We start from the raw sequence: 72089 nt of genomic DNA on the forward strand, positions 1-72089 counted from the left end.
TGGGCTCACAGCAGACGTTTCCATTGTTAGAGTGAGGAATACGTCTCCACATAAAATCCACCCTGGTTTTGGTTGACAAAGAATATTCACTTAGTGTGTAGATTTAGTAGGGATGGAGTTGAACCATTCTTGGTGTCAGAGGGGTGGCACAGTGGTAATATCACTGGATTAGTACTAGAGGCCCAGGCTAATGCTGTGGGGATGTGAATTCAAATCCCACTATGATAGCTGGTGGAATTTAAATCCAGTTAATAAATCTGGAATATAAAGCTACTCTTAGTGATGGTGACCATGAAGCTATTATCAACTGTTGTTAAAAACCCATCTATTTCATTAGGAGAGGAAATCTGCCATCCTTACCTGGTCTGGCCTAGCCCACATGACACTCCATATCCATGGTAATGTGGTTGACTCTTCACCGCTCTCTGCACACTGGCCTAGCAAGTCACTCAGTGCAAGCGCAATTAGTGATGGGCAACAAATGGTACCCTGCCAGTCACACCCACACCAACTTCCATGAAAGAATAAAGGGGAAAAGAATTGAGGAAAGTTGTGACAAAGCTGCAGTGGCCTAAAGAAACTATAAGTACATTACTGCAGAGGCTTCGGAGCTACACTCAACTCCAGATTTTGATAGAGTGAAAACTGTTATCCTTAATGACTATTGTGAAGAAAATATCATTTTTTTCCTAATATTACTGTAGGATACTGAAGCAGGTTTATGGGGGATGTGTGTATGCAAGCTTGTGTGTGTGTGTGTGTGTGTGTGTGTGTGTCTAGTTTAATTAAACTGCAGACAGTCAGACTGCAAGGTTCGAATCATCAAAAGGGAATTAGGTGTAAAACAAGCATTTGAAATGGAGATGGGTTAGCTTGGATGAAGTCTCAGCAGATACAGTGGAGATTGGAATTTGCATTTTTAGAAAAGTTGAGAGGTTGTTTGATTTCCAAAGGGACATGGTAAGATGTTTACAACTGGCAAGTTAAATAAGGCAAAGTTATTAAGTTTATTTTTCCCGAAAGTGCGAGCCATAACGACAACGAGAGATTTTTCAATTCTGGGGGCAGGATCTTCCAGTTGGTGAGAGGGGGCGGGGCCCCGCTAGCTGATGCATAAAATGACAGGGGGTGACGTTGGGTAGAACTCCCGATGTCATCTCACATCATTTCCATTTTCAGCTTGGTGGGGGTGCAGCCGAGTCAGCTGCGTGCCCACCGACCTGTCAACGGCCTATTGAGGCCATTGAAAAACCAATTTAGATAATTATTGGACTGCCTGTCCAACCTTAAGGATGGAAGCCCTGGTGGGCATCGGAAAAAGCATCAAATCTCATCCACGGGCCGGATGAGGTTTCGTGAGTGATTTAAAATCTGCACATTGGGTTTTAATAAAAGTTATGGTCATGTCCCAACTCATGTGACATTGTCACTTGAGGGAACATGGAAGGGAAATGTTAGGGTGGTTTTTATTAAAAATTTGAAGTCCAAACAGATCTCCCTGAGGCAGCACTTAGCATGAATGAGCGCACTCCTGGCTGAGGGAATCCCGCCGCCCCCCCCCCCCCCCCCCCCCACCCCCCCCACACCCGCACAGGGAGCACACAGCACTTCCTGGTGGACGTCACACTGGGCAGGCCTTAATCGCCCTGCCCACTTAAAATGGCAGCACACCCCTGACCGGGGGCGCCAATCAGAGGTGTGCCTGCTCGCGTCCGCTTCCCCCTCCCCCCCAACCCCCCCCCCCCCCCCCCCCCCCCACTAATGGGGGCAAAACTTTTCCCTGGGAAAAGTAACTTCCAAACCACGGGTGGAACAATGAGATTTACAGATCAATAGGGAGCAAGTATATTTAAAGAAAGATGGAAAGCTGTATGGGGTGAGTCCAGGTGAGATCTTGAAAGGTGCACTGTGTGAAACAAACTTGTGGGAAAATGCTCTAGCCATCCTGGAGATATTTGCTGTACCAGTAACCAAGGCTGTGTTAAAAGCCTGTTGAGTTCCAATGTCGAGTGAGAGGCAGAGATGAGCTGTGAAATACCTCCCTTACAGCAACAGTGGGTGCTTGTGGTAATACTACTGGCTGTTTTATAGATTAAGAATCTATTTGGACTTTTGCCTGAAAAGGGTGTGTAATTGAATGCCTAGAAAGTAGAATTCCTGCTGGGAACTGTTATAAAACTAAATGTAACTGTATAACTGCAATCTTGTGCGTTTAAGTTTTCTTTTCTTTTGTTAATAAATATTTTAATTTAATCTTTAAAACCTCTAAAGGTGGTAGTGGACTCATTACTTCTGACTTCAGTGCAGAAACCTCCTTGTAATAAATACAAGTTGCAAAATCGTTGTGATAGCTTGGCCAGGTTTCCCTTTGGAATTTGGTCAGCCTGGCAAATACCACCTGCCGTATCATAACATTATGAGTTAGTGCCAGAGGAAATTTAAGAAAGAAACACAATCAAACTTTTATGGAATTTGTTAGACAGAATAAAATGGTATTTCATAAGTGATATGGGTCAATGAAGGTTGAGCAAGACTTTGAAAACCTGAGAGAGCTGATTCTACCAGAAGAATTTAACAATCATGTCTCTTTGGGAATAGGATCCCACCTCGAAGACCATAAGGTTTCTAAGATAAGGGCGGCTGCAGTATTGGCAGATGGCTACAAGTTGTCTCACAAGCATGGACAGAAATCAATAAGTTTCTGGAGACGAAGGGATATGGAGATAGTGTGGGAAAGTGGTGCTAAAGCAGATGATCAGTCATGATCTAATTGAATGGCAGAGCAGGCTTGATGGGCTGAATGGCCTACTTCTGTTCCTATGTTCCTTACCTCTGTTCCAATGTTGATAACAGGCCTTTTTTGGGGACTCTGGGGAGATGTGAACTCCGATCACAATGAGGAAAATGGCCAAGGGAAAGAAATAGGCATTCTTTAGAGCAGTAGAAGAGAGAGAGAATCTGGAAGATAGGTTTGATTCAAAGGGACCAACATGTTATCTTTGCCATAAAAAGATCATACTAAGGCTGATTGTTGGAAATTAAAGAGCAAAACTGTAGCATTTTTCAGGTTGCATAATGCTCCTCTGGAAAATATTGTCCTAGTGTAAAGCTTCAAGCTAGTAGATTATCCTGTGTTAACTAATGACGTGGATCAATGTGCAGGAAATTATGGAAATTTTCAGCATAAAAGTGAAGCGTCCGCACTTTTTTCTGGTGAGGCAGGGAAGTCAGTTGTTATTCTTAGAGATATAGGGTCAGCACAGCCACTGATGTTGGCAGGTATTGGGAATTTCTCTCCGGAATGTTCATTAAATAAAAACGTATTGAATTGGGGACATTGATGAAATTCTTTTTACCTGTTCCTTTATATGGAGTTAATTTAAAATGTCACTTAACTAACGGTCCTGTAATTGTCAGCGTTGCTCCAAAATTGTCTATTGCTGCAGTGGGTTTCTTATTAGGAAATAACTTGGCTGGGGTTAGGGTATTTCTGCCTCTGCTGGTTTTGGGAAAATCCATTGAGGCTGTTGAAACTGAAGCCGTGCTGGAAAACCCAAGTAACTTAAAAGAATCAATCGCTTCCTGTAAACCTGCCGCGAGAGTTAATGTTTTGACTAAAGATGTGTTTGAGGAGTCAGAAACTCAGCCTGCTCATTTTGAAAGGGCATTGGAGAATCAGGCTGGAAAGGAAAAGTCAATGGCATTTGGAAGTGAATTTAAGTTGTCTGAATTATAAATGCAGGAAAAACATGAACAAGGTGTGGCAAAGATTGCAACAGTTCTCAGAGCTAATGAAGAAACAAAGGAAAGGAATGCTTTGAAGAAGAGTAGAAAAGCTACATCTAGTGCTAACACTGTAGAGCTGCAAGGAAGGACTTGCGTTCTTGAATGTAAATTAAAACTTCAATTGCTCTTGCTAGGACAGAAGTAAACAAAACTTGAACTAAGTGGGAGGACAAAAAGCAAAAAGAAATTTAGAAAACTCATAAACTAAATAAAAAGGAGCATCCGGCTTTCTTATCTGAGTATTGCAACAACAAAGTTCTTAAAGCAGCTAAAGAGGATTTTACTCAATAGAAAGAGACGAACTGTTAATACAAAAGGAAGCAGTGTTAAACCTGTCTCCTGGAAAAGAGCACTAAAGGTTTAGGTCAAGCAAAGGAGCTTGAAGTTAAAAATAATCCTGAATTTAAACTAGATGAGCTGAATTCAATTGTTATGAACAATAATTCAGATGTATGGCTGGTTGAAACATTTTTTGAATGCTTGATCATTAAAAAACCATGCAGACATGGGAGGAGTTGGCGATCAGGAGTCAAAAATTGAACAGAGTGGTTCCGACTCTATTTTTAACAATGAAATCTCTGATGACAATTTAGCGTCAGATTTTAAATAAGAACAAAGGAAGCTGTTGAATTGAGAAAGTAAGAAGCAATAGGACAGGGGATTTTTTCTTGGATTGCAATTCGTAGCCACCAGTTCCCAGAAGTCAGGTGGCTCACCAGCAATCAGCAATGTTGTTCTTGACAAAGTTAACCAGACCAAACAAATTGTAAAACCTTTGGGCCCATCACAAAGATTGTCGCAGGGCCCTGACTGTGTATAGTCTGAAAAAGACTTTAAAAAGCAGCATGAGGATTGCAAAACCAAGGCACAATCTTTTAGCCAAGGACATGGAAACACTATAAAGATTACACAAGATGAAGAAAGTGAAAACAAACTTTCACTTGCAAGCAAGCCAGGGCTCTAAGAATTCAAACAAGCTGGACTTTAAATCCTAATTGTCACTTTGGTTGTTTTTCCTGTGGGTTAAGCCTTATTGTTTTGCCTTTATGAGATGCTTAATGGTGAAATGTGACAAGAGAGGAAATAATGTTATCTGTATTGTGCATAATAAGTTAGTTGTTAAAATGTTTATGATGATGTAATTTGTTGCATTTTGATGGTGTTATGGAAAAAATCGTTACTATGGTAATTTTTTTTTCATGGGTGTTTGCCATGAATGCTGAATTTTACAAGACAATTATGTTTTTAAATGCTCCCTTTAACTTAAGGTAAGAGGGTTTTGTTTGGAATGGGGAGGGGGGGTGTGTATTCCTGATAAAAAAGACCCTCAGTTCCGAAAAATGCCCATGGAGAAAAGAAGGAAATATAGACTCTTTGAATCGTCAAGGGGCAGTTTTAACACCTTTCAGAATTTATCACTTAAAAAGCTTCAGCTGAGACACATGAAAAAAAGAACTACTCTGCTGTCGAAAAGCAGAGAGAACGGTTTTGTTTTCACAACCATACAAGATGCTTTTAAGAGTTCAGTTTCTGTTCAAAAGAAAGGGATCAGAACAGACAGGGCTCTTTAAGATTCAAGGATTGGAGAGTCATTGAGGTGTGACTTGCTGCTGATAATTGTATCAGAAAAACTCAGGCGGAGTTGAATGATTGTCGAAGGACACTATGAGCAGAATTTTCTGGCTTCCAGGCGGGCGGGCCTGACTCAATCTCTGGTGGGCGGGGACCTGATCCCCGCCGGAGAAGCGGGCCCTGCCGCCATTTTATGTGGGCGGGCCAATTAAGGCCCACCCAGCGTGACATCCACCGGGAAGCGCTATGCGCTCCCTCTGTTTTTTGGTTGGGTGGGGGGGGAGGGATTCCCCAAAAGCGAGAGTGCGCTTTTTCGCACATGTTCACGACAGAGCGCACATCTCCCTGAGGCTAAGTGCTGCCTCAGGGAGATCGCTGACACTTTTAAAAATGTTAAAAATAGAAAAATGAATCCTTAACATGTCCTCCTCATGTGTCAATGTCACAAGAGTTGAGACATGTTCATAAATTACACTAATACTTTATTAATCATTTTAAATCCCTTCATGAAACCTCATTCCGCCGCTGGATGAGGTTTCAGGTTTTCTCTATTTGCCGCCAGGGGTCCTGGCCTGCTCGCCAGCCTTAAGGTTGGACGGGCAGGTCCTTTAGTTGTTTCAATGACCCTGTCGATGGCCTCAATTGGCCATTGACCGGCCGGCGGGCCCACAGCTGATTTGGCTGCACCCCCACCTTCCTGAAAATTTAAAGGGGGCGGGGTGACATCGGGAGTTCCGCCTGACATCATCCCATGTCATTTTACACATTGACAAGTGGGCTCCACCCCCTGCTCACCGGCGGCAAAATTCAACCCTATAAGTTTCTACTTGGCATGGCAGGAAGGAGTTAACTTCTTCTGGAGAGCTGGGGGTGCCTTTGGAACTGTTCCTTTCATGATGCATACTTTCCAGATGTTTTTGGTTGTGTTAGCTAATGCGAAAATACCTCTTCTTTGGTTTGTATCATTTGGCTGTTAATTAATATTTGATCCAATTTGATTTTGTTCATTTGTTACAGTAAAAGTCTTAAAAAGTGAAATCTTATCCTTCAGTTCCTTCCATCAATCATTGGAAAAGTCATCTTTTTCAAAGGTATCAGTCCCTACAGGGATCGTAAAATGATCAATAAAAGTGACATTGCTGAATGATTGTCATCCCGATCTCCACTTGTGGTCAAGTTCAAACAATATTAAAACTGAATGGAAGTTGTAATATTAACTTCGGGCAGAATTTTCCATGCCCGCTGATGGTGGGTGAGGAGCTGATTAATTTTCTGGTGCGGGATCTCTCAAGCAGGCTCTGTGCTTGTTAGTATCACCTGTATTAGAAAAAATGCGAAAATCAGTGAAATCAACCCAAAATACGGGTCTGCACTGCTTTACAGAGCCAGCACACATCCTGTAAAAGAATACAAAAGAAAGGTCCATCACCCTTCAGTGGGGCTTTGAGCTTCACTCAATCATAATCAACAAATCCAGTTCTACGGAGACCATTTTTTTCAAACATTGCCCCAGCCATATTCTTAAACTTAGCTCTTTTCATTCAATGTATTTGATTTTTTTCAGGAGGGGCGGAGTGTTCATTCCATTAAGATAAAGATGCTGCACAGGCGGGAACTAGGTCAATTTTTTTTGCGTTTTTTTTTCACCCAATGACAGAATCTGCAGTCTGGCCTGCATCACCGAGTCAGGGAGCTGTGCAGCACAGAAACAGGCCCTTCGGCCCATCATGTCCGTGCCGGCCATCAAGCACCTATCCACTCTAATCCCATTTTCCAGCACTTAGCCCTGTATGCCATGGCGTTTCAAGTACTCACCTGAGTACTTCTTAAATGTTGTGAGGCTGACTCTCGTTCATTTTAAGCAAGTGCCACTGTCAAGCCAGTAGCTGCTGCGTTACAGGAAATGCTGCAAATGTCCAGCCCATCCGTTGGCATCTGAGAAGATAATGCAGCCCAACATGTTGAAAGCTCTGCCCATCTCTCACTTGAACCTTCAGTAGGGCGGTCGGGGTGCACATGCTCCTTACAAGCTGGGGGTGGACCACCCACCGTGCGGGCGCAAGGAACATCCAAAATAACAGGCTTATGCAAATAAACGGCCTCAAGTCAGTTTGAGAGACTCTGGGCAGCCAGGACCAGCTCTGTAATGCGGCCCTTAAAAAGAGCTCAGGATGCCATCAGCAAAATAAAACCGGAGCTTGCAAAGAGTACTTAGCTGACTGTAAATCCAGGAGAGGCTGGAGTGCTCCTCTCACCTCCCTTCTTAATGTCAGGAGCCACTACTACCCACTGCTCCTCATTGTTATTTTGACTCTCCCACCACCGCCCCCCCCCCCCCCCCCCCAACTCATTCACTGCTGTGGTCCATCTTCCCCACTCCCCACCCCACCACCACCACTCCCCCTGCAAAATAGTGCCTTGGCCAGATGCCCTGACTGCTCCCCTCCTCCCCTCCCAATCATTGCCTCAATCCCTTGGTCCAGTCGGTCAAATTGCCCTCCTCTCAATCCTCTTCCCCTTTAACCTGAAACCGTTGCTGCTTCACGATTGCTGACAAGCTGCCTGGGGTACCCTCTGTGAGTCAGCATGAGCCTATTTCACAATCGTTGAGTCTGTTCCCAGAATAGTTTCAGATACCGGCAGATAGACTCTGTATCTCCGAGATGTACTTTTCTTTCAATACGTCTTTCAGATTTCCAATCTCCTTCCATCTCCACCTGCAGTATAACTGTGGTTCAAGAGATGAGGAAAGGACCTGTGCTCATGCTGTTCCTGTCACAATTTTGGCCTGTCCTGAAACACTTCGTGAACATTTCGACACTTCTGGAAATGTTATCACGATTGTGCTGAAGGGAAATGTGTCAACCAATTTGCACACAGTAATGTCCCATAAACTACAATGAGATGAACCTAGGTTGGTTGAGCAATTAATGCTGACCACAACATGGTGGGGAGGGGGGGTGGAAATCTTTTGCTCTTCTTTGAATAGTTCCGTAGGATACTTGTGTCCACCTAAACAGAACATTGAGGCCTCAGTTCAATATGACAACTGAAAGGCAGCAGCTCTGGCAGTGCTACACTCCCTCAGTACTGCACGGGATTGTCAGCCTAGATTAGGCGTTCAAGTCCGAAGTGCTGGTCGGCAAAGAAGCTTCAACTGAGAATCAGCAGCATTTTCAGGACTTTTGGTTGCTGACCAGCACTGATCAGTTGCCCATTGCAGTGGCAAAGAGCCTCGCTCGCATACTTGAGATCCTCATGGGGCCTGAATATTTCTGCGGGCCCCGGAGGATTGTTCCTCAGTTCCATCTCCAGTAACTTCGACCCAAAATGGCAATCAGGCTCCTATTTGTGTGACAGGACCCCAATGTCCATATCAGGAGGGCCTGAATCAAGTAGGTGCCCACAGTCAGTCCCTTTCAAAAATGGCGCAGGCTACATCGTCATGACAACAAGGCAGTGAGCTCATGAACAACATTTTGAGGCCATTGCTGCTCCATTAAAAGCTAGAGAAAAGCAGTGAAAAATCACCCCCCCCTCCTTGGATGGGATTCGGACCCTGATTTCCTAACACTGTGGTAAAGGTGTTCTCCAAGGGAAGGAAGCTGACCCTTGAAAGGTTTATATCTAAATGCAGACCTGGGGTACCAGCAAAAGGGCACTCTGCATGAAGCAGCCTTCTGAACTAGTTAAACCCGTTCAAGGGAAGCCCGAAATAAGCAAAGAGTTCTGCTTAAAAGCAGAGGAGAAAACTTCCTACAAAACAGGGTGAGGGCTCGATCGTTGCCATCCCAGAGTCTTTATTCCAAGGCCCTGCAGAACTGGAATAAAAACAGAAAATGCTGTTAAAAACTCAGCAGGTCTGGCAGCATCTGTGGAGAGAGAAACACAGGCTTCACGACTCTTCTTCACAGCTGAAGAGAGGTAGAAATGTGATGGGTTTTATGCTGTTGAGAAAAAGGAGGGTGGAACAAGATAGAAAGTTAGGGAGAGGTTGGCGATCAAAGAGATTAACTGACAAAGATGTCATGGACACAAGACGAAAGGAATGGTAATGAGAGTACTAAAGACTAAAGAAAGTGTCAATAGCAGCATAAAGGTCAACCCTCTCTGAAAGCAAGATAACAGGATGTATTAATAGCAGAACAAGGCTCAGCACTTTCTGAGAGAAAATCATGAGAACAAGATACAGACTAGCACTTGTGGTGGGGGGGGTGGGGGGAGGGGATAGGGGGAGGGCAGAAATCAAAATGGAGGACATAGTCCATGGTCTGAAGTTGTTGAACTCAATGTTAAGCCCAGAAGGCTGTAAAGTGCCTAATTGGAACATGAGGTGCCTGTGGAACTGGTGTAGACCAATCCACCTTCTTTTAAGTGTCCACCATTTCCTTCACAAGCCCCTTCCACCGCCGGAGATCAGCCTACCCATGGCACCTAAAACAAAGGCAGCATCACCAAGTCACATTCATACAAATACCTTTATTTTGTTCACAATAAATATTCTGTACATGTGCAGAACGATACAGTGAAACTGAGCAGCTAAGTTGCACTTGGTGCAAATGGAAATTTAGTTCATAATGAGTTACAAGTGTGCGTCAAACAAACCAGCTGATTGGTTAATTATTTTTCTTTGGAATGGCAGTGTCTGGTTTACGTGGGATCCTTAGTGTCCTTTCTGGAATTTGTCAAGCAACTCTGCAGTTTGACTCCAACTATGGCTTCGGTGGGAATGGAGAATTGATTTGCTCTCATTCACGAAACATGCATAATCTCTAGGACAGTTCAAAATGATCAGCAGTTTTGTTCAGGTAATTTGGGTACCAATGCGTCAGTGAGTCAGTAACTAGAGGGCATCAGTTTCAGTCTAGTTCTTCATTAAAAGGGTGAAGTGAGGGCTTAGCGGAAATTTGATTTCCACACAGTTGGTTGTGGAATGCCTGATCAGGAATATTGGCGGGAAGCAGAATCCATAACAGTTTTTAAAGTGGAGCTGGATAAGCAGTTGCAGAAGAAAGAAAGTTAACAAGTTTGGAGGGAGGGCAGGAAGACGGGTAGCTCACTCTGAAGGTTGGCAGGGACACAATGGGCTGAATGGCTGTAAGATTCTTGCTATTTTAGCGTCATTCAGTCCCAGCTCTGTCATTCAATAAATTTCAACAATTCTTTCTTAGTTCTCCACAGCTGTATGGTATTCCCACCTCTCACCTCCTTCCAGCAAAGTACTAGCAAGCAGCACTGGCAAGTTGGTCAACTAAAACCAAAGCCAAGACCTATCCTTTGCCTCCTACCTATTTCTTACCCACTTACACTAGAAGGAAGTCGGTGTCATGGTGGTAATCCAGAGACCCAGGCTGATACTCTGGGGCCATGAGTTCAAATCCCACCACAGCAGCCGGTGGAATTTAAATTCAATTAATAAAATCTGGAATTAAAAGCTAGTCTCAGTAATGGTGACATGAAACCATTGTTGACTGTCATAAGAACCCATCTGATCTTAGAGAAGGAAATCTGCCATCCTTACCTGGTCCTGCCTAAACATGTGACTCCAGGCCCACAGCAATGTGGTTGACTTGCCAAATGGCCCAGCATACCACTCCAAGTTGTACCAAACAAAGTGACCTCCATGCAGACACATGGGAACACCACCACCTGCAAGTCCCCCTCCAAGCCATTCACCATCCTGACTTGGAAATATATCGCCGTTCCTTCACTGTCGCTGGGTCAGAGTCCTGGAACTCCCTCCATAACAGCACTATGGGTGTACCTACCCCACATGGACTGCAGTGATTCAAGAAGGCAGCTCACCACCATCTTCTCAAGGGCAATTAGGGATGAGCCTAGCCAGCAATGCCCACATCCCGTGAACAAATATCACTGGACAGCAAACAGGACCAGAACCCTTCTGATTCCCCTCCTCAACTAGCTGAGTGTTACCAAGGTCAATTCTAGCACTTCAACCCCTGATTGAGGTTACTTAATTTAACACAGGTCAAGCCCAAGGCTTTGATCCTTCATATTCAGGAATGCACTCGGTTGGGGGGGGGCTTCACCCAACATCAAATTTCACTACTCCTTAGCCTTCAAGGCTGCGAACAATACCAATGCATCATTCTAGTTGAATGGTGGGAGGGAAAGCAAAGTGAACAATTTTGAGAATTATCCCTATGGACACCGAGGGGGTGAATACATTTTCTTGCTGGCTCTTTGATACCCATTATGGGGCCCAAGCGACATGGAGTCTTGCACTCTATGGCTGATCTAGACTTTGGCGCAAACCAGTTTGTAGTTATGCTTTATAGACATTGATTCAGAATGACTGCATGGGTGCAAATCATGGATAATGAAGAGGTAATAAGAAAATAGTGGAGGGCATTCTTCCACAACCCGCATTATTGGATATCAGACCTTTGTATTGTATCTGATCCATTCTGAAGATGCCCAACTTTGTTGTCTGGAGATAGTCAATCCACCTCGGAGTGTCAACAAAAGAGAGAGGGGGAGGGAACCACCATGTAAGCCAGACACTGCCCTTAAAATGCATAAACTTATTAACCAAGTTGCAACAATGACAATTTCTTGGGAACTGGGATACGGATTTCTACAGTGTCAAAGTGCACGTTAGAGAGAACTCCCACAGTCTTTTCTTTTTTATTATGTGGGGAATGAGAGCATCGCTGGTGAGGCCAGCATTGCTTGTTCATCCTTAGTTGCCCTTGAGGCTTCCCCATCGCCTATGGGTGCCAGTCAGTCTTTCTCTCCTAGGGTTGTCACTTGCTCAGTAGCAAAGCAGAGGCCTCGTGTCTGCCCCAGGAGTGTAAAGGGTCTTGACTATTGAAGTAGGAGTCCCGATTTGTCCAACTTGGTCCTGCGTTGTGGGTCGTGGAAGTGACCAGTCACTAAGGTTACTAGTGACTCCTCAACCAGTAGACATTGGTCGCCAACATTCACCCTTCCTGCTACCTGGTTGCGGAAGTGGGATAAGCTAGCAACTCTGACATCCACGGTAAACAGTGGAGTATTCCAATGGTCATTTGACATGACATGCGCCCTGCATCATGGTATGATAAAGGCTGTCAGAGGCTATATACTGTTATTAGACATGGACGTCTTTCACTGTGGTTGGAAGTATCATTCCCATTAATAACCCTGACAAAAAATAAATCATTAAAAAAACTTTTTTTTAACAAAACTATTTACTTTCTTTATTAAGAAATATTTTCAAAATAAAAATTTAAGTACCAAAAGCTGATTGACTTTAAGTGAGCTCGCCACCATCAGTGGAGGAAGGAGAATTTAGTAATCATATTTTGCTGATGTCATAATTGGGACTGACATGACCTCAGGACCAAGACATTAGAACCAGGCAAGGCTTCTGGAGTGAGTTTCACACTGGAATCCAATCGAAGAGATTGTAAAATGGTTGAATGACAGTCTGATTGGATTGATACATTTTCACCTTAACAGCTGCGAGGTCATTGGATGGTCCATTCTGAATAATGGAATCAGTACCAACTGAACAACGCTTTACGCTTGTACCGCGACTTGCTCCTCGCGTTTTCAAAGGCACAGTTTCACGCTGGGGTGGTGGTGGTGGGGGAGGAGGGTGGGGGGGGGGGTGCAGGGTAAAGAGTGTAGGGAGTTACACTTCCTTCTCCAGTTCACCGCCCTTCACGTCAGGGACTGGGTAACGAGTGCGGCTGGGTTAATTGTGGCCACAGGCAACACACTGGCCTAATTCACACCTGACATCCTTCAAGGAGTGTGAGCAGCAAAAGATGGCCATCACCGTCCCCAGGTCACTGAAAGGCACTTGCAATACTCACAATGCAAGGCCAATGGAGCCTCTGCCAATTCAATAGGTCATTTTGATTCTAACCATCCTTTCCTCTAGGCAATCCTTCTGTACCAAGGCTTTGAGCATCACTAGCCACATTCCAGCCAATCAGCTCAATTTTTATGATTTTTTAATTATGTATTAAAATATATATGTGTATGTATATATATATATATTTATATAAAATAAAAATATTTGATAAAAAATAATTGATTCTATTACAGTAATGCTTTCCTGCATAACTAAACATTTCTCAGTGCTGGCTTCGGATGAAACCACAATCTAGCTCGAGCAAATGAGATTTGTCTTTGAGACATGTCCTTCACAATTCTTGACCAAAAATATTCTTCTGTTCTGGCCTCCTTGCCGGCCCAGTGACTGCCTGCTGAGGGCCAGCTTGCTGGGTTTGAACACCCATTGTGACAAGTGCCACTGTCTGACCGTAAACTTGGCTGGTCAATGACGCCTCCAGAGGCCCTGACCCCTCAGCCGGGTTACATCGCCAGGGCAGAGGGATGGGTGAGGGTGCCCATGACATCCCAGGCTCCTCATGCCCCTTGCTGAGCGGGCGTACCCAGTGGTCAATTCCAGGGCTGGCACGCTACAAAAATGGAAACTCAATGCTCCCTGTGCTTGGAAATTACATTTTGAATGGAAATTCTTCGATGTACTTTCGTAGACGGGACACTAAGGGAAGTTTCCTCATGCCCTCAACCCCATGGTGGCTAATTATGTTCCTTCTGCATAACTGCTGTAGTTTTGGGATGGGGTTTCTCCGCAAGGGTTTGTAAAAGACCACAGAGACCTCGCAGTCAAACGTGAAGGGCTTTATCTGGGTGCTGTCCACACAGTACTCCAGTAGCTTCACGATGCAGTCAAAGTGGGCGTTATTGAACCAGAAGTGTTCCTTATCGAACAGGATCCGCATGCTGACTGGTCCCTTCTCCGCCCGGACGCTCAGGCTGAACAAGTGGTTGGCTTGAGTACTGTCCCGAACGAGGAAAGTTCCCACGGGCTCCGCTGTCAGCATGGCGTGAGCCTGATCCACAGGGAGCGGCCCCCAGTAAAATCCACTCTCTTCCAGGAAGCGCAGGGTCCGGTCGACAATCTCCCGCTCCTGGTTGCGGAACGTGCGAAAGTGGGTGGGCTGGTCGGGCTGGAATCGAGGAGGCTCAGGTCGTCGCACATTCGCCAGGGCATCCAGTTGCGTGCTCCCGCCAACCATCTCAGAGAGTCCGCCAACTCCAAAAGGACTCCATCTTTAACCTCCTTATAGATAAACGTCCTGCAAGGGGAGAAAAGGAACAAAAATGGGACAACATTGTAAAACTGCGCTTGGAACATTAACTGTCACTTAGGCAGACACCAGCTCGACAATGAAACTTCTCAAAATTCAGGCTGACAGTCTGGCACCAATTCTCTGGCTACTACAGCATGTCAGAGGTTGGGAATTCTGCAGAGAGTAACTCAACCCCTGGCTCCCCAAAGCCTGTCCACCATCTACAAGGCACAAGTCAGGAGTGTGATGAAATGCCCTCCACTTGCCTGGATGAGTGCAGCTCCCACAACACTCAAGAAGCTTAATATAATCCAGGACAAAGCAGCCCCCTTGGTTGACACCCCATCCACCATTTTAAACATTCACTCCCTCCACCACCGGCACACAGTGGCAGCAGTGTGTGTGCCATCTACAAGATGCACTGGCGGAACTCACCAAGGCTCCATCGACAGCACCTTCCAAACCCGAGACCACTACCACCTAGAAGGACAAGGGCAGCAGATGCATGGGAACACCAGCACCTGGAAGTTCCCCTCTAAACGACTCACCATCCTGACTTAGAAATATATGACCATTCCTTCACTGTCGCTGGGTCAAAATCCTGGAACTCCCTCCGTATCAGCGCTATGATGTGCCTACACCACATGGACTGCAGCAGTTCAAGAAGGCAGCTCACCACCACCTTCTCAAGGGCAACTAGGGGTGAGTAACAATGCTGGCCAAGACAGTGACGTTCACGTCCAATGAGAGAGCGACAAAGAACTCCAAGCGCTATCACTAAGGGAGTGCTGCACTGTAGGGAGTGCAGTCTTTCGAATGAGATGTAAAACTCAGGCCTCGTCTGCCTTCTCAAGAGGATGTAAAGGATATCACAGTACTTAAAAGAAAATAAGGGGCATGCTCCCGATGCCCTGGGCAGTAGTTTACCTCAACGGATATGGAAAGATAGATCACCTGGTCATTATCTTATGGGCTTTTTTTGTGGGATATTGCTGTGCGCAAGTTAGCTACTGTTTATCCATATTACAAAGGTGACTACAGTTCAAAAGTACTGAAGCGGCTGGTACAGTGATGCAGAAATGTAAGGTCCTTCTTCGTGGTGAGCCTGTATTTGGCACCATGTGGTGACATAAATGATCAGATGTCGATTACACATCATAAGCATGGTGAAACTGACATTCAGCCCCACGCCCCGCTCACCCTTCCCAAACGTGTTGCCTAATACTTTTTCCTGAACCCACCTCTCCCCTTTTCCCAAGGTTTTAGGAACAGGAATTAGGTTCAACAAACGGTTGCTCTTTGCAAGATCTCAAACTGAGGCACTTCCTCCTCTTCCGTCTGCTCCTTTAGGTCAGTTCCGACATTCATCCCAAGGGCCTTCTCAGGCCACTTATTGCATGTTGCCTCAACTCAACTATATCTGCCTCTCTTTCTGGGCTTCCTCATTTTTAACCTGGCTTTTAAAACTCTTCACCACCATGAAATAGTTCCCAGCTCATCTTTATTCGCCCTTTTGACAAGGTCTCCACAACATTCCGATTTTTGAACAACTACAGGCCCAGCTTCCACCATCACAACTGGAAAAACCACTTCCTGAAAACATCTTTGCTGAAAGGTCTTTCTTACGTGATTACAAGACCAGGGGAGATGGTGGTGTAGTGGTATTGTCACTGGACTAGTAACCCAGAGACCCAGGGTAATGCAGATGGTGAATTCAATAAAAGAAGTCTGGAATTAAAAAGTCTGATGATGACCATTGTTGATTGTTGGAAAATCCCCATCTGGTTCACTAACGTCTCTTAGGGAGGGAAATCTGCCATCCTTATGTGGCCTGGCCTACATTTGATCCACAGCAATGTGGTTAACTCTTAAATGCCCTCTGAAATGGCTTAGCAAGCCACTCAGTTTCTCAAGGGCAATTGGGGATTGGGCAATAGCCCATCACCTAGCCAGTGACACCCACATCCCATGAATGAAGAATAAGAAAATTGCGGTGGTTGGCCTGATCAACACCTTTTACAACAAAGATGTAGCCTCGTTAGATTGACTGCGAATCCCCTCGAGAACTGACACCTTACTTGTTTATCTTCACTGCAGCTAAGTGCCATGCTGGTAGACATTATCTATGCAGCAGATATCACTGCTCCACTTAATACAAATTTTCTTTGCCCCATTTGAATTTTTTTAGACATACGGATCAATATTAAACTGTACCTGCCACCCGCTAGCCCAGTTACTAAGAGTCGCCTCACCCCTGACCACATTCTGAAGCTGAACCAGGAGGTTTGACCCCATGTTGTCTCCATCACTAAGATGGCCTACTTCCACCATAATACAGGCCAGTCTCTGCCACTGCCTCAGCTCCCTTGCGACTCAAACCCTCACCCGTGCTTTGTTACTTCTGGACTCGACGAACGGTTTTCTGGCTGGCCGGCCAACACCCTTCCTCAAACACGAGCTCATCCAAAGCTTTAGTTGCCCATGTGCTTATCTGCATGAAAGTGGGGTTCCTTCATCGCCCCTGTGCTGAATGAGCTGCCCTGGAACTAAAAGCATCCGAGATGGCTCCGTGCCTGGCTCCCAGAGCTGTAACATCGAGCTCCTTCCCCCCACCGCACACCGGAAGGAGTTGTGGATCCAGGGCCCCGATTAAGAATTCTTGGGGCGCCAAAGAGCAAATCAGCACTTCTCTGCAGACCAACTCTCCCCATCCACTGAAACACAGGGTGTTTACCCACCCCACCACCCCACCCTGCAAGGGCTCCTTATTTGCACTGGGCTCCCTCAGGCACTGGTACCATTGGGCCCCTGCGTTTAATGCCGAGCGCAGAATGACAAATATGGAGGTCAATGCCACCTTAGAACAACCACCAGTGCTTGTCCGGCCACAACATCACAGGGCAGTGTGTTGCTGAAGCTGTATGAGAAGCGTGCTACAGACAGTGTGAACTTAACGTAGAAGCAAATGATGTCACGTAAAGGTCACTGAGTGTTTCCAGATCCTGATTAATCGACACATTTAGAGAAATTTGTGGGTGTGTCTTGCACATTTCTCGTGCGACTGACGCTGGGCCTGTCGGCTGCTGTTCTCTGCATTTCCTTCGACACTTGCGTTAACATTCGAAACTCATATTTGGTAGCATTGTGGTACAGAATACTGTACTTTCCTCGAGGGTTGAGATTCACTTCATTATGTTGCAATTTAAAGAAAGGCAGAGGAAGACCAGGAGAAACCGGGATGGGCTGACAGGTATTTAGCAGTAAACAGAGAGACACAGACACAGGCAGACAGATACATAGACAGAGACATGGTAGACAACAGTGACAAAGACAGTCACAGACGGGCAGTCAGAGACACAGATAGGCCATCAGACGGGTAGACAGTGTCACGGTAGAACAACAATGACAAAGACGGTCACAGATGGGCAGACGGAGGCAGTGACACAGCGGTATTATCACTAGACTAGTATTCTGGACTGGACTAGCACACAGACGGGCAGACAGATTCACAGACGGACAGACAGTGATGCAAACATGCACCCAGAGAGGCAGAAGCACACACACAGGTGAAGAGAACAGGACAGGCAGACGGATAGAGGTACAGACTCAAGCCCGGAAAGAGAAAGGTTAGGCCTGCTTCGGCTCAGCTGTAAACCCCACCACATGGGTCAAACAACCTGCCGACATTCAATACCTGGGATTGTGCAGGGAGAATGGCAAACTACACAAGGCGCCGGAGGGCGGACCAGACTCCAGCCGGTGAACTAAACAGAAACACAAATGGACACACAGACAGGAGCTTTAAAGACTCACCAGCCCTGAGCAGCTTGACTCTCATCATTGTTAAATCCACATTTTTTAAACTCTGTAAATGTTGGCTGTGTGAGGGAGATATCACTAGCCTCAAGGGGATTAAGATGTGTCTTTAATCTTATCGCATTTTTGTTGCTGCACTCATACATCATCCTACAGCCCCGCCCTGACAAAGGGACTGGGTAGATACCGTGTTCCATCAAAGGCCCAGTTATGCAAATCAGAGAAGAGCACATTTACTCCTCAGGCTTCTCTTGGAAAAGCCACCAAGGAATCCAAAAAGCAGCCCTCAGTGGAGCTATGGCCCTTGTTTCGCACTGTTCTTAGTGGGAGTTTCATCTCTTCCTTAGTCCAAAAGGCCACAGCAATATGAGTTACATCTCATTCGGCTCCGTCACGTCTCACTCAGACTCTCAGGTGGATGTTACAGTATCCAGTCTGAGGGGGATAGCTGCACAGTTCTGCCTTGTTTTCTAGCCAATGTTTATCCCTCAATCACCGTCACGAGTCACAGATTACCGGGTCATTTATTTTGTTGCTGTTTGTGACAGCTTGTTGTTTGCAAACTAGCGGCCGCGTATCCTATACACCAGAGCAATGACCCGACTAAAAATGTTCTTTGCTGGCCATGAAGCACTTCGGGTCATGAGAAATCCTGGCTAGACACACGCTTGTTTTTATATGAACTTTAGGACGCGACCCGATTGGTGGGACCCAATGGCCAAAAACGTAAATGTAAAATTGACTAGTCGATCTCATGTGGTGAGGCACACGGGAGTCAAGATCTAATTTACTATTTCAGCGGAAGCGGAATTAGGAGATACACAGCCGAGGGTGGACAGACATAACTCGGCGCCCATTTTAAAGCAGTAAATTCTGCCCTTCAATTTATTTTGGGCTGGTTTTAAGCGACTGGAACTAAAGCCGTGTGGACAGGGAAACTGGGCTGACCTGCAGCTGCCACAACTGGTTCGAATGATCCCTTTTGATTTTCTCTGCAGTGAAAGGTGAGGAACTGGGATGCAGAAAGCCGAGAGCTACCAGCGTGGGCAGTCGCGGGAGGAGGTAACCACCGTGTGACAGTTTTCACTAAATGTAGCGCCAATTCGGGCCACACTCCCCCAAGAGGCCGTGGATGTGCGGGGGCGTGGAGGGTGAAGGGGTTGTGGGGGGGGGGGGGGTGGTGAGCAGAGTTGGGGGGGTTAGTGGAAAGTGGGGGTAGGGGCGAGTAGAGGGTGGGTGGGTGGTGCAAAGAGTAGGGGGAGTAGAAAGAGGGGGTGGAGTGGAAAGTTGGGGGAGGAGCGGAAAGTGGGGGGGAGCAAAAAGTTGGGGGGTGCGGAGAATGGGTTGGAAGCAGGAAGTTGGGGGCGGAGCGGGAAGTGGGGAGGGGGAGTGGAAAGTCGGGGGGGGGAGTGGAAAGTGGGGGGGGTTGAGGGGGCGAGCGGAGGGTGGGGGGAGGCAGAGGGTAGGGGGAGTGGAGGGTGGGGGAGTGGATGTGGGGGAGGAGAGTAGAAAGTGGGGGTGGGGCGAGCGGAGGGTGGGGGGAGTGGAAAGTGGGAGGGGAGAGGAAAGTGGGCGGGGAGCGGAAGTGGGGGGGGGGAGCGGAAAGTGTGGGGGGGGAGCGGAAATGGGAGGGGAGCGGAAAGTGGGGGGGAGCGGAGAGTTGGGGGGAGCAGAAAGTTGGGGGGGGAGGAGAACGTGGGGGGGTGAGCAGAAAGTGTGGGGGGGGTGAGCGGAAAGTGTGGGGGGGGGTGAGCAGAAAGTGTGGGGGGGTGAGCAGAAAGTGTGGGGGGGTGAGCGGAAAGTGTGGGGGGGGGGAGTGGAAAGTGGGGGGGGGGAGCGGAAAGTGTGGGGGGGGTGAGCGGAAAGTGTGGGGGGGTGAGCGGAAAGTGTGGGGGGGGTGAGCGGAAAGTGTGGGGGGGGTGAGCGGAAAGTGTGGGGGGGTGAGCGGAAAGTGTGGGGGGGGTGAGCGGAAAGTGGGGGGGGAGCGGAAAGTGTGGGGGGGGTGAGCAGAAAGTGTGGGGGGGTGAGCGGAAAGTGTGGGGGGGGGGAGTGGAAAGTGGGGGGGGGAGCGGAAAGTGTGGGGGGGGTGAGCGGAAAGTGTGGGGGGGGTGAGCAGAAAGTGTGGGGGGGTGAGCGGAGGGTGGGGGGGTGCAGAGGGTGGGGGGGAGTGGAGGGTGGGGGGAGCAGAGGGGGGAGTGGAGGAGGGGGGAGTGGAGGGGGGATGGAGCGGAGGGTGGGGGGGGAGTGGAGGGTGGGGGTCGCAGAGGGGGAAACGACAATTTTCCTAAGAATACCATGAACAAACTTTAGTTGGGTTGGGGTTCTCAGGGATATGAATCAAAGGCAGGTAAGCGGAGTTGTGGTGCAGACCAGCCTTGATCAGATTGAACAGCGGAACATGCTTGAGGAGCTGAATGGCCTCTTCCTGTTCCCAGTTTGGCAGTTTCTATTATAAACCCCGATATGGAAATGTATCGTGGAGAAAAGTTGGCACCAAAGTGTGACAATTGAAAGTAAAGTTCTGTAAACAGGGCTGAGTGGAGAGGGATGGGGGCTGGGGAGAGGGGCGGGCGATGTGCAAGTGAAATATTCTTCATTTATTCTAGATATTGGGAGGAGTTTCATTACACAAAGTGTGATGAACATGAATAAAACTACCTGGAAAAACTCAGCAGGGTCTGCGGAGAGGAACACAGTTAACGTTTCGAGTCCGTATTACTCTTCATCAGAACTGTTAACTGTCTTCCTCTCTGCAGATGCTGCCAGACCTGCTGAATTTTTCCAGGTGTTTTTATTTTTGTTTTGGATTTCCAGCATCCGCAGGTTTTTTGCTTTTATCTTAGTGATGAACATGAGCTCAGTCTCAGATGTTGGAAGTGCAGCAAGCCAAGTTGTGTGCTATGTTTCAAAGAGATCGCATCTCATTTTCCTAAACTCCAGAGAATATAGGTCCAATTTACTCAGCCACTCCTCATAGGACAGCCCCCTCATCGCAGGTACCAAGCTGGTGAACCTTCACTGTTCCGCCCCCAATGTAATTATATACAAACATACGAAATAGGAGCAGAAGTAGGCCATTTGGCCCCTCAAGCCTGATCTGCCATTCATTAAGACCATGGCTGGTCTGTTTGTGTTTCGAACTCCACATTCCCATAAGCTTTCATTCCCTTGCCTAACAAGAATCTATCTATCTCTTCCTTAAAAATATTCAATGACCCCCGCCTCCACCACCTTCTGAGGCAGAGAGTTCCAAAATTGCACGACTCACAGGGAAAAAATTTCTCCTCATCTCTGTCCTAAAAGGGCGGCCCCTAATTTTAAAACAGTGCCCACTAGTTCTGGACTCACCCACAAGAGGAAACATCATTTCCATGTCCACCTTGTCAAGGCTGTTCAGGATCTTGTATACTTCAATCAAATCACCCCTCACTCTTCTAAACTCCAGTGGAAACAAGCCCAGTCTGTCCAACCTTTCCTCATAAGACAACCTACTCATTCCAGGTGTCAATCTAGTAAACCTCCTCTGAACCACCTCCAATGCTTTACATCCTTCCTTAAATAAGGAAACCAAAACTACACACAATATTCGAGATGTGGTCTCACCAATGCCCTGCATAACTGAATCATAACATCCTTACTTTTATATAATATAATAAATATAAAATAGAAACTGGAAATGCTGGAAAAAACTCAGCAGGTCCGGCAACATCTGTGGAGAGGGAAACTGGGATTAACATTTCGAGTCTGTATTCTCTTCTTCAGAGCTGGAGACGAGTAGAAATGTGATGGATTTTATATGTTTAATTAGAGGGGATGGAGCAGGTGGGGCAAAATAGGAGGCCAGGGATAGGTGGGAGCTAAGGAGAGATTGACAGAGATGCCATGGACACAAGACAAAGGGAGTGTTAATGGTAGTGGTAAAGACTAAAGAAGGTGCTGATAGTGGCAGAAAGGTAAGAAAGCAGAATGTGTTAATTGTCGAACAAGGTCAGTGCTCTGTGAAAGCAAAACATAGAAACATGTGATATGTGGCCTTGTGTGGTGGCAGTGGGGGAGGGGGTGGTTTTGGGGACAAAGGATGAAAATAAATAAATAAATAAATATGAATAAAAAATAAAAATAAAATTTTTAAAAATTGGATCCCTGCTTTTATGATCAATTCCTCTCGTGATAAATCCTTCCTTAAATACGGAGACCAAAAATGCTCACAGTATTCCAAATATGGTCTCTCCAAAGCCCTGTACAACTGTAGCAAGATTTCTTCATTCTTGTACTCCAATCTCCTTGCAATAAAGGCCAACATGCTACTTGCCTTCCTGTATCAGCATGCTAACTTTCTGCATTCTTTGTATGAGCACACCCAAGCCTCTCTAAATACCAACATTTAAAGTTTTGCACCTTTTAAAAATTATTCTGCTTTCCTGTTCTTAAGACCAAAGTGAATATCTTCACACTTCACCATGTTACACTCCATCTGCCACCTTGTTGCCCAATCATTTAACCTGTCGTTATCGCTTTGCAGCCTCTGTATCCCCCACCCACAGCTTACCTTCCCACCGAGCTTTGCATCATCAGCAAAACTGAGGTACATTACTCTCTGCCTCTTCATCTGATGTGGGTTGTAAATAGATGAGGCCCCAGCATTGATCCTTGCGGCACACTCACTAGTCACAGCCTGCCAACTTGAAAATGCCCCGTTTATGCCCATTCTCTGCCTCCTGTCCATTAACCAATCCTCTATCCATGCTAATATATTACCCCCATACTGCGCCCATATCTTGCCTATTAAGCTTTTGTGTGGCACCTTATCAAAAGTCTGTTGGAAATCCAGGTATACTACATCTACTGGTTCCCCCTTGTCGACCCTACTATTTACATCCTCAAAAAACTCCAATAAATTTGCCAACCAAGATTTCCCCTTAGTAAAACCATGTTGATATTTTCTAGTCACACTGTATTTTTCTACGTACATTGTTAAGACTTCCTTAACAATAGATTCCAGCATTTTTCCAATGATTGATGTTAGGCTGACTGACTTGCAGTTTCCTGTTTTCTTTATCCCTTCTTTCTTGAGAAGCAGTGTAACATTTGCCACCTTCCAATCTGATGGGACCATTCCCAAATCTAAGGAATTTTGGAAAATGATAGCTAGGTGCATTCACTGCATCTGCAGCTAATCCTTTTCGAACCCATGAGGTCCCAGGGATTTGTTGGATTTTAGTCCTTTAGGTTTCTCCAATATTTTTCTCTGCAGATATTAACTTCCTTAAATTTCCTCACTCTTTTTCGCCCCCTAGGTTATCATCTATTTCTGTTCTGCAACTTGTGTTTTCTACTGTGAATACAGACACAAATTATTTGTTCAATGCCTCTGCCATTTTCTCACTCCCCATGATAATCTCCCCTGTCTCTGCTTCTAAGGAACCAAAGTTTACTTTTGCTACTTTCTTCCTATAATACTTATAAAAACTTTTACAACCTGTTTTTGTATTCCAGGTTAGATTACTCTTATATTCTATTTTTTTTTCCTTTTTTAATTAACATTTTGGTGTCCCTTTGCTAGTTTCCAATCCTCAAGCTCGCTAATGTTCGTTGCAATATCATAAGCCTCTTTTTTTAATCTAAGACAATTCTCAACTTCCTTAGTAAACCACAGATGTACCTTTCTTGCTGATTTTTTGTTTTTCAATTGAATGTACTTTTGTTGCACATTTTGAATTGTTTCTTTAAATGTTTCTCACTCTTCATTTACCGCATCTTTTAATTTATTTACCCAATCAACCTTAGCCAGTTCTCCTCTCAAATCTATGCAATTGACTTTGCTCAAGTTTAAGATTCTAGTTTGCGATTGGAGAACTTAACATGGAATTCAACAATATTATGATCACTAGTTCCCAGTGAATCTTTTGGTATGACATTACTAATTAACTCTGCCTCATTACACAATACTAGATTTAAGAGCTTGATCCCCAATCAGTTCCACAACATATTGCTCCAGGAAACTGTCACAAAAACATTCTACAAAGTCATCTGCCAGAGCACTCTTGATAATTCGATTAATCTTCATATAAACTGAGACAAAGTCCCCTACAATTATTACATTGCCTTTGTTACAAGATCCAATAATTGCTTGTTTAATGCTCTGTCTAATGATATAACTGTTACGGAGCTTATAAACCATTTCCGTCAGTGTTTTCTGGCTCTTGCTATTCCTAATTTCTAACCATACTGATTCTACTTCATGACCTTCTGAGGTCAGGTCTTTTCTCACTAATGTCCTTATGTCATCCTTTGCTATCAGGGCTACTCCCACTCCTTTGCCATTCTGTCCATCTTTCCGAAAAAGTGCGTACCCTGGAATGTTTATTTCCCAACCTTGATCACTTTGTAAACATGTCTCTGCAATGTTGATTAAATCTAAACCATTCACCTCTATTTATGCCACTTGTTCATCTATCTCACTGCAGATGCTTCGTGAGTTCAGATAAAGAGCCTTTAATTTCATTTTTTTAAAACTACTATTCCCTGCATTGATCTTATTTGCTGATGCACAATTAATGTTAAACACTCTGTCATAAGAACATAAAAAATAGGAACAGGAGTAGACCATTCAGCCCCTCGAGCCTGCTCCATCATTCAATAAGATCATGGCTGATCTTCTTGTGTTTCAATTTCCACATTCCCATCTACCCCCGATAACCTTTGATTCCCTTGCCCAGCAAGAATCTATCTACCTCTGCCTTAAAAATATTCAATGACGCCCACCTCCATCACCTTCTGAGGCAGAGAGTTCCAAAATCGCACAACCCTCACAGAAAAAATTTCTCCTCATCTCTGTCCTAAAAGGGCGGCCCCTAATTTTAAAACAGTGCCCACTAGTTCTGGACTCACCCACAAGAGGAAACATCATTTCCACGTCCACCTTGTCAAGGCCGTTCAGGATCTTGTATACTTCAATCAAATCACCCCTCACTCTTCTAAACTCCAGTGGAAACAAGTCCAGTCTGTCCAACCTTTCCTCATAAGACAACCCACTCATTCCAGGTGTCAATCTAATAAACCACCTTTGAACCACATCCTTCCTTAAATAAGGAGACATAAACTGCACACAGTATTCAAGGTGCGGTCACACCAATGCCCTGTATAACTGAAGCATAACATCCTTACTGTTATGTTCGATCCCTCTCGTAATAAATGATAGCAGCCCATTAGCTGCCTTAATTACTTGCTGTACCTGCATACTAACTTTTTGTGATTCATGCATTAGAACACCTAGATCCCTCTGCACTTCAGAATTATGCAGCCGTTCTCTGCCCCACTCTGCTTGTCTTTACCCACAACACTACACTGTTCCAATGCTTTGACCTTTCTCTTTGAATTCCTAAAGCTCCCTTCACCCAAACCCTCCCCCCACATCCTCTGTTTGTTTAAAACCCTAACCACAGCCCTACCTATAGATGTTGGTCATGACACTACAGTCGTTGGTTTAAGTGGAGCCCATCCCAACAAAATAGTTCCCCCTCCTTGGAGTACTGACGCCAGACCCATGAATCGAAAGCCCTTCTTCCCACCACCACTCTGAGACATGCATTGAATTCACTAAAATGTCATAAAAAGAACTTTGTAAAAAATGAAAGTTAACTCAACAACACCCAGCCAAACTTTTCCTTTTTTCTCTTATTTGCTATGGATTTTGTTTATAATGCTCAAGCCCTGATGACATCAGGGGCTGTTTGTTTTACAGAGACAAGTTAGGGAGGGGATGGCGTAGTGGTATTGTTGCTGGACTAGTAATCCAGACACCCAGGGTAATGTTGTGGGGACCTGGGTGCTGAATCCCATCATGGCAGATGGTGAAATTTGAATTCAATAAAAATCTGGAATTAAATGAATCGATTGTTGTAAAACAATGTCCTTTAGAGAAGGAAATCTGTTGCCCTTACCTGGTCTGGCCTACATGTGACTCCAGACCCACAGCAATGTGGTTGACTCTTAAATACCCCCTGAACAAGGGCAATTAGGATTGGGCAATGAATGCTGGCCTAGCCTGTGACACCCAAGGGACAGTCACAGCTGAAGAACTCTGAGCCAATCCCAGTGCAGAGCCTGGGGGTCACAGACTCTCCCTGTACCAATCGTGCAGCAGAGAAGGAGGTAAAACCCTCTGCTGTGCAGGGTCTTTGAGAGATCCCCTGCTGATATTATTAGTCTTCTCCCACTTGGCATACTAACCGCATGTTAAAGTGAAGCCCGGAGGCGTCCTGTACATTAAAAGATTGCCCGGGATCAAAATTCCTCTTTCAACCAACATCACCAAAAGCACACGAACGGCTATTCACCTCACACTTGGCTCAGCGCCACTGCCCTGTTTGATTTTGTAAGAGACAAAAAACTTACCGAGTGATGCTCTGTGACGTTTCGTCACAACAAAGTGCTTTATAAATGCATTTTAACACTTACTTAATACATGTATTTTTTTTATAACAAGGAGCCAACCATGAACAAAAAAAAAACAAAAAGTACACTCTGCCAGGTTTCTCTTTCCCCTCTTTGATAAGATCTTCCAGCCGGCAACACTTGGAGACTTGGCATCTTGACATCTCAAAGGGACGCTGTGCTAGTGGCACACCCCATTCAGTGCTAGACCATATTATGCATGAATACTCACCCTAGTGTGAATGTTTCCTTGTCCTGTAAAATAAACCAGCTGTAATGGTAATGCACCAACCTCGTGCATTTTGTGTACTCAACCAAAACACTTGAACTTGCTCAGGATTAGACTCAAGTCCCACTGAGGGGCGTGGGCAACAGAGATGTAGAGAGGCTCTCCACACAAAACCAGGAGAGAAAATGTCAGGATTCTGAGCTAAAACTTCTTGACATTGGAGAATCTCTGACTTACAGAAAAGGCCACAGCAGTCATACTGACTCAGGTGAAACGTCAAAAGGGAAGTGAATCAATTCATGGCCCGAGATCAGAAATGGTCAGGCCAGATCCTAAACGTGCCTCTGGACAATAGGTTGAACTGTACAGGTCTAGGATTTCCCATCTGCTTACTATCGTATTCCTTTTTTGCTCCATTGTCCATTGGCAAATCTGCCTCTTGCCTACTGTGTATGTCTCCTGGTGCCTGGCTATGTTACAGAGAGTCTTACACCTCACACACATACTGACCTTTCTCATAGGCTTGAGACCGCCAAACGTATTAAGCCGGTGTTTAAATTTAAACACTGTGGTGGTGTTCAGCTTTCTGTTTTATCAACGTTGCTATTTACATATCAGGCATTACTCACTGTCTCAGGGTCTAACCAGGCTGCAAGTGTGAATGATGAACATGCAGGCATACAAGCGAGATGCAGGGACTCCACTCTGGCTCCAGCACTGTACAAGTTGGAGACAGTTTGTAGTGCAGACACAGTCCCAATGTGAATGCTGCTCACCCATCAGTGTGGGCAGCCCAATGCTGTATTGAACGAGAGTCACACAGCAGCCAGGCACCACACCAGCCAGCTTGCTTACTAACTCTAGACTATAGGAAGCATTTTACTGAATGGCATGAGTCACACGCTCACAGCTCCTGGAACAGCAGATGTACCGCAGCTGTGCTGATGGCAAAAAGGGGGAAAAGTTGCAGTAAAGCACAAACTTGGCATGTTGTGCCATGTGTTGGCAGCTAGGCACATTACTGCCCACTTCAGCATTTAGCTTCTTCTAAGCAGAGGGTTTTTTTTTAAGTGATCATGAAAGTATGGACTCCAATGTTTTGGAATGGAACCTGTTCCCTCTTTAGACTTTGCCAGTTATGACATCAAGTTGCTCCAGACAGGAATACTATGGGTTACTTGCAGAGTAAAGCTCCTACTACAATGCCCCATCAAACACCTCCAGTTCAGATTCAGTACCGGAGAACTCCCTCCACTCTTCCGAAAACCAAACACTAAGGCTCATTTCTAAGATGACAGAATTGAAAAGGAGTGGTGATGCTAAATGTTTTTTTTTCCCTATGGGCTGTGGGTATTGCTGTCCTGATCGGCATTTGTTACCCATCCTATTTACCCTTGAGAATGTGGTGGTGAGTCTCCACCATGAACCTCTGCAGTCCATCTGGTGAACGCTTGGGAGTACTGTGTACATTTCTGGTCACCATGTTATACAGGGGGTATATAGGCAACAGAGAGGGTACAAAAAAAAGATTTGCAAGAATGATACCAGGAATACAAAGTTATATTAAACAGGAGTGAACAGGCTGAGGCTCTTTCTCCCTTGAAATAAGATCTGATGAAGATTTTTAAATGTGTGAAAGATTTTAATTGAGTAGACGTTTCCACTTGAGGGAAAAGCAAAACTAGAGACCCTCAAGATAAAATATAACCATTAAGAAATCCAATCGGAGATTCAGAAGAAAGTTCTTTACCCACAGAGAGCGGTGAGAATATGGAGCTCGCGCCCCTGGGGATTGATGGAGTCGGACAAGACTGTCAAGGTGCTTTGAAGGGGAAGTTAGTGAAGTACACGAGGGAGGAGGAAATTGAGGGTTATGTTGATAGAATTAGATGAGGAAGAATGGGAGGAAGTTTGACTGAAACAAAAACTTGCTGGGCTGTATGGCCTCTTCATTCGATGCACCTTAATTGCAAACTCAAGAGTGCCCCCTACTGCATCAGTGGAATGTTTCGATTCGCCAAACTTGTGACTCCGACTACCATTTTGCCACCAATTAATCCCAAATGATGATTAATTCTAGCCCACCACACCACGTGCTGCCCCTACCCACCCACCCAACCCCATCCACCATCACCCTGGTACCAATCTCCCCTGATCTTCCAATATTTGCCTCATTGCTAGCTGCAGTTTGCACAGCTTTGCAGTCCTCAGCAAAGCTGGAGAGGAACAGCCAGTCACGCAATAGCTGTCGACAGGCCCAGTGTTGGGGGGAGTGAACAGTCACACGGTACTCCAGCGACATCGAAACGAGTGCTGTGCTGGCCTCACCCAAATGGGTTTTTAAGAGTAAATTCGGGTCACCCCCATTCCCGGTGAGGAACGGTATCAGTGATTGGAGGCTCGGAGCCAGTGTTGGAACTCAGTTGGTGGCCCACACTTTCTTGGAACACTGCTCCTTCATGGTAGTGTCTGTTCTGCAAAAGCAGAAAGGCTCAAGTCAAACCCAAACTCAAACACCTCCCAAGCACACAACCTCCAACAACTCCCACCACGTTAGTTAAAACAGTAACCAATGGTGCAGCCCTCTGTAAAAACCGTACCGCTCTACCAAAGACCGCTGTGCCCTAAGCTCTCAGGCACTCACTCCGCAGACATTCCCGAAGCAGCCACTAACCTGTGCTTCCGCAGGGCTGGGAATGGCTGGCAACATCCACAGGAAAGATTCAACGTGCGTGCAAGAATTGGGAAACTTGATCAACCGCTGCCCTGAAGCGACTCTACTCTTAATTGTTCCCGGGGCTTCCTTATCTGGCCAGATCTGTTAACCCTAGTCAGAACCAGCAGCTCAAGAAGCTCTGGCAGGATAGTGGCCAAACAAACCCCATCAAGCAGCCTTCGGATAATAGCAGCAGCTGCAATAGCTTCAAGGCTACAACGGGCAGTGAATAATGGCTTTGTTGCACATTTCATACAATGTAGCTACAAATGGTACAACATGCTATCGGCTGGAATGTGATCATGGCAACAAAGGAAAAAATAACATCGCTTTCAGATTGATAGGGGACCTTTTCCCAGGAATAGCAGTTTGAAGTGTTTAATGAAGGCACTTATTCGTTTAATTCATTCTCAGGGTATGGGTACTGCTGGCACTTAATTTTTAAAAACATTATCCATAAAATATCTAAAAGAACATCACGCATTTGAAAACGGCCATTGCAAAGTGCAATGATGTTCAAATTTTCCACATAGATCGCGTTGCACTCTGAGGTGCTTCAATACAGCAGAAAGAACATTCCAGGCATTTCAGGTCATTAACAGAAAAGTACTACACAGCTCATGTTGCACTCCGAGGGGCCTCATCACAATTGTAACACCTGCAATATTAACTGTGCACATTCAATGCGAGTCATACAGCTCCAGAGGCTCTACTCAACCATAATTCCCCTCAAAAGGGTGAGACCTTCTTAAACAGCTGCAGTGTGTGCGGTGAAGATGCTCCCACTATGCTGTTAGGTAAGGAGTCCCAAGATTTTGACCCAGCAATGATGAAAGAAGATTGGCCAGCTTTTTCCACTCCTTTACCAAAAGGTACACTGAAAACTCAGGAACACATTCACTAATCTGACAACCTGAAACTATTTTCTTTCTTTAGCACAACACTTTGATGTTCCTAGCAGGGAACCATCATATCCCACACAGCATTGCCTCATGTTTAGCTGTTTTTATCCATATTGTCCTCAGTTCCGTTCACATTGAGCCACTCATCCAGGCATTTCTAAAAGCGGCTATCTGTGGAATCCCAGCCCTTCACTTTTATTGTGGCACCTCCCAAACTCATAATCTGGAGGGACAGTGGCATCAGATGCTTGGGAATGCCATCACCTCCAAGTTCCCTCCAATTTGTACACCACACAGCTTGGACATATATTGCCGCTCCTTCATTATTGCTGGGTCAAAATCCTGGCACTCCCTACCTAACAACATTGTAGGAACACTTTGACCATATGGAGAAGGCCCACCAACTTATCAAGGGTAACTAGGGATGAGCGATTTTGCTAGTCTTGCCAGCGTTGCCCAAACCCCAAGGCTGAATAAAACAAAACACTACAGGTGACGACCAGAACAAGTGGGAGGAGAGGCCATAGCGATAGCCAACCTATAGCACACACTTAGCTGAAATTTTCTGATTAGCCACTTCTGAAGGGGACAATCCATTGGGAATCCTAATGGTCTACTGTGGTCCAGGCCAAATCCAAGTCAGCATCCAAGGCGTGACCCACACCCACTGGTTGGGTCTGTGCATGCATGTTGCCCCTCCCAGGCTAGCAGCTTATGGTGTAACCCACACCAGGTTCAAGAAAACACCCGCATTGAGAGTCTACATCCCTTGCTCGAGCCTCTCTGATGTAGAGAGCCACGTTGTGGTTAGATAAAGGTTCTCTTTCAAATGGACCCTCAGGAAACGAGAGCAAAGGCCTAGATCTTGCATGTCTAGGTCTTGGCCCAATTCATGGAAGGCACCAGAAGGTCTATTGATTTTTTTTAGTTTTCAATGCCCACTATTCACCCTCTTGCATGTAAAGATCCCACCGTACTCTTTTGAAAAGAGCAGGCAAGTTCTGTCGAGTGTCTTAGGCAAAATCTGTCCCCCAAACATCAGTAAAACAGATCTCATTGTTGTTTGTGGAACCTTGCTGTGCACCAATTGTCTACCACATTTCCTACATTAGAGCAGTTAGCAAACATTTCCGATGTACCTCATTGGCTAGAAATTACATTGTGACATCCTAAGGTTGTGAAAGGCATTATATAAAAATGTATCTCTCTTTTTACAGGTGTGCTCTCACTGCACCATGTTCTCAAATAACTCCAATATCTACCACTAGGATTGTTTGGGAGGTCTGGTGGCACAGTGGTAGCATCCCTATCTCTGGGCCATAAGATCCAGGTTCAAGTCCCACTTGTTGGCCATGCAAGTTGTGTTCATAATGTGGCCAGTCAAGTTGGTTATCAGCCTGCAAATCCCTCCACCTGATGGCAGGTGGTAAGTGTGGGAGAGTTTTCTGGTCAGCTATACTACAGAAGACAATGGACCAATCCAATGGAAGTCCATGGTCAACAATGCCCTCTTAGGGTATAGTACCTGGAGGAGGAGGAGGACCTTATCAACCAACTGCTGGAAACTTTGCACCTACAGTTGAAATATCTTTGTGTTGGACTTTGAATTCATTGCTTCCAGTTATTCATTGCAGGCCATCACCAGTAAGAGACCTATAACTTCACTTGGCCGTTCTCCCATTCAAAATGCTTCTTCCAAGTTTGGAAGGGGGACATTTATAATTGTACTGCAGGGTGTTTTCACAATTCAATAGGGCACTGAAAACTTTACACCCTTTCTACTTCACTTGCACCAGTTTAATAATTTTCCAGTTAGCACAATGGAGGCAAAAATCACAGAAACACACAAGAATAGATCCCATCGGTCATGCATTCTTTAACAGACACTGTATGATTTGCTCTGTCATGTACTTTATCAACTTTGGTAACAATTCTGCTTGATCCAAGCTAAATATTGCAGACTACCAACAAAATGTTGCAAACCTAACATGGCTCAATTGCATTCCACTGGTGACACTTGCACAGCACGGCAGCATTGGGGCTAAAGCGAATATTTGACCACTTCTATTTCTGCCCACCCTTCCACCCCACAAGGGTCGATGATGGGGGAACAGTTCCAGAAATTGGCAAAGAAATTGATCAAAGAGAAAGCAAAGAGAGAACGTCTGTGCGAGGTGCAAGACAAGACTGAGGCCAAAGAATTGGACACAGGTCACACAAAAGTATGCATCACAACTGCACAATGAATAAGGCTGAAATATCTCATGGCAACTTGGAAAATAGAGAATTGAGAATAACGCACTAATCGCACTCAACATCAGTACAACGTAATGAAGCAAATAAAGGCAATCAAATGTTAAAGTGTGCAGCCAGAATAGTGGAGTACAAGCCTGTAGAGCTAATGCTAAGACTTTAGAGAGCAAAATGAAATGAGGTGAAAGTTTCCGTAGTCCCAGAGGACCATAGCCCGCCCTCTCAGCAGTGAGTTCAACCCGAGGGTCACCCCACCTCAGGCGAAGGGGCGAGGCTGAGAAGGCGGGGCCTTCTTTGATGACCTCAGTCGGCACGGGAGCTGACCCCGCGCTGTTGGCGTCACTCTGCGTCACAAAGCAGCCATCCAGCAGCCAACTGAGCCAACTGACCCCCTGCATTAGGGAGGCTACTGCTGGTGCAGCATGGTCATGGTATGACCGAAACAAAAAGGCGACACAGGAGAGAAAGACGGCTCTGCCAATTGGGAGGAGAGCCAATCATGATGGAGGATTGGAGAAGATCAAATTCTAAAATATGGCAGGAGGGCAATTAAGGGGGAGCCTCATTGTAGTGTATCAAATACTAAAATGACAGTGTTAGGATAAACCCAGAATATTATTTTAGACTACATTCAGAAAGTAGAACCAGAGCAGGTAAACTTGGTGAAAAGTAAATTTAAACACACAGATTAAGAAGAATTGTTTTACGCCAAGCATGAGACAAATTTGAAATATTCCACCAGGCGGGATCACAGATTATTTCAAACTGGAGTTGGCTACTAAGGCCTGGGAGCTAGGACACTACATGCAGAGCTCCGATGAGCCAAGTGGCTTTCTCAGCATGAATTCTTACAGTGCTCTTTTAGCTGACTGCTGAACTCCGCCAAGTGTCCACTCTTCATAGAGGTTCAACCAAGTGACCAATCTTCAGTGAGTGGCCTAGCAGGGCAGCTGTACAGCCCACCCAAAGAGCCAATGAAAGGTGATGTGACAGGTGAACTCTTGATACAAGCAAATGTTAAATTTCCACCTCTTTGCTGATTATACCCAGGCTGAGCCTCTGATAAAAACAAAAAAACTGTGGATGCTGGAAATCCAAAACAAAAACAGAATTACCTGGAAAAACTCAGCAGGTCTGGCAGCATCGGCGGAGTCGGATTGTGGGGTTCAAATAGCCTATTGCCTTTGGCAAAGCTATTCTCACCCAATGTCCATATTAGAGATACTTCCCACAAGGACACATGATGGGACAGCAATGATAGCTGATCTTTCTCCTTCCTAGCCATAGGGTGCACAGGTCAACTGCCTGCCTTTGTTAATTATACATTAATGTTTAATTGTATGCAGGTGGAGGGCGTTAGTCAGGGTTTCACTTGAGCACATTATAAAGAAACACTTGTCCCTTTAAGGGCTGTCAATTTGTTTAAGTTGTCGATTGGCTTATTTTGGGTTTAAAAGAGTATAAAGAGGCACTTTAGGCGGCTGCGCCTCAAGTTTTGTTTGCGCTTCAACCCCACACTCCTGATCTTTGACCACCCAGTGTGGGAGCAGGGTGGGGGACCTCCTTATGAGCTTGCTCAAGATGGCCATTAACAAGTCCAGGCCGCAGGCCTGGTTCAGGGGGCGGTTCAGCCCCGACTGACTGCCCCTCTTCCGCGGAACATTTGCTGCCAGCTGTCCCTGGAGAGGTGTCTGCCACTATGCTTGCGGCCTTCCACAGCCAGTGGACACTGCAGGGGCTGGAGTACCTCATCAGCCCTGGAAACAACATTTTAATTTAAGTAGTTTCCTTTAAAGTTTTGTCTTTGTTGTTGCAGTGCCCCTTTAAAGGGCTGTTAATTAGTTAAGTTGTTCATTTGTTTAATTGTTCTACTCAAAAGAGTATGAGGAGACTGTGGTGTTGTGGAGTTAAGAGGTGTTCACTTGTAATGATTCACTCTGCAAATAAACATTAGACTGAGTAAAGACTGGCTTGGTCGTTCACTGACTGCTTTGTGGAATAGAACACCTGGGTTCAGCTAACCCAGCACCAACCAGGAACGGAGACTGGGACGTGCTGGGCAGCAGAGCTCAGCATCATAACAGGAGCTGCGTTTACCCCCTGAACCACCAAGGCAGCTGCCATCTCCTGTCTCTGTCACATACTTTATTCAGCTCCTTTTCAAAGGGTAGTCTGAAACTTGATTCCCTAAAACCTCATAGTTGCAGTGTCAACTGAAACTTTCGAGACAGAGAGCAATAGACAATTGTTAGGCAAAGCTAACAAAGGATGATGGAGCCAAGTTAGAACAATAGAGTTGAGATACAAATATGTCATGAGCTCACTGAATAGAAAATTAGTCTCTTCCTGTTTCTATATCCCTATATTGAAACGATATGAGAGTTAGACACCACTGCACTGTGCTGGCTATTCCCAATCAGGCAGCAATGATTCCCATGTAGAATGGACAGCCAAGGTTGCTAGGGAACCAGCAGGGTCGAAGTTCACTTTCTGTACAGTTTTTCTCACTTGGTGTCTTTTTTTTTGCAGTACTGTGTACAGTGTTAGTCTCCTTATTTAAGGAAGGATGTCAATGCATTGAAAGCAGTTCAGAGAAGGTTTACCAGACTGATACCTGGAACGGGCGGGTTGTCTTATAAGGAAAGGTTGGACAGGTTAGGCTTGTATCTGCTGGAGTTTAGAAGATTAAGAGGCAACTTGATTGAAACATATAAGATCCTGAGGGGTCTTGACAAGGTGGATGTGGAGAGGGTGTTTCCTCTTGTGGGAGAATTTAAAACTCGGGGTCACTGTTTAAAAATAAGGGGTCAGCCATTTAGGACAGAGATGAGGAGAAATATTTTTCTCTCAGGGGGTCGTGAGTCTCTGGAACTCTCTTCCTCAAAAGGCGGTGGAAGCAGAGTTTTCGGCTATTTTTAAGGCAGAGCTAGGTAGATTCTTGATTAACAAGGGGGTGAAAGGTTATCAGGGGGTAGGCGGGAACGCAGAGTTGAGGTTACAATCAGATCAGCCATGATCTTATCGTATGCAGCAGCAGGCTCAAGGGACCGAGTGGCCTACTCCTCCTCCTAATTCATAGGTTCATGAGTTTTTCCCTCCTCCCAGTTACAGGTTTCAAGAGATTTTGCTTCCTTTTTCCTGGCAGCTCCATTAGTGCCACAGGCATAATTCCCAATGGGAATGCCCCACCTTGGCTTTCTGGTGAAGACAGGTAAGGGAACGATTCCACACAGGTCAGGGGGTGGGGGGAAGGGGTCGGGGGGAGGGGGGAGGGGGAGGGGGAGTGGGGGAGGGGGAGTGGGAGTAGGGGAGGGGGTTCTGTCACTGGACTAGTAATCCAGAGGCCCAGGCTAATGTTCTGGGGATATGGGTTCAAATCCCACCAAGACAGCTGGTGGAATTTAAATTCAATTAATGGTATGGAATTAAAAGCTGATCTCAGTCATGGTGACCGCGAAACCATTGTTGATTGTTGTAATAACTGGTTCACTAATGTCCTTTAAGGAAGGAAATCTGCCTGGAAGGAAATCCTTACCTGGCGTGGCCTACATGTGACACTAGATCCACAGCAATGTAGCTGACTCTGAAGTGGCCTAACAAGCCACTAAGACGTGTCAAACCTCTACCTGATATGTAACAATGCACAAGTGCTACCTGGCCTGCTGAGTGTCTCCAGCACATTCTGTTTTTTTTTCAAATTTCCAACGTCAGCACCATTTCTCAGACAGGGTTTAAATATCGATCTGGCACAAAGATTTCAATTCGGCTAAAGTTTGGGTCTTGTATGCAGTTTTGGTCATCTCATTATCGGAATGCTTTGGTGTCGATCGAGAATCTGCAGCTTAGATTCACTAGGATATTGCCAGGGGTGAAAGTTTATGGTAATAAAGAAAAGGACTTGCCAGTGCATTGGGTTCCTTCAGAACAAACACCCCAGAAGGCTGTAAGAGGCTGCTTTCAGGTGGGAGACCTACCAGCAAGACAGAGTTAACAAGAAATTCTGGCCCATCATCATTTTCTATGTTCAGCGTCTTTTGTCTATTGAAAACACAACAATGGAGTCAAAAAACACAAACGCCAACCTGTAAAATCAAGTAGAGGATGTGCATATTGGAGACATTCACAAATATGCCTTTTTACTTTTCTTTGGTATCTAATGTGAATAGTCATTTAGTAGTACAACGCTTGGCAGTTAACTGCCAGTCACCATCTCTGGTGCATTCTCCACGGCAAGGAATCTACCAATCAGAGTCCACTTGCCAACTAATCTTCACTCTCTTCAAATACAATACAAATTGTTGTTTTCCCCTTATATGGGTATTCTTGCGCAGTGTCCTGTTGAGTGCAAGACAAAAAGCTTTGACATGTCTCTTTTTCAGCAGTATAATGTGAAGCTGGAGTCAAGTGAGTAAGTATCAGGATCAACCATACCTCCTGCCCTCCACTATATGGTAAGAGGTGGCACTTCGCTAATGCAGGGGAGAGGTTGATGAAATCGCATTTGAGGTGGCTGGGGGAGGTGGGGTTCGATGGTATCGTGTACTGAGATTCATCGCAGTTTGAGAGACAATGGCTGGGGGGAAGGTGGGGGGAGAGGAAATATGAAAAACCAACCTGTTTCCTGTGACCCCATCACTTTGAGGTTGGGCTGGAGAAGGGGAAAGAAATGAGCACAGGCCCCTGCGGGTGCTTCACTGAGATAAATGTACTAAGGCACACAACACCGGAGATACAGCCGTCCAGTACCAGACAGTGGCCTGACCGGCTAAAAAGCAGACTCTCCAGTATAAAACTGGATGCCTGGCCACACTAGAGTTTCCTGATCTTAGCCAGGAGTTGGCTTCAGTATCTTTGGCCTGACCTGGGGCGGAGGAGAGATGATACCTGCCCGGGTTCCTATCCACTGATCACGATTCAGTGAGCAATACTGAAAAGCACAGACGTATGATGTCAGTTGAATGATGGGCTTTGATTTCTTCCACAGTCGACACTCGCTGTCTGGTTTTATGCATAAAGACCGGTTCCTTTGGGCAAATATGCTGGAGGAAGGCGTGTCCGTGGAACTGTACCACAGCAAGAAGAAAAGCACTGGTGAAGAATGTCACCCCAGTTCTGAGCAGCGCTGGGTCAGGCAGTGAGATGCTGAGTAAAGATCTGCTAAACTAGAGCTACAGTATAGTTCCACTACACCCCAGCAAGAGCAGACTTCAGAAAAACACCCCATTCCTGATACTTACTCGCTTGACTCCAGCTTCACATTATACTGCTGAAAAAGAGACATGTCAAAGCTTTTTGTCTTGCACTCATCAGAACACTGCGCAAGAATACCCATATAAGGGGTAAACACCAATATTTACTGAATGAGAAGAGACTGCAGATTGGTTGGCAAGTAGACTCGGATTGGTAGATTCCTTGCCGTGGAGAATGCACCAGAGATGGCTACTGACAGTTAATTGCCAAGCATTATACTACCACATGACTATTCATGTTTTATATGAAGAAACGTGAAAAGGCATAGTTGTGAATGTCTCCAATATGCACATCCTCTACCAGATTTTACAGGTTGGCGTTTATGTTTTCGACTCCAGTGTTGTGTTTTCATTAATTAGCCTAGTATTTTCTGAACAAAGCTAGATTAAGACAACTATACATCAACTGAGAACTGCATCCGGACCCAATTCCCATAACTGCTTTTCTACCGTACTCTGTGCCTCAGCGACATACTTTACAATTTATAAGGGGCAAACTGCACACAGCCACCATGCGTAGAACATATTGGATTCATTTTCATTAATTTTGAAATGTCACTAACTTGAAAAGCTGCACATATTGTATTAATCACTTACTCTCCTAAACTGCTCATTCCTCCTTTGGTGTTTGGCAACCTCACAAAGTCTTATCGTCCTGAGCTTCCCATCCCCATCGTTTTCAAAATCATAATCACGCACCACGACAATGGAGAAAGGAGGGACTGGAGTGTGAAACATGGCAGACAGAAAACGAACTCACAACACTGAAAGGAACACATGTCCTGCTAGGAAATCTTCCTGTAGATGCTAAAGGCAAAGAGCTTTCTACTGAATTGCTCCATGACCCAGAAGTTATAAAATCCTGGATGCTTACACTCTGACCCCTCGGGTCATTGTTCATTCCCTGTTTCACCCTTGACCCCTGAACTAGTCAGTGCCTTCAGCAAAGGCCGAAGACTGGAAGAAAAGTAAAACACCGTAAGGATTGGACAAAGGGCACAATTTATATGTTTGAACATGTGATAATCAGGACAGCGTTTAAGGGCAGTACAACACCCAAAGCTGCCTCCCTAGCACACATTGACAGCCGAGTCTAGGTCCTTCTTGTCTGTCTAGCTACGTTGGGCAAATGTTCGGCTTTTATTGAGCCTGACACTAAATCTTCTTCCTCCTCCTCTTCATCTTCTGCCTAACAGCAGATGAGCGTGAAGAAGCAAGAATGCTTGCTCTCCTGGGGATGAGCATGTGTATACATCAACTGATAATCAGCAGTAGCACTGAGGATTACAGAGCAGCAGACTTCAATCCCAAGTCTGTGCGCTAAGGTGGCTTATCTCATTCATAATGACAGCAGAATCACTGCAATAGCAAATAGGGGCAGGAGTAGGCCATTCAGCCCCTCAAGCCTACTCTGCCATTCGATTATCAAATGGTGGAGCAGGCTCAAAGGACTGAATGGCCTACTTCTGCTCTTAATTCTAATGTATGTATTAGATCATGTCTAATCTATGCCATAAATCCCTATTCCCGCTTTTGATCCATAATCCCGATAACCTTCCCTAACAAAAATCTACCGGTCTTGAAATCTCCAGTTGACCCAGCACCCACAGTCATTTCCACTAGCCTCTGTATGAATGGCATAAGGTCTCATTTGAAGATTATGCCCATGGTTCTAGATCCCCCCTCCCACTCGAAGAAAAGATTTTCCTATGGATACTCTATCTAATCCTTTTCACATTTTCAACACCTCCATTAGATCACCTCTTAATCTTCTACACTCAAGCCAAATTTATGCAGCCTGACCCAATTCAAACCTTGGTATCAGCTTGGAAGGCCTCCTGCCCATAATCACTATCCATAGGGCCATTCCTGGGAACTGACTGGGCACATTTCAGGCAAAGGAAGGATCAAGATCAGGGCTAATACCCCTCCCTCCGTGCCCCGCCCCCCTCCCCATCACCGCAAGCATCAGGTCCGTTTACTCTCTCAGTCTAGAATAATATGCCTTACAAACCAGATGGGTCTGAGGCCTGTTTCCTAATCTGTGCTGAGTTTCCTGCCCACAGTACAGACCAGAGAACTAGCTGATTAACAAATGGGCCTCGGTCCTATTTTTTTTAAAAAAAAGAACCACACACAAAAAGGCTTCGGAAAGCTTTGTTGCACAAACACTGTTTAGTCCTTGAAATGCCAAAAAAAATGTTATTGGACTAGTGTGGCCCCAGGCTAGTTCTTCCTGAAAGGGAACGTTCCGAAAGCTCGAAGGGCGAGTGAGTCTGTGAAAGAAAAACATTCTGCACTCGTGCCACTGTTATCTCATCTACAGTTCTAGTAAATGCACTGGTATCTTACTGATCAACCTTTCATTTATTAGATAATCTCCCAGTCTCTCCTCTCAGCAAAGGGTTACGCCATTCTCAGAACACAGACACTCAATGTGCGAAATGAAGTGCACGCGCAAAGATACAGCACGTCAAAGAAGGCAGCACTGATACCTTTGACCCTGTTCCTAAACAGCAACAGATCACTTTACACAACCTTTAGCATAATTAAAAACATCCCACGGTGATTCACAGGAGCGTCACAAAGCAAAATCTGACAGGGAGGGCGAGATACGGCGCTCGTTGGTGCGCCCGACCCGAACGAGCATAAAGTCTCGCGCCATGACGTCTGCGCTCACCCTCCTCTCTCTCCCCTCCACTCCACCACCCCCCCCACCCCAAACCAGGCAGCGTTGAGCGCTGCAGCGTGCCTTACACGCTGGGTGGGCATTAACTGGCCCGATCGCGGGCAGCGGGCATTTCCGCAGCCACTCCTGGGCCCACCCGACGAGGGCAAAATTCTGCCCTAAGTCGTGTAATGCAATATTACAGCGGGCGGCCAAAAACTCGGGTCAAAGAGGCAAGTTTTAAGAATCGCCTTAAAGGAGGCATGAGAGTGAGATAGAGGGGGCCATTCCAGAGAGGTTAGGGCCTAGATAAGCGAAGTTACGGCCACCAACGGTTAAACAATTAAAATCTGGGATGTTCAAGGCAACAGATAGGTGAGCGTAGCTGTCTCGGTAGAGGAGGGGGGGTGGCGGTTTCGGGGAGTGGTTTGTGGGACAGGAATACATTCCCGAGGCAGGGAGGAGCGAGACAATGGTCAGGCTGGAAAACGAGGATGAGGACATTAAAATCAAGGCGTTTCTTAACCGGGAGCCCATGTAGGTCAGTGAGCACAGGGACGCTGGGTGAACAGCTATGTTATGGCATTGGCTGCACAATTTTTCAATGATTTCACCTTTACGGACACCAGTTAAAGGGCACTGGGATGCTTTTGTCTTGAGCAGGTTGTGTTTTTTGCTGCGGAGGTGCTGCTGGGTTAGAGAGATCGAGACTCTCGACGTCTGCCCAGCAGAGCTCCTATCCAAACACCTAACACCCATACTGAATCAGTCTGTGCACTTTTTTAAAAAAAAAAATCGCAGGCTTTAATGTGTTGAAATCAGGCAAATTAACATCAGGGTTAAAGGAAAGCTTGAATTTATATAGCACCTTTCACATCCTCATGACACCCCAAAGCACCTGGCAGCCAATCAAGTACTTTTGAACAACAGTTACTATGGTGACGCGAGTAAATGATGCGCATAAACCGGCTCCAACAAGATTCCACAAACAGCAATGAGATCATTCCCGGTTAATCTGTTTTACTGGTGCTGGTTGAGTGATAAATGTTGGCCAGGGTATCAGGAGAGCTCCCCTCTCATCAAATAGCATCGTGGAATCTTTTATATCCACCAGTGCTCACAATATCACAGTATCTTTACAGTGCAGGAGGAGGCCATTTGGCCCATCAAGTGTGTACTGGCTCTCTGAAAGAGCTTTCCACCTAGTCCCACTCCCCTGCCTTATCCCCATAACCTTGCACATTCTCTCTTTTCAGGTAGCAATCTAATTCCCTTTTGAATGCCCTGATCGAACTTGCCTCCACCACCCTCTCAGGGAGTTTGTTCCAGACTCCAATGACCCTCTAGGGTGAAAAATGTTTTCCTCACTTCACATTTACTCCTTTTGCCAATTATTTTGAATCTGTGCCCTCTAGTTCTTGTTGCTTTCTTGAGTGGGAACAGTTTCTCACTATTTACCCTGTCCATACCCCTCAGGATCTTGAATACCTTGATCAAGTCTCCTCTCAGCCTTCTTTTCTCCAAGGAAAACAGTCCCGACTTGTCCAATCTATCCTCATAGCTGCAGTTCTTCATCCCGGGAATCATTCGTGTGAATCTTCACTGTACTTTCTCCAATGCCTTCATATCCTCCCTCAAGTATGGTGCCCAGCACTGGACGCAGCACTCCAGATGAGGCCTAACTAGTGTCTTATACAAGTGCAATATGACCTCCTCACTCTTGTGCTCAATGCCCCTATTAATAAAGCCTTAGATACTATATGCTCTCTCAACATGCCCTGGCACCTTCAATAACCTATGTACGTACACACCAAGGTCCCTCTGTTCCTGCACCTCCTTCAGAGGCTCTCCCTTTATTTTATACTGTCCCACCATATCTTTCCTGCCAAAATGAATCACCTCACATTTCTCTGCATTGAACCTCATCTGCCACTTGTCTGCCAAATCCACCAACACGTCCATGTCCTTTTGAAGTCAAGACTACCCTCATCAGAGTTGACAACATTTCCAATCTTCATGTCATCTGCAAATTTTGAAATCATTCCCTGCACACCACAGTCTAGGTTATTAACATATATCAGGAAGAGCAAGGGTCCCAACACTGAACCCTGAGAAACTCCACTACAGACCTTACTCCAATCTGAAAAACAACCATTTATCACTGCTCTCCTATCACTTCCTGTCACTCAGCCAACTTCCTATCCAAGTGCCTACTTTCTCTTTTACTCCATGACCTAGAATTTTGCTCACAAGTTTGTTGTGTGGTATTGTATCAAACACCTTTTGAAAATCCATTTACACCACATCAACAGTGTTTCCTTTATCAAACTTCTCTGCTACCTCCTCAAAAAACTCCAGCAAGTTAGTTAAACAAGGTTTTCCCTTGATGAGCCCATGCTGGCTTCCCTGAATTATCCTGCACTTGTCTTTATTATTGATTTTATCCTGTATTATAGTTTCCAGAAGTTTCCCTACCCACTGAGGTCAAACTGACTGGCCTATAGTTGCCAACTTTATCCTTGCACCAACTTTTTGAACATGAGTGTAACATTCGCTGTTCTCCAGTCCTCTGGCACCTCCCCTGTGTCTAAGGAAGACTGGGAGATTATCACTAGTGCCTCTGCAATTTCCACTCACTTCCCTCAGTACCCTTGAACAGAACCTTGGGTTTAACAGTCCATCTGAAAGCAGCACTCCCTCAGTACTCCAGTTAGTAGTGCCAGTTTAGAGTAGGTGCCCAAGAACCCAGAGCCCTCCAACTGAAACAAACTACCACCCAGAAGGGAAAAAAACAATAAAAGCTGGGAAATAAGAATACTGGTCCGAACTGGTATTGTATACCTTAAAATGGAACACCAGTAAAAACTGGGAAATAAGAGTACTGGTCTGAACTGGTCCTGTATACCTTAAAATGGAACACCAGTAAAAACTGGGAAATAAGAGTACTGGTCCAAACTGGTCTTGTATACTTTAAAATGGAACACCAGTAAAAACCGGGAAATAAGAGTACTGGTCCGAACTGGTCTTGTATACCTTAAAATGGAACACCAGTAAAACTGGGAAATAAGAGCACTGGTCTTGTATACCTTAAAATGGAACACCAGTAAAACTGGGAAATAAGAGCACTGGTCTTGTATACCTTAAAATGGAACACCAGTAAAACTGCGAAATAAGAGTACTGGTCCGAACTGGTCTTGTATACCTTAAAATGGAACACCATTAAAAAACTGCGAAATAAGAGTACTGGTCCGAACTGGTCTTGTATACCTTAAAATGGAACACCATTAAAAAACTTCGAAATAAGAGTACTGGTCCGAACTGGTCTTGTATACCTTAAAATGGAACACCAGTAAAACTGCGAAATAAGATACTGGTCCAAACTGTTTCTTTTCCTTCTGGCCAATTAAAGCATTCACAATTGAACAGCGCCAGTTGAAAGATATAATGTTTTTGTGGCTATGCATCAAACACATCCAACCATTTCTCATGTTTTTTTTTCAACATTACACGACGAGACTGGTGAAGCTGCTTATTCACGTGAGTGCATTAGCGATGTGGTACCAGTCCCACTTACACTAGAGTGGATTGTACAAAACTAGCACTAACTGAAAAACAAAGGTATACTCTTGCAGTTTGACCTCCACAATTAAGAGTTTCCATTTCCGGGAACCTGACAACTGAAGACAACTGCTAAGGTAAAAGAGACAGGGAGGGTTGAGAGAGGGGTTTTCACTGGTTTTAGTAAAACTGACAGGCGGTTCCAATTGAGGGCAGCTGAAATGTACTGGCACCAACTCAGCAGCTGGGACTCCCGATGAGTCCGGTAGAACTAGCAGTTATTTGGCTGCCTCCAGTCGGATCCAGCCGAGGCCGGTTCAAACCAGTTCCTGCCCGTTCAGCCTTGAAACGGTCCAAGCTGGTTTTTCCTTAATGGGGTCAGCAAACGGAGTCACGTGCGGAATGAAGTCCAACTAAATGCAGTGGAAATTTTAATCTTTATTGGTGATTGAGGCAACATGAAAGTCCCAAATTGAAAGGTAGGTTTAGGAGCGCCCAGACTTGGTGCCAGAGTCTGGGAAGTATCAAAAAGCGACAAGAAGCATCCAGTGTCAGTAACTCAGTCTAAATGTGAGTGGGTGTGAGCACAAAAGTGTCACCATCTGAGCGTCACAGCAGTGACTCTGACCAAAATTACCCACACAAGTTCAGAAAAAAAACTGCAGTTTCAATTAATTCTAAGAATAGCATGAACTCTGAAGCTGCTTTCAGGTCTTGTGAGTCCCTCTGAATTCAGGCGTACGCTGTCAGAGTTTGCAGATCATTGATTTTTTTTTTGCATGGCTTCTGCAAGGGAAGGGTTGGGTGAATAAGACGGGGGGAGTGAGATGGGGTGGGGTGGAGGGGGGGGTGTTGGAGAACCAGTTTGCAATGGCATTTGGATCTTGCACGGTGCAGAGGGCAGTGAAACTATTCCTAGCCATGGGGGTCAGAATTTCACACGGCCTAATATTTTACTACAAGGGTGAGAAACAGAGCCAGTCATTAACACTGAGGTAAAAATAAAAATACCTGGAAAAACTCAGCAGGTCTGGCAGCATCTGCGGAGAGGAACACAGTTAACGTTTTGAATCCATATGACTCTTCAACAGAACCAAGGAAAAATAGAAAAGAGGTGAAATATAAGCTGGTTTAAGGGGAGGGGTGTAGAGCTGGATAGAGGGCCAGTGATAGGTGGAGATAAACAAAAGATGTCATAGACAAAAGGATAAGGAGGTGTTGAAGGTGGTGATATTATCTAAGGAATGTGCTAATTAAGGGTAGAAAGCAGGACAAGCAAGGTACAGATAGCCCTAGTGGGGGTGGGGTGGGGTGAAGGGAAGGGATCGAAATAGGCTAAAAGGTAGAGGTAAAACAATGGATGGAAATACATTTAAAAATAATGGAAACAGGTGGGTAAAGAAAAATCTATATAAATTATTGGAAAAAAAAGGGGGGGATTGGAAAGGGGGTGGGGATGGAGGAGAGAGTTCATGATCTAAAATTGTTGAATTCAATATTCAGTCCAAAAGCCTGTAAAGTGCCTAGTCAGAAGATGAGGTGCTGTTCCTCCAGTTTGCGTTGAGCTTCACTGAAACAATGCTGCAGGCCAAGGACGGACATGTGGGCATGAGAGCAGGGTGGAGTGTTGAAATGGCAAGCGACAGGGAGGTCTGGGTCATGCTTGCGGACTGACCAAAGGTGTTCCGCAAAGCGGTCACCCAGTCTGCGTTTGGTCTCTCCAATGTAGAGGAAACTGCATTGGGAACAACGAAAACAGTAGACTAAATTGAGGGAAGTGCGGAATGCCGCCGGGGGGGGGGTGAAGGGAAGATGTGTTTGGTGGTGGCATCATGCTGGAGTTGGTGGAAATGGCGGAGGATGATCCTTTGAATGCGGAGGCTGGTGGGGTGATAAGTGAGGACAAGGGGGACCCTATCATGGTTCTGGGAGAGAGAGGAAGGTGTGAGGGTGGATGCGCGGGAGATGGGCCGGACACAGTTGAGGGCCCTGTCAACCACCGTGGGTGGAAAACCTCGGTTAAGGAAGAAGGAAGACATGTCAGAGGAACTGTTTTTGAAAGTGGCATCATCAGAACAGATGCGACGGAGGTGAAGGAACTGAGAGAATGGGATGGAGTCCTTACAGGAAGCGGGGTGTGAGGAGCTGTAGTTAAGGTAGCTGTGGGAGTCGGCAGGCTTGTAATGGATATTGGTGGACAGTCTATCACCAGAAATTGAGAGAGAGGTCCAGGAAGGGAAGGGAAGTGTCAGAGAAGGACCATGTGAAAATGATTAACACCGAGGTAGTGGCTCATGCTGGTGAACAGAGTCATAGATATCACAGGACAGAGAAACACCTTCAATCTGGTGATCAAAGGAAGAACAATAATACAACACAACACGACCTTGCAAAATCACTCCTTCCCTGCCCCTCCCCTATTCCAAAATTAGCTCATGTTCCCAGAGGTGAAAGGACTTGGCTCCAACACCATGACACTTAAGACTGCCCCTCCTTCCAAAACCAGATCTTTAACCCTCCAACACCCCCCTCCCCACCCCGTACAATGGGTCCTCCAGCCCCTGCACCCCCTGAATATAGTGTGAATTAAGTGACTAATCAAACAAGCCCAGCGTGGTTAATAAGGCCGAGTGAGAGTGTTTCCAATAACAACCGGAGGGCTCTGCGATAAGCCTAGCTCTCACCCGAGTCAGAAGGCTGTGGGTTCAAATCCCACTCCAAGGCTTTAGCACACACAAAGATGAGTCTCCCCTAAGCTCCTGTCATACCTGTTGCCGGAAAGTTGCCATGGAAACTCTTATTTACCCAGATAAATTGCTCTGATGTAGTCATGGTACAGGTGTGCGAGAGCGTTTCCTAACAAGCCTGGCATTTTAGTCTCTTACACATGCATTATTGTTAGAGGTAGCATCCTCCCTTGCTGGAGCCTACATCTGGCATCCTTTTAATGACAGAGATCCCATGGCACTGGTTAGGAAGCAGGGAGCCCTCGCAATGCTCTGGGATTCATCCCTCCCGTAACCAACACCACAGCAACAGATGATCTCCTTCAATACTATTTTTAAGCTGCTGTATTGCCGCACAAGATGTTTTAATGGAGCTTATCTGCAGTGCAGGAGCAGCAGTAACCAGTGGATAAAGATGTTAATGTAATTGACAGGGGGAAGACAAGGAGAATATTTTTTATTTAGCCAGTTATGATGAGCTGGAAACCACTGCCTGAAAGGATGATGGAAACAGAGTCAGCAGTAAGTTTCAAAAGGGAAGTGAATGTATACTTGCAGAGGTAAAGATGCAGAAGACAGCAGGACAGTGGGTCACATTGGAAACCACTTTCAGATTACTTAGTGTCCTCCTCCTGGGTTGCTTCTTTTATTCGTTCATGGGATGTGGGCTTTGCTGGCTAGGCCAGCATTTATTGCACATCCCTAATTGCCCCTTGAGAAGGTGGTGGTGAGCTGCCTGCTTGACCTGCTGCAGTCCGTGTGGTGTAGGTACACCCACAGTGCTTTTAGGGAGGGAGCTCCAGGATTTTGACCCAGTGACAGTGAAGGAACGGCGATATATTTCCAAGTCAGGATGGTGAATGGCTTGGAGGGGGAACTTGCAGGTGGCAGTGTTCCCATCTGTCTGCTCCCCAAGCCCTTCCAGATGGTAATGGTTGTGAGTTTGGAAGGTGCTGTCAAAGGAGCTTTGGTGAGTTTCTGCAGTGCATCTTGTAGATGTACACACACTGCTGCTACTGTGCGTCGGTGGTAGAAGGAGCGAATGTTTGTATGAGCGTGCACGTCATCAAGACAAATATGGAGGCAAAATTTCATCTTGGGGCTCCAGCACAAAATGTGAGAGATATTGCATTTGGCCATTACACCCTCCCTCCCATTACTGAGAGCAAAAGCAAAACTAGCAATTAGGTGGGGTGCATAACGAGTGACCGGTGCACTAACCCTCAAAACTAATCTTCATCCTACACACGGATGCTCAGCATCAGCGGGTGCTCTTGTTCTGTTCTGTCTCTGAATGGCATAGAATGGGGAGACTCTGAGGCAAAGCTCAAACACCTCTAACCAGGGAAAGGGGGGAAAATATACTGTACAAACCTAACCTTCAAGGGAGGAGGGGAGAAAACCCAGGCAGGAGACGCAGAGCAGAGCTATAATTTACAGGCTTTTCCACATGAAAACATCTGGTTTAAAAACATCTTGTCTTCTTGGATTGGTTCCACTTTCTTTAGCAACAACAGAAATTCCTGATAATATCAAGAATCCTTCTCAACAATTGTTTCTTCAGCCAAAAGCTCACGTAAACAGAGATTAAGTTACATTTCTTAGAAATGTATGTGTTATACCAGTTTAACAATAAAATACAACATAAAAATAAATATTTTTAAATTATTCATTCAGGGAATGTGGTTGTCACTGGTTGGGCCATTGTCCCTCCCTCATAAGAGTCAACTGCATTGCTGTGGGTGTGGAGTCACATGCAGGTAAGGAACAGCAGATTTCCTTCCCTAAAGGACATTAATGGACCAGATGGGTTTTTACAACAATCGGCAATGGTTTCCTGGTCATTATCAGAGTTATAATTTCAGGTTTTTTTTTAACTGCCATGGTGGGATTCAAACCTGGGTCCCCAAAGCATAAACCTGGATCTCTGGATTACTAGTCCAGCAACAATACCACTACGCCCACACCCCCCACTAATAATTTGGCAGGCATTTAGCTGGTAGATTTTGGTGGGGGTTGTCCGGTACAGTTTGGCAGGGGTTGGCTGGTAGAGTTTGACTTGTTTCCTGGTACATTCCAGCTGGTTCCCTGGTGCATTTTGACAGGTTTCCTCCATTTTTGCAGGTTACTGGAGTGTATTATGGATGCCTCCGTTAGATGCTGTACAATGGCAGCCCTGGTCTGTTACTGAAATGTAGCTTACTCTACAATTAATTACAAAAGCTAATTTTAATGGTGTTGCTTTCAAATAATCTAGGTCTGCAGCACAGTTGGGCTGTTTAGCTGCTGAAATGGAAGTGTATTTAACGTGGTGTGTCCCTTTAAGGGCAATGCTCCAATCCTCTCTGTGGAAAAATGGCTTAAAAAGTAAAGCCTAAATAGGAATCACGTTGGAAGATAATTGGTGTGGAAAGCTTTTGCAAATTGGGCAGCTGCATGTAAATCCAGTGAGGTCAGATTACCAAGAGCACAATAACCAGCAAGAAATTACTGGCTTTCTTTCCCTTTCTTTAAAAAAATACTTTTTGCCACTTTGAGATCTTATCGATAATAAAGTCAGTGGAAAGGCCGGCCACAGATGTTGCTGGTGGGGCTTCTAAGGTGGATGTGTTCCGTCAAGGTCACTAGTCAAATATTCCCTATGGGCTAGCCTTTTACGTGGAAAAATCTTAACTATTGTTAGCTGCTTATAAACTAAGGTTAGGTAACAGTTGTACATGAACATTACGGGCTGCAGGTCAGAGGGATTCAGCATTCACTACGTGCTTTCTCTCTAACTTTCTTTTTTAAAACAAATAGTTCATTCAACTTCTATAAAAATGTCTAAATTTGATGGATAGCTGTGTGATATAACAGTGCACCTTTTTTTGCAAACAATTTGATAGGATTCAAGGGGTTGACATCTGATTGATGATTTATGGATGTAATCTCTCACTCATAAACTTCTCTTCCTCCCTAGCTATCGCAACCTTTATGTGCCCCTCTGTTTCATTGTCAGTGTTACCGTCACTAGTCCTCTGGTGTCCCCTCTTTTTCGATTCCTCGAAGGTGCTGACCGAAGTTGGAAGCATTTTCATAAGCACCAGTGACCGTGCAGCACTCTCCGAGTTCCACCATTACCAGGCCCTTCTCTCTGGCCAAACTGACAGCCAAGAGAGTCAAATAACACATCCATTACAAGTGTACCACAAACCATATTGCATTGATGCAAGGGTATTAAAGCTCTGAAAACTGCAGTGTGTGCATGATCAGAAACCCCCCCCCCTCTTGTTTCATTCTGTAGGAATAGTGTGCCTCACAGTAAGCTCGTGTACACTAAGGCATTATACAGACTTAATAAAATTCCACTGGTGACCATGACAATGATCATCAACGGTTGTAAAGGCCCATCTGGTTCACTAATATCCTCGAGGGAGGGGAATCTGCTGTCCTTACCTGGTCTGGCCTACATGTGACTCCAGACCCACAGCAATGTGGCTGACTCTTAACTGCCCTCTGAAATGGTCTAGCAAGCCGATCAGTTCAAGGGCAATTAGGGATGGGCAACAAATGCTGGCCTAGCCAGCGACACCCACCCGTGAAGGAATGGAGTAAAAAATGATTACTTTGGTATCAAATTTGACATCCTTACTACTCTGAGTAAAGAGGTTTCTCCTGAACTTCATGTTAGATTTATTAATGGCTGTCTTACATTTATGGTCCTTAGTTTTGGACACCTTCACAAGCTTAAACATCCTCTCTATTTCTGTCTTATCTAATCCCTTCATCATTTTAAGGGCCGCCGACAGGTCACCTCTCAGCATCCACTTTCACTAGTGAGGTGAGGGAGTTGGACAGAAGTGCTGCTGGACTCGGTGCCATTGACAGTAAGGGAATGAATACCATCAACAAAATGGTCATGTCACTAGCCTACTAATGCAGAGAATGTAAATCCTATCCCACCATGGTACTTTGAGAACTTGAATTCAGTTTAAAAACAAATTGAGAAATAAAGAGCTGGCAGCAGTAAAATGTGATCATGAAGCTGACAGATTGCTATTCAAACTCAACTGTTCACTATTGCCATTTAGAGGGCAAAATCTACTAAAGGGTGATCTTGATCATACGAATTCCAATGCAGCACATCTTCAAGCTTCAATTGCCCTACCAACACAGTTCTCCAGGTTGAGGTTGAACACACGTGCACAGTGCAGCTACTGAATGCAAACCGTCAACCTGGCTCAACTCCAAGATTCCAACTCATAAAAATCAATAACCTAGACATTGAGTTGTTCTTCTCAGGGCGAAGCTTCCCAAAAACAAGGGCAGGTCAGAGGCCAGGAGTCGTCTGACGAGTAACCCACCTCCTGACTCCCTAAAGCCCCTCACAATCTACAAAGCACAAGTCAGGAGTGTGATGGAATACTCCCCGCTTGCCTGGATGAGTGCAGCTCCAACAACACTCAAGAAGCTTGACACCATCCAGGACAAAGCAGCCCACTTGATGGCACCACATCCACAAACATTCACTCCCTCCACCACCGGCGCACAATAGCAGCAGTGTGTCCCAAATACAAGATGCTTGCAAGAATTCTCCAAGGCTCCTTCAACAGCACCTTCCAAACCCATGACCACTACCAGGACAAGAGCAGCAGATAGACAGGAAAAACCACCACCTGGAAGTTACCCTCCAAGTCACTCACCACCCTGACTTGGAAATATATCACTGTTCCTTCACTGTCGCTGGGTCAAAATCCTGGAACTCCCTCCCTAACCGCACTGTGGGTGTACCTACACCACATGGACTGCAGCAGTTCGAAGGCAGCTCACCACCACCTTCTCAAGGGCAATTAGCGATGGGCAATAAATATTGGCCTAGCCAGTGAAACCCACATCCCGTGAATGTATGAAAGGAAACACTCAAATTGCCTTCATTTAGCCCTGAAGTCGAAACTTGGGATGAGAGCCAGAAAACAGTAAACATTTCCCTCCTCTGGTTGCCTTGGACTAATTGCACCTTGGAACAAACTGTTCCAGCTTCAAAATTCCTTTAGGAATGTGAAAACTTATCTTGCAGGTCTGCTTAACACAGCTCCATCAAAACTCAGACAGAAACACAGGGATCACTCACTAGTCACATCAATCCATTCTGTGTCATTGGGATTTGACTGGTGAGTAGTCAAGCCACCATCACTCAAGAAGAACAAACAACTTCATCTCCTCCGACTGGCATCATTCCTTTGCTGAGTCTCAGAGGGTAAAAATTTCTTATTATAATAATGGATTTTCATTGAAGTGAGGAATGTCAGTATTGGAACATGGAACCTTTCCCACTCTTTGTCCCCAGTGGCAATATTTATTTTCACAGTTTCACTCTCTATTAAGCATGCCGGCTTGTACTGTGGTACACATCCACTGTCAGACCTTGTGTATTTCTTCCAAGTGACTGATATTCTCCCAAGTGACATATATAAGTGTGTCCATTCATTGACCATTAACCAGGAGGACATCATAATGGGGTCTACTTCTGATAGCTACACATGAGCCAGGATCATTGAATAGCAAACCAGGAACAGCAATTCCGGTGGTTTCCATAACCCACAACAACATGGGGCAGTTGTAGACTTGAAATCGAACATAAGACCACCTTCTGGGAATGAAACCGAGGATTGTCTGATCATTGTGGCCCAGTGACAGCATTAAACGCTCTCAGGTCAGGGCGAGGAACCCTTTCACTGTCAAGATATCCAACCAACTTTGAGTTTTATAAGGTAAATGATTAACTTTGCCAAGCTTTTACTTGTGCTAGACGGTGCATCCTGGGATACAGAGCTGGAGCAGACTGCAAGGTCACGGGGAGGATATGATGATACAGAGAGGGATCTGCAACTTATTGAACTGTGGACCGAGAACCAGGGAGGACTGAGTGCAAAGGATATGAACATGCGAAGAAGGAGCAGGAATAGGCCACTCGGCCCCTCGAACCTGTTCTGCCATTTAATGATTTAATGGCTGATCGGATAGTAAGCTCAAATCTGCATCCTGCCTACCCCTGAAAACTTATCACCCCCTTTCTTTCCAAGAACCTATCCACCTCTGCCTTAAAAACATTCAAAGACTCTGCTTCCACCTCCTTTTCAGGAAGAGTTGCAAAGGCTCATGACCCTGTGAGAAAAAAAATTTCACCTCATCTCCATTTTAAATGGGCGACCCCTTATTTTTAAAAAGTGACCCCTGGTTCTAGATTCTCCCACAAGAGGAAACATCTTCTCCACATCCCACCCTGTCAGGACCCCTCAGTTTCTTAAAGGTTTCAATCAAAGCCACCACTCTTACTCTTCCAAACCTCCAGCGGATTTCCTGAAAACCTGGACACCAGCAGAGCCGTGCTGGGCACGTTGGAGTTTTTATAGGGTAGAGCTGGAGAAGAGGACGAGGGAGAAGTAAGAACAGAAAAGATACAAGCCCAATGAACCCCTTTGAAATTACAGCTATTTGCAGCAGATCAGGGCCAGGTCTGTGCATCACCAAAGCAGCAAGATCAGAGGCATACTCATGGGTTAATGTGATGTGTGGCATCGGGTAACTGCATTTCTTTAGCTTATTGCACCCATTTATTTGCCTACACCCCCTTGTGGTCAGGCCAGGTCAAAACACAGCAAACAATCAGGGAAAATGCAGGAGAACAGCAAAGTTGGACCGGTGTTATTTGGCAACAGGTGGTCCTCACAGTGAGGTAGTTGAATCAATAGTTACCGGTTTACTAGGTGGTTCAGGTTAAATCATGCCAAATCATCCCTCTCTCAGGCCACTTGATGCCTGCAAACCTGAAGGGCAAACAACTGGCTCTCAACTGAACTCATATCAATTTTTACACATCTATGATCCCATGAGTTCCTGGAACTCAAAGAGTTGTTTACATTATGAGTGCAGTTCATGGAACAAGACCCACATGTTTGAACTTGGCTGTGCTCCCAAAATCTTCTGTAGGCTTCCAGGTTTATTCCCTGATCTATTAGCCAATCATAGGCATGTAGCAATTAGTTCCAGCTCCCTGTACTGGCGAAGGATCAGCCAAAAGGTTCGCAGAGCTCTTGGCCAGCTCGTGACCCTTACTTGAAGTTGTGTGTGTGTACATGTGAGCACTACCCAAGTCATGGTGGCCTCCTGGCTTGTGTATCAAGTAGCCTGTGTATCTTTACTGTGCAGGATCACAGGTGAAGAATCACCACTCAGAAAGTACTCGAGGGCTACTTGGAGACTGGTTCAGATCAGCACCTCAGGAGAAAGGAAAATACCAGATACATCAGCATATCGAGTAGTGGAGCCACACAGTCCGGGTACCTGATCATCATAGACTTGGGGGGAAAAAAAGCTCTAGATCCAGATCAAACAAGTTAAGACAAAACCAAAAAGATGCTGGAAAAACTCAGCAGGTCTGACAGCATCGGTGGAGAGAAAGACAGAGTTAACGGTTCGAGTCCGTACGTCTCTTCAAGGGCCATACGGACTCAAAACGTTAACTCTGTCTTCCTCTCCACCGATGCTGTCAGACCTGCTGAGTTTTTCCAGCATTTTTTGTTTTTGTTTCAGATTTCCAGCATCCGCAGCATTTTGCCTTTATCCAATAAGTTGGGAATCATTTTGACATTGGGTGCAAAGTGGGTGATATCAGACATGTACAACCATCCCAATTTCCATTTCCATTGAAAGCTGACACATTAACTGATGTAATTGCTGGGACCGAATTGTCTCTGAACATTCTCAACAAAGAAATTCCGTTCAGGCACTGTGAGAGAATTAATTATTTTGCCCACAATGCTAATTAACGACTCTATCACCCCTCACGTCCTAAGCATACTCTGACATTACTGCTTCAAAGCAGCACACCGGGACCTGCGGCAAGAAAGTCCATTCAAACAGAGAGAAACAGCCACAGTAACTGGGGACACACAACAAAATTATCTCGCCCTTCAGGGTTTTCTCTAGAGACTTTCTAAATCTATTAACGGCCAGACTGCTAGTGCTCTCCCAAACTGACAGTCCACTCACCCTCCATTGTAAGAGACTGCATAAGGAGCTCTTACTAAAAGGTTTTAGGATGTAGACTTTCATCCTATGATGCCCAGACCCCCAGCAGTCCACAAGGGCAAGAGGAATCTGTATGTTTGTCCTCAAGAGTCTTTGCTTTTTCTGTATCTGTTGATTTACTGGGCAATTTTCCCATTGCTGTATGAAAATAAAAATCATTTTCTGTTGTACAATTTTTCTTCTGGTCCTTTGGAAATTAAGAGAAGGGCTGGGGTGCCTAGGATCATGCCAGTTTTGTTTTCTCACGGGGGCCCCCAGGAATGCATCAGTGTTCGCAGGAAGCCCTTCAGAGAGTGCCAATGTTGGCAGGGAGTTCTACCGAATGTGTTACTGTTTACAGAAGAATCTCTGGAGTGAGGGAGTCCCAGGGGCATGTCAGTGTTTACAAGGGGCGCCAAGGGTATGACAATGTTTTCAGGGGGTCCTTGGAGTGTTTGAAAATAGTTTCGGAACAGAGAAGTCCAAGAACATCTATTCTCGACAAATAGTTTTCGTTCACACATAAAACTTCACTGCACCACCAGGGGCTAAAGCTTATATATAAATAGAGGCATACAGTACAAAAGCAAAGAAGTTATGATGAAAATTCAACCTCAACTGGAGTATTGTGTCCAATTCTGGGCGCCACACTTTAGGAAGCATGTGAAGACATTAGAGAGGGTGCAGAAAAGATTCACTAGAATGGCTCCAGGGATGAAGAACGTCAGTTGCGTGGATAGATTGGAGAAGCTGGGGCTGTTCTGCTTGGAGGAGAGAGGTTGAGAGGCGATTTGATGGAGTTCAAAAGCATGAGGGGCCTGGACAGTGTAGATAGGGAGCAACTTCCCATTGGCAGAAGGGTGGAGAACCAGACTGATGGTGCCTGGCCAAAGAACCAAAGGCGACGAGAGGTTAGGATCTGGAATGCACTGCCTGAGAGTGGCGGAAGCAGATTCAATCATCATTTTCACAAGGGAATTGGATAAGCATCCAAAGAGAAAAATAATAAACCACGTGGCATGGGGGAAAAGGCTGTAGGAGTGGACCTAACTTAGTTGCCCTTGCAGAGAGCCAGCACAAGCGGGATGGGCCGAATGGCCTCCTTCTGTGCGGCGACTGTTCTAGGAAAACGGTGGAAATGCGCAGAATACATACCAGCATCCAAAAACAGGAACGAAGGGGTTAACATTTCAGTCGGAAACCCTTTGCCAGGCTTGGAGACTGGAAGGTCACTACTTTGTCCAGTCCTGCTCCACAGTGAGGATTCACACATCGTCCACCTTCTGATGAAAGGGAGACCCCCTGTAAAACGTGCCTCCCGACCTCTCTCCGGCTCTGATGGGGAAGAGTCACAGTGGACTCGAAACGTTAACTCTGCTTCCCTCTCCACCCAGGCAGCCACCAGACCTGCTGAGTTTTGTCCAGCATTTTCTGTGGGGGCTCTCTCTCTAGAAAACATCAGCCTGTTCCCCCCATTTGCCTTTGCTGAGTGTCTGTCGCCAAGCATTTGATGTGTAACTTGTTCATCTGCTCCACTGCAGCTACAGAACAGTATTTTTGAGTGTGAGTGAGTGTGTGTGTGTCCCCCTCCTCCTTAGTTCCGTGGGCGTCTTGAGAAGAAACGCGAGAGTACATTGTTCAATTCCCAATCCTGAGAGCCGCAACGTTATCTCCAAGTGCCTCATGAGGCTCAGGCTGCCTTTCAGCAGGCTCTGAATTTATTGCAGTTTAAAAAAAAGCACCAAATTAAATTCTAGAATTGTTTCGCCAGAGTGGGACCATAATAGTGACAATTTCCAAAACAAGAAAGAAGCTGGAACAGACTATTTTGGGGAAAAGAAAGTTTTTGAAATAATGTATATATATATATATGTATATAAATATAGGTATATATAAAACAATAGGAAACAGTTACTCACTCCGCTCATGAACGCATGTTTTGCTCCTCTCTCACAGAGTCCCTGTGTGGGTTGAGTGTACCGGCGAAGCTAGCGCCCCGCCGATATTGGGGGGGTGGGGTGGGGGGTCATTGGAGTGCTGGAAGATCTGCAGGTAGTGCCACTGCGGCCAGTCCAGGGGGCAATCGGCTGCTGGCGACGCGCTGGGTAGACGCAGCATTGCCCCTTGTGTGTCTCCGCCTGACAAACGCTGGAGCCCCGGGCGGCTGGGCTGGGCTGAGCCAAGCCAGGCTCAGCCTCTCTCGGACACCACCACCACCACCCCTCCTCCTCCTCCTGCCCACCTCCCTCCTGGTGTCAGCTCCTGGCTGGAGAGCTGCCCAAGTGTCAGCTCCAAGCGCCGCCCCTGAGCTGTCCCTCATTTCGCAGAAACCCCCAACGCGCGGAATCTTTCCAGGAAATTTCAAACCTGGTTTCACTTTCATACACGTCACTCGCGGTGTGTGTGTGTGTGTGTTTTTTTCTTTTAAAAAAATGAACCCTTCAGCCCACAGAGGTTTCACTGTAGACACTCGGTGCAGGAAAAGAGGAAACATTTGGAGTTGAAAAGTATCCAGTAAAACTTGTCCCGAACTCGTCCCGTGTTATCTCCTTTCCTTTATTCTTTCTCACGGAATATTGGACATCACCGGCATGGCCAGGGGTGTTAATGGTGCTGGAATTAGAAGGCAGGGAGGGGTAGGGGTGTCCAGTGCAGGGATTAGAAGATGGGACGGGGTCAGAGGTTGGCAAACCATTAACAACCCCCTTTGTCCTTTTGTTCATGACATCTTTGTCAATCTTAGCCCCCAGCTATGGCTGGCCTTCTGTCCAGCTTCACCTGCTCCACCCCCTCAAACAGCATGAATTTCATCACATTTCGACTTCTCTTTAGCTCTGAAGAATAGTCAAGCGGACACAAAATGTTAACTCTGTCTTTCTCTCCACAGATGCTGTAAGACCGGCTGAGTTTTTCCTGCATTTGTCACCATTACTGAGACTAGCTTTTCAATTCCAGATTTATTAACTGAATTTAAATTCCACCAGCTGCCATGGTTGGGATTTGAACCCATGATCCCCCAGAGAATTAAGCCAAGCCTCTGGATTACAACCACACCACCATCTCCCAAGTATATACAACTCCAGTATAACTGGTAATAGCATTAGTATTCTGTTCATGATGCTCACCCTGTATAACTCTTTTGAGTACAAACCCGTTTCCATCTGTTTCAGATGAAGTTATGTTGTTTCATAGTTTTGCCATTGTGAGATTTGAACTCTTGATCTTGAGGTTATAAACCCAGTACCATAACCACTTGGCTATTTAGGCCAAGCATGCTCACCCTGTATAGTAGAACATATGAGACATGGGTTTCTGTTCCAGGACAGTCGGAAGAGAGGGGAGAACAAGAGGGAAAATAAAACTTCAAAGCAAACAGAAATGAGCAGGATAATGAACAGGACTTTTCCCCAGGGGGTTTCGACTGTTTGGCAGCCCAAGGGCGTGGGCTGGCTGGGGCTGAAAGATGCAACTCTGCCTATGAAACCCCAAACAGAAAACAATACAGAGCACATTCCAGAACAATACGGAGCACATTCCAGAATTCCTGAAAAGTGCTTCCAGCAGGCAAGGCTCCTGGTGGAGCGTGGTGTCAAAAAATAATGGAGAGGTTATATTTGATTTTTCCTTCAGGATGTGCTCTCAAACCAATAACTGCACCGATAAACTCATAAACCTGCTCATTTCTGTTTGCTTGGAAGTTTTATTTTCCCTCTTGTTCTCTCCTCCCCTCCGACTGGCCTGGAACAGAAACCCACGTCTCCTGTGTTCTACTATACAGGGTCAGCATCATGAACAGAAACCCTGATTTTTCTCATTGTCAGCTTGGCTCACTTTAATCTCTGCATCAGGGGCGTTACGACTTCTGTACAGACCTATAAGTCTATGAAAAAAAAATTGAACTTGCCATTAATAGCTGAAGGAATGACACGTCAAGATCTCCCATTTTAAAATTTTTACTGTAACAGATGACTAAAAATCGGCCTTGACTAAACACTAAGGCCTGAATCTTCTGGTCGGCGTGCAGGGGTGGGTCCCGCTCGCCAACGCGTGAAATGACTCACGGTGAGGTGCGTCCTGACATCACCGCGCGCCATTCCGATTTTCAGTCCGGTGGGCGCACACCGGAGTTGGCTGCTCACCCACCGAACTGTCAAAGCCTATTAAGGCCTTTTAAAAACTAAGAGAATTAGCAGAGCTGCCCGGCAGCCTTCGGATTCATCATGAAGCCTCATCCACAGGCAGGATGAGGTCTCATGAAGGATTTATAAATCAAATACATTTCTTATTAAACTTCATTGACAGGCCCCGGTCACATGAGGGGACATGTCTCAATTTTTTTTTTCTCTTTATTTAAATTTTGCGTAATGAAATTAAACTCCCCTGCTCAGCCTACTGCCCCCCCTCTGCCCGCACAGGGAGTGCTCAGCGATTCCGGGTGCACGTCACGCTGGGCGGGCCTTAATTGGCCGTCCCATGTGAAATGACAGCTGGCATCCAATTGAGGGTGGCGATCGGCTGCGCACCTGCCCACGCCCACTCCCGCTCAGCAGCGCCCCCACCTCCCCACCCCCCCCAACCACCCCCCCACCCCGCCGATGGGGGGACAATTCTTCCCTACATCTTTTCATTGGCAGCTTCTCTTTTAAACTACAGAGGGGAACATTCCCCTTTTATATCTATCACCCATTGCACACTCCACAGAATGACATTCCTTGTGGCCAATGATCCATGGTTGCTCCCAGCTTCGAATAGGTTCCCATATCCCTGCTTCGCTGAGCAATAACTTCAAGTGACAGTCTCCAGCCACTTTCCTCAGTTCTCGGAAAGTTCTTAAATCCACCGCCGGCAGTAAATCCTGTTCCAATTATTCTCCCTCCCCTGGCCGTGCCAGGGCAAATCAGTAGCAAGCTGTAGGATGCCTCTGTTTCCCTCCCTGAGACTATTTCCCTCCCATATCCAGCTGTGATAGCCTGCAAAGTCAAGCAGCCTTTTCTCTCTGCTGGCCACACAAATCTGCTGCTCTCTGTGATATTGATCCCTGTAACCTGATCTCAAAAACCTGCCCTCTTTCCCCAGAGCAAAGTGAAACACATAAACATCCAGGTAGGAATGCGAATTAGCATTCCTTGATCCCAACCAGCTGCAACTAGTTTTCACCCTAGAAGTAAATGGAAAGTTTTCAGCACAACTGTTTACAATCTGATACCCACAACACCTTTCTGGGACTTTGAGAGACTCATAGCCATGGTAAACTCAGATACTGCTGCCATTGTCTCCAAGTGTAAATATCTTGCACCTTCTTCTCAGTAAAACAATCTAAGCCTTCCTTTGATCTCTCATAATAAAGTCACCCAGCTTTATTGTCAGGTAGACTGCAGACCCCCTCCATTTACCTTAAATTTAAAGAAAAAAATCCCAAAAATAATAGTCTTATAAACCTCACAATTGTAACACCTCCTCCTGAAGAATGAGAAGTCATCATCATAGTGATCAGTTTTCATAAAGATTATCCAAAATATCACAACTATATCATTCTGTACACTTTAACGACTAAATTACAATTAACTTACTACATATAGTACAAGTAGCATTCTTCCCCACCAAGGTGTCACTCTGTGTATAAAATAGTCTGGCAGCATCATGATGTTTGACCTGTATCAAATACATTAAGATTTAAAATCCTTTTGATAGCGATTCTTAACGTCCTTCCTCTCAGATGTCTGAGAAATGGTTTTCTTTCTCACAAGCGATTAAGGTTCACATTTATTTCCATGCCTTTGGTTAAAAAATGGCACAATTAATTCAGTCTGGGGAACTTTGTCAATAACAATATTGCTGCCTTTTGATAGTCCCTCTGGTTTTTGAATGCCAGCTAGTGTAAACTGTAGACTTGGGAGAAATTCTCTATCAGAATGCTTTTCACCTTCTGGATTCAGTATTTACATACATATGAACATTTGAATTAGGAGCAGGGGGTAGGCCATTCGGCCCCTTAAATCTGCTCTGCCATTTGATAAGATCGTGACATCTTTTTGTGGCTTCAACTCTACTTTCCTGTTGACCACCTGTACCCTTTGCCTCCCCTATGTCAATCAAGAATTTAACTAACTCAGCTTTAAGAATATCTAATGATCCTGCCTCCACTGCTCTCCAGAGAGAAGAGTTCCACAGACTCACGACCCTCTGATTAACAGCATTTCTCCTTAGTTCTGGAATATTCATTCATTTTATTCATTCACAGGATGTGGGCTTCTTTGGCTGAGCCAGCTTTTATTGCCCATCCCTAGTTGCCCTTGAGAAGGTGGTGGTGAGCTGCCTTCTTGAACCGCTACAGTCCATGTGGTGTAGGTACACCCACAGTGCTGTTAGGAAGGGAGTTCCAGGATTTTGACCCAGTGACAGTGAAGGAACGGTGAAATATTTCCAAGTCAGGATGATGAGTGACTTGGAGGGGAACTTCCAGGTGGTGGTGTTCCCATGTGTCTGCTGCCCTTGTCCTTCTAGATGGTAGTGGTAGTGGGTTTGGAAGGTGCTGTCGAAGAAGCCTTGGTGAATTCCCACTGTGCATCTTGTAGATTGTACACACTGCTGCTACTGTGCATTGGTGATGGAGGGAATGAATACTTGTGGGTGTGGTGCCAGTCAAGCGGGCTGCTTTGTCCTGGACAGTGTCAAGTTTCATGAGTGTTGTGGGAGCTGCAAGTGGGGAATATTCCATCACGCTCCTGACTTGTGCCTTGTAGATGAACAGGCTTTGGTGAGTCAGGAGGTGAGTTACTCATCACAGGATTCCTACCCTCCGACCTGCTTTTGTAGCTACAGTATTTATATGGTTAGTCCAGTTCAGCTTCTGGCCAATGATAACCCCGATGATGTTGATAGTGAGGATTCAGTGATGTAAATGCCATTGAACATCAAGGGGCAATGGTTGAATTCTCTCTTGTTGGAGATGGTCATTGCCTGACACTTGTGTGGCATTAATGTTACTTGCCACTTGTCAGCCCAAGCCTGGATAGTGTCCAGGTCTTGCTACACTTGGACATGGACTGCTTCAGTATCTGAGGAGTCATGAATGGTGCTGAACGCTGTGCAATCATCACTGAACGTCCCTACTTCTGACCTTATGATGGAAGGAAGGTCATTGATGAAGCAGCTGAAGATGGTTGGATCTCACACTACCCTGAGGAACTCCTGCAGTGATGTCCTGGAGCTGAGATGACTGACTTCGAACAACCACAATCATTATTTTTAAACCATGTCCCCTAGTTCCAGTCTCTCCCACCAGGGGTAACATCCTCTTAGCATCCACTCTGTCAATTCCCCTCAGGATCTTATGTGTCCCAATAAGATCACTTCTCATTCTTCTAAACCCCAATGGATACAGGCTCAACTTGTCCAAGCTTTCCTCATAAGATAATCCCTTCATCCCGGGAATCAGTTGAGTGAACTTTCTCTGAACTGCTTCCTTTTGGTTTCCTTTAGAATTAGCCTGTGAACTACCTGTTCCAAACTTATAACATTTGATTTCCATTATCTTTCATGGCTGCAGGTTTTTTAATGTCTAAATCTGCAAAAAAATCTTTCAGCTAGGCAACCATCTAGGTCATCTTTCTCCTCTTTAAAAGCAGGATTATGGCTCTCCTTTGATGATTTAGGAATCTTGTTGAGATTTTGTTTATATTGCAACAAAAGTTCTTGATATTCTTTTTCAATCAAAGTTTTCTGCACACTCTGTTTTTCACCTCCCCATGCAGTACGAGCTCTTCCATGTACAAGGCACAACTCCTTCAGTTTGGAGTTTCATTTTCCGGTCAGCACTTTAATGTGGCTTTGTAAATCCACTGCAAGAGCATTAGCTACAAACAAGTCCATTCACTATCTTTCATCTGGTTGTCCATCAGCCTGGAGCACTGCTGCTGTATTCTGTTTTAATACCTGTAGTTTAGCAGCTGAAGGCAAGTTCAAAGTAGGTGTTTTAGGTCCATTTGCATTTGACTTTAACTCTTTGTTGCCAGCTGTAAGTTTCAAGAGATCTTGACTCTCAGAAGTCGGAGCTTATGATTCTTTGGGCACATCTGTAGTTGAAACAATACTTTCTACAGCCAGATTATAGATAGTCTCTGATTCTACGCGCACATTGTCAATTTCAGTAGACGTGCCTCCCATCCCAGATGATGGCAACACCTTCTCCACTGCGAGGTTATTTCCTAGTATGAGATCAACATTATAAATGGGCAATTTCAACATTGCCCCTACAGTAACAGGCCCATTGACTGAGGCACAGTTTAACTTCACTCTCTACACTGGAATAGATAAACAATTTCCATCAATACCTTACAGCAATACATTTATATTTCATGAACTGTTGGAAAAAAAAAGTTCACATGTTTTGTTAAATAGCCAGACCACTATTCCTAGGGATAATAATCTTTTTGGGTCCTTTATCAGCCAAAATGGAGTTACTTCACCCTCAAATATAAAACTCCCAAAGGCTCTCATGTTCCGATTTACACCCACTGTAAATACATTAGATGGGGCTGGTTTTTCACCAGCTACACCTATTGATACTGCATTCGCCGGAGAAACACCAGGAACACTCACAAAAGCGCTGCCTTCAGCTTTAACTTCTACTAGTCTGCTTCTATATGTCCTTTTCTATGGAATGGAAACATGTTGCTCTCCTTGAATCATTTTTATCTCACCCACTGTCCTTTTTATTACTTTAAGGAGCATCTGCCTTTTCAATTTGACCACCTGCCTGATGGTAGTTGGTGTTCTGTTCATTGTCAGCCTATTTATCTGTCCAGCCTGTCTGTGGATTTGCAGGCAAAGGTTTTGCTTCCCCCTGTGTGTTTGTGGGATAGTTGATAAACATCAGCCAAAATAGCTGTCTTCTTTATATTAGAAACCTTATGGTCTTCTAGGTGGGTCTTGATTCCTAAAGAAATGCTATTTTTAAATTCCTCCACTGACAACACATCACTAATTTTTCAAAATGATGTTTAATATTCAACAATCTATACCATTGCCAAAATTGCAAGATCTGTCTCACAGACTAGTCAAGCAACAGCCTGACATAGTCATCCTCATGGAATCATACCTTCAGGTAATGTCCCAGACACCACCATCACCATCCCTGGGTATGTCCTGTCTCTCCGGCAGGATAGACTCAGCAGAGGTGGTGGCACAGTGGTATACAATCAGGAGGGAGGTGCCCTGGGAGTCCTCAACATCGACTCCAGACCCCATGAAGTCTCATGGCATCAGGTCAAACATGGGCAAGGAAACCTCCTGTTTATTCCCATGTACCATCCTCCCTCAGCTGATGAATCACTGCTCCTCCATGTTAAACACCACTTGGATGAAGCACTGAGGGTGGCAAGGGCACAGAATGTACTCTAGGTGGGGAACTTCAATGCCCATCACCAAGAGTGACTTGGTAGCACCACTATTGACCAAGCTGGCTGAGTCCTAAAGGACCTATCTGCTAGACTGGGTCTATGGCATGTGGTGAGGGAACCAACAAGAGGGAAAAACATACTTACCTCATCCTCATCAACCTGCCTGCTGCAGATGCATCTGTCCATGACAGTATCAGTAGGAGTGACCAGCGTACAGTCATTGTGGAGACGAGGTCCTGCCTTCACATTGAGGATACCCTCCATCGTGTTGTGTGGCACGACCACCCTGCTAAATGGGATAGATTTCGAACAGATCTAGCAATTCAGGACTGGGCATCCATGAGGCATATCCCCCACTCTACCATTACCATCAAGCCAGGGGACCAACCCTGGTTCAATGAAGAGTGCAGGAGGTCATGCCAGGAGCAGCACCAGGCATACCTAAAAATGAGGTGTCAACCTGGTGAAGCTATAACTCAGGACTACTTGCGTGCCAAACAGCATAAGCAGCAAGTGATAGACAGAACTAGGCAATCCTACAACCAACAGATCAGATCTAAGCTCTGCAGTCCTGCCACAACCAGTCATGAATGGTGGTGGACAATTAAACAACTCACTGGAGGAGGAGGCTTCACAAATATCCCCATCCTCAGTGATGGAGGAGCCCAGCACATCAGTGCAAAAACTAAGGCTGAAGCATTTGCTACAATCTTAAGCCAGAAGTGCCGAATGGATGATTCATCTCGGCCTCCTCTGGAGGTCCCCAGCATCACAGATGGCCAGTCTTCAGTCAATTCAATTCACTCCACATGATATCAAGAAACGGCTGAAGGCACTGGATACTGCAAAGGCTATGGGCCCTGACAATATTCCAGCAATAGTACTGAAGACTTGTGCTCCAGATGCCGCATTCCTAGCCAAGCCATTCCAGTACAGCTACAAAACTGGCATCCAGCCGACTATGTGGAAAATTGCCCAAGTATGTCCTGTATACAAAAAGCAGGACTGGATTCCAGGAGGGTCCCAGCAGATTGGAAAACTATGAATGTGACGCTCCTGTTCAAGAAGCGAGGGACTCAAAAAGCAAGAAACTATAGGCCAGTCAACCTAATGTCAGCTGTTGGGAAAATGCTAGAGTCCATTATCAAGGAAGAAATAGTAGGACATTTAGAAAAACTTAACACAATTAAACAGAGACAACATGGTTTTGTGAAAGGGAAATTATGTTTGACAAATTTGCTAGAGTTGTTTGAGGATATAACAAACAGAGTTGATAAAGGGGAACTGGTAGATGTGGTGTATTTGGATTTCCAGAAGGCATTTGAGAAGGTGCCACATAAAACGTTATTGCACAAGATAGGAGCTCACAATATTGGGGGTAATGTATTTTGCATTGAGGATTGGTTAACACACAGAAGACAGAGGGTAGAATATTACGACAGTGGGATTTTACGTTCCCGCTGTTGTCAATGGGGTTTAGAATGTCTCGCCGAAATGGGGCTGTAAAATTCTGCCCAGAGTCAGGATTAATGGGTCTCTTTCAGGTTGGAAAGACGTAACTAGTGGAGTGCCACAAGCATCAGTCCGAGGGCTTCAATTATTTACTATCTATATTAATGGCTTGGAGGAGGGGGCAGAGTGTAATGTATACACATTTGCTAATGATACAAAAATAGGTGGGAGGGCATGTTGTGATGAGGACATAAGGAATCTGCAAGGGGATATAGATAGGTTGGGTGAGTGGGCAAAAACTTGGCAGATGGAGTTTAATGTAGGAAAGTTTGAGGTCATGCACTTTGGTAGGAAGAATCAAAAGGCAGACTATTATTTAAATGGAGAGAGATTCCAAAAAGGTGCAGCACAGAGGGATCTGGGTGTTCTTGTGCATGAAACACAAAAAGTTAGCATGCAGGTGCTGCAAATATTTAAGAAAACAAACGGAATTTTGGCTTGTATTGCTAGGGGTTGGAGTTTAAAAATTGGTAAGTCTTGTTACAACTGTACGGGGTGTTGATGAGGCCACACCTGGAGTACTGTGTACAGATTTGGTCCCCGTATTTAAGAAAGGATAAACCGGCCTTGAAGGAAGGTCAAAAGAGATTTACTAGGCTGATTCCTGGGATGAAGGGGTTGACTTATCAAGAACGGCTAAACAGGTTAGTCCTTTGTTCATTAGAGTTTAGAAGAATGAGGGGTGATCTTATTGAAACGAACAAGATTCTGAGGGGGATTGACAGGGTAGATGTTGAGAAGAGGTTTCCATTAATGGGGGAATCATGAACTAGGGGACATAGTTACAGAATAAGGGGACACTCATTTAAAACTGAGATGCGAAGGAATTTCTTCTCTCAGAGGGTAGTGAATGTCTGGAATTCTCTACCTCAGAGAGTTGTGGAGGCTAGATCACTGAGATTATTTAAAGAGGAGGGAGATAGATTTTTGAAATACCGGGGAGTTGAGGGCTATGAGGAGCTGGCACGAAGGAGGAGTTGAGGCCGGGGGCAGATCAGCCATGATCTTATTGAATGGCGGGGCAGGCTTGAGGGGCCGAATGGCCTACTCCTGCTCCTATTTCTTATGTTCTAATGTTCTTATAAATCGGTTGCCGTGCTTACTACATAGCAACAGTGATTATACAGCAAAAGCCAGTCGTTGACACCATATCGATGCAAATCCTTTTTTTAAATTTCCTTTTCACTACCCGGGGTGTTGGGGCCAGCCCCACACTGTGAGTGGAATTTTATGGCCTTGTAGTGGCGGGGGCGAGGCTGTAAAATGCAGCAGCCGTTCAAAAGTCCATTGACCTTTTGGCGGGACCGGAAAATCCCGCCGGCGGGAGGGATCGGAAAATTCCACCCTGTGCATAAAGGACAGCCCCAGGTTTTTTTCTACTTACCTCTTCTGTATATGTTAGTTAGCTCCCCTTTTTTCCCTCCGGTTTGTTTGTTCCTGTACAGAGGGAGTCCACTCCCTGAAGGCCCAATCCCACACGTGCTGATCATCTTCTATTGCCTCCCCCACCAGCAGCCCTTAATTGCTGTGATCATTGAGTGTCTGGATGTGATCTGACCTCACACAACTGAGCCGCATTCTGTATCCTTAACCTTCCAGCAGAGGGCATTGAGTAGCAAGCCAGACACTTTCACTTCACCCAGGGGAACTGGGCCTATATATGCTTCATCCAAAACAAACAGGCTTCCTGTTTTATAATTGTCCTTGCCTCATTAGAGCGCTTATCAGTCTGCCTTCTAGGAAATAGGGGTGCAGATGGGATATGGGTAGTATCTGGCACACTTGGAAATCTTATTAATACAGCTCCCATTGTTATCTTTAAGGCAGTAAAAATACCATGCAGGCCATGAGCTCCACTTACAGGAGTGACTGATGATACCAAACCTAGGTGATTATCTGATGTGTATTTTAAAGTTATAACACATATACGTAGATATCGATACATATGTACTCATGGGCGCACACACACACACACACACACACACACACACAGGGCTAAATGTTGCTTGTGTTGTTGGCTGATAGTAAATTTGCAGCCATTTTACATTTCTACTGATTTCTAGTTTCTTTTAAGCCAATGGGGCTAAAAATTGGGATTAATGTAAAGTGGGCTGTGAATTCACTATCATCTGTTCTGTGCAACTGCATCGAGTCATAATGTACCCCACAAAGCTTTAGACATGCACAACATAATCAGAGATTGAAATGCACAGTGATAGGTCCACATACATACGCACAGACCCAGACAAGAATAGATAGATTCACAGAAAAAGCACACAAGGACAGACCTACACATATATGCAAGCAATAATTCCAGCCCTGTACAAATATATTGCAAAGTGTAGCGTGCATACATTGAAACCGAATTGGAACTAGAAAGCGTCTCACTGAGTGTTTTTATTTATTCTTTCATGGGATGTGGGTGTCACTGGCAAGGCCAGCATTTGTTGCCCATCCCTAATTGCTTCTGAACTGAGTGGCTTGCTTGGCCATTTCAGAGGGCAGTGAAGAGTGAACGACATTACTGTGGGTCTGGAGAGACAGGTTAGGCTGATGGGGTGGCGGGGGGGAAGATGTTGGTGTATTGGTATTATCACTGGACTAGTACTCCAGAGACTCAGGGTAATTCTCTGGGATCCTGGGTTCAATTTCCATCCATGGCAGATGGTGAAATTTGAATTTAATGAAAAACCTGGAATTAAAAGTCTACTGAGGTCAATTGTCCATCTGGTTTGCTGTTGCCCATCTCTTTAGGGAAGAAAATTTGCCATCCTTATCTGGCCTACATGTGACTTCAGACCCCACAATAATGTGGTTGGCTCGGAAATGGCCTAGCAAGGGCGATAAATGCTGGCCCAGCCATGAACAAATAATAAAAATCGATTTCCTTCTAGTGAACTGGATGGGTTTTAGGACAATGGTTTCATAGTCATCATTCCAGAACTATTAATTAAATTTGTGTATTGGGATTTGAACCCCCAGAACATTAGCCTGGGCCTCTAGATAATTAGTCCAGTGACATTACTGTTACACCACAATCCCCCCTAAAGTGTTCCTGTAAGTTCACTTACTCTTTCTCACTAACAAATGCTGGCTGTCATGTATGGAGAACAAAGAGCTGCTAAACTGCATGAATGAGCCTCAATTAGATTATTAAGTAGCAGAGATTGATTCTCATGCCTGCTGGCCTGCTCCTCATCTATGACGCACAGAAGAACTTTGTTAATATCCAAGTTTTTGTACTTTCAATCGCTGATCGATCAAATGATTGTTATAAATTCCTTAAAACACTTCAGAGCTTGGGTGGTGGCTTAATGCACAGCTCAGGGCTGCTGAAGGTAATTATGGTTCACTACCAGCCAGGTTGAAATCAGTTGGCAAGGAACAGGAATCGAAACCAGAACTTTCCTGGTCTTTCTTTGCTAAATCCGCTTCCTGTAGGTACAGTTCTCCAATTATCCCATGTAATACAGAATTAACCAGAGGTCGGAGGAGTCAATGGAAACGCAAGGGGGAAACTCTCTCTCACAATCACTTGATCATTTAGTGAGGGGGAAGCTTTCCTCCCTTGATGATGTGCAGGGGCATTAAAAATACAGCAGGGAGATTTTCTGTGCCTACCGTTTTTAGCCAAGTACTAAATGCTGTAGTAGGACACGTTTAAGATTTCACTATGAATAGCGATTGGAGGAAATCTCCCTCACCAAGGCTGACAGCATTAGAGAATGTGAGAGCAAAGTTTTATTTATTTGTAAAACCACCTCCAGCTGTTGGGCTGATTCAGATAAATCTGTGCTTTCTCTCGGCTTTTTTTAAACATAGTGGCTGCCAAGACATGGGTCTTGTGCCTGCCGGCAGCGTTAAAGTGGGCATAGAATGCCTGACCCCGATATTACTGCAGAGCGGGATTGTTCTGTGCGAGGGGCCTGGGTGAGCGACAAATTCGATCTTAACTCCCAGGCTACCCTCATTATTCAGGATCACCCCCCACCCCACCACCACCCCCCCCCTCCCCACCCCACCCCACCAACCCCCCCACCCCCGACTCCCACCCCAACCAAGCAAGAACAACTGCTTGGCCAACGTGCGGGTGCCAGAATTCCGGTGACAGTGAGGTGAATAGGGGGGGAGGTGGGGGGGCTTTGCTATTGAGTGTGGTGTGGGGGGGGGCGGGTGGGGAGAGGTGGGAGGGGAAGCCTGGGACAAGAGAGACCCGAAGTCTTTCGAGTGGCCCAGAGGAGCACTCCATCAGTCTCTTGCCTAAATGGCAGGCCGCAGTAGCACGCTGGATCCCAAGTGCATCCTTGGAGTCCCACATTCATATTTGATGTGTTCAAAATTCCAGTCAGTTTGAAAGGAAGGGTAGGTTTGCTGGTCTATTGTAATTGCCCCATATGACTGGTACCAGCCAGTTCGGGAGCATTAAAATTGAATCTTTATATCTTGGTCTTACCTGTGTTTTACCATTAACAACCACGCTTTGAGCCATTAGACCTCACTCAGTAGAATCCTGTAAGACAAGGGTCTAAAGTCCACCTCCTTGGCCAACCTTTGGGTTATCCCTCCTGGGCCTTTTCCTCAGGCTTTCTTGGCACTGCCAACAAGTGTCGCCATCCCAACGTGCCTGCCTTCTTACTGGACCCAGAAAACAAAGGTGGAGACGGTTTATTTTAACGTATGTTTTCAAAGGGGAAAAGCCGCTTTAAAAGGGTTAATTTCTCAGTTCTGCAATGTTCATAAATAACCCCAGGGGAAGTGTTCCAAAATCTTTGGGCGGGATTTTACACCGATGGGATTTTACGAACCAGTCCAAGTCAATGGACTTTCGAAGGGTTCGCTGCATTTTACAGCCCCACTCCCACCATGACAGTAAAGTTCTGCCCTTTAGTCTTATACTAATACAAAAACAACGATAGACATCTTATAGATATATGGTGCCTTTAAAGTAATAAAACAGCCCAAGTTGCTACGCACGGACAAAATATGACACCAAGCCATGTAAGAGGCTATTATTAGAGCGGGTGGACTTCTTAAAGGCGCAGGTACCTCAGAGGGTTACGGGGCTGAAGGAAGTTTCTGAGATAGGGACAGGCAAGACCATGGCAGGATTTGAAAATTAGGATGAGAATTTTAAAATCGAGGCGTTAATCAGCCAGCAGCCAGCGTAAGTGAGCGAGCACCAGAGGTGATGGGGACAAAAGCAAAAATACCTGGAAAAACTCAGCAGGTCTGCCAGCATCTGCGGAGAGGGATGCAGTTGATGTTTCGAGTCCGTATGACTCTTCATCAGAACTAAGACATATAGAGATCAGATGAAATATAAGCTGTTTCCCTCTCCGCAGATGTTGTCAGACCTGCTGAGTTTTTCCAGGTATTTTTGTTTTTGTTCTAGATTTCCAGCATCCACAGTATTTTGCTTTGATCACAGGGGTGATGGGGTTTGGTGCGAGTGAGGGTTCGGGCAGCAGAGTTTTCACTGAGCTCAAGTTTAAGGATAGTAGGTGTAGCAGGCTGACCAGGAGTGTGCGAGGATAGAGACAGCTAAGGTTTCTTTTTAATCCAGTCACAGGATGTGGGTGTCACTGGTTGGGCCAGCATTTGTTGCCCATCCCTAATTGCCCTTGAGAAGGTGGTGGTGAGCTGCCTTCTTGAATTGCTGCAGTCCATGTGGTGTAGGTGCACCCACAGTGCTGTTAGGGAGGGAGTTCCAGGATTCTGACCCAGCAACAGTGAAGGAACGGCGATATATTTCCAAGTCAGGATGATGAATGACTCAGAGGGGAACTTGCAGGTAGTGGTGTTCCCATGTGTCTGCTGCCCTCATCTTTATAGTTACCTCCAGTGTTCCCCAAGGATCTATCCTTGGTCCTTCCTATTTTGCATTTCTAGATGGTAGTGGTCATGGGTTTAGAAGGTGCAGTTGAAGGAGATATTCAGCACCAGATGCACTGACGCATGAATGGAGACGGACACTGTTAAGGGTATAAATAGGCAGGCTCAGTGTTGGCACAGATAGGCAGCTGGAAGTTCAATTCATGGTTAAGTGACACCAAGGCAGTGAACAACCTGGTTCAGCCTTAGACTGTTGCCAGGGAGAGGGATG

At 45.5% G+C, this 72089-nt stretch overlaps 1 protein-coding gene across 3 annotated transcripts; it reads right to left on the reverse strand.

Moving 5' to 3' along the window:
- Nucleotides 1–9822: 9822 nt before the first annotated feature.
- LOC121271815 (suppressor of cytokine signaling 1-like) lies at nucleotides 9823–57315 on the reverse strand. Of its 3 annotated transcripts, none has more exons than XM_041178102.1 (2): nucleotides 56993–57315; nucleotides 9823–14477 (listed from the first exon to the last, which is right to left on the reverse strand). In XM_041178102.1, exon 2 carries the CDS (start codon nucleotides 14415–14417, stop codon nucleotides 13833–13835), a length of 585 nt encoding a protein of 194 aa, XP_041034036.1. In that variant the 5' UTR covers nucleotides 14418–14477; nucleotides 56993–57315; the 3' UTR covers nucleotides 9823–13832. The 3 variants fall into 3 exon arrangements, with proteins under 3 accessions (XP_041034036.1, XP_041034039.1, XP_041034038.1); XM_041178105.1 differs by lacking the exon at nucleotides 56993–57315 and adding an exon at nucleotides 56229–56621; XM_041178104.1 differs by lacking the exon at nucleotides 56993–57315 and adding an exon at nucleotides 18285–18439.
- Between the last annotated feature and the right edge of the window lie 14774 nt (nucleotides 57316–72089).

Source organism: Carcharodon carcharias, chromosome 31 (genome assembly GCF_017639515.1).
Source record: "Carcharodon carcharias isolate sCarCar2 chromosome 31, sCarCar2.pri, whole genome shotgun sequence".
Lineage (NCBI taxonomy): Eukaryota > Metazoa > Chordata > Chondrichthyes > Lamniformes > Lamnidae > Carcharodon > Carcharodon carcharias.

What these genes read in the sequence shown, in the direction of transcription:
- LOC121271815 (XM_041178102.1), bottom strand. Translation starts at nt 14,417, where the DNA reads ATGGTTGGCGGGAGCACGCAACTGGATGCCCTGGCGAATGTGCGACGA.